This window comes from Urtica dioica, chromosome 8 (assembly GCF_054948205.1).
Source record: "Urtica dioica subsp. dioica isolate 48M chromosome 8, U.dioica_male_clone48M_v1_H2, whole genome shotgun sequence".
Taxonomy (NCBI): Eukaryota; Viridiplantae; Streptophyta; class Magnoliopsida; order Rosales; family Urticaceae; genus Urtica; species Urtica dioica.
The window spans coordinates 30,817,248-30,878,195 of record NC_142763.1 but is presented as its reverse complement, the minus strand read 5'-3'; the positions used below and the strand labels follow the sequence as shown (position 1 = coordinate 30,878,195).

The following is a 60,948-nucleotide window of genomic DNA, read 5'->3' as shown; positions in this document are numbered from 1 at the left end:
GAGTATATAAGTAGTGTTTTGTCTAAACATTAAATATTTTTTTCACCATTTCCCCAAAAATAAACAACATATTTTGCCACAAACTATTATAAAAGCAGAGTATAACAGTAGAAATACCAACAGATAGATGATGAAATAATAGGCAGTAATTTTCAAATAAATAAATAAATAAAGTTGACACGTGGCAAACATACAAAATGACGAAACGTTTTTTTTATAAAGCCCCCATTATTTTATTTTAAGATAAGTAATTAGATATATAGGAAACATTCTCCTTCCTATATTAATCTTTTTATTATTGATTTTCTTGTGATTCCAGAGTTTTGAGACGACGTGAAATCCTTGTCGCTGCATGACACGTGCGTACATTACACTTGTTATATAAGCAGCCAAAACCCCGAAAATGAACTAAATCCACACCACTCCACGTCCTTCTTAATTTGGGGCCACGCATAATAACTAAGCTATACTCTTCATGGCGCAAAAGAAACCAACCGTGAAAGCGAAAGAAAATCACGGTGATAATAAAGGCCATCACAGTCTTATAATACAAACCCTTGAAGTTAGAACCACCAGTTTGAACTTCCTCACAACAAGTGGTTTGAAATGCCTCCAAGTTTGCAAGCGTAGCTTCACTCATTCCCTCCTTAAAAAACCAATACCAACCTCTCTCACCCTGCTTCTTCATTTTATTTTTTCACAATAAATAATTAGTTTTGAGGAAAGATGGACGCTTGGGCGTGGATATGCGAGTTGCCCAACTCAGCAACCCAGTGGGCCGAGTCAGACCCGCCACGCGTCTTCGAGCTCGCGACTCAGACGGATCGCTCGATCCGACTCAGGGCCGGCTTAGAAGAGGACTCGTCTGCGGTGACGTTCACTTTGTACCTGCATGGATTCGGCCACGTCAGCAGCGAGAAGACCCTATGGGTCTCTGACGCGTGTAGCCTCGAGTCCGACAAACCGTTTCTCCCGCTGGTCCTTCAGCTTCTCCAGGAGACGATCTCCCGTTCACCCACGGCGGACGATAGCACCAACCCTAGGTAATACCGATTGTGTCCCATTTGAGGACTCGTCTCCTTAATTTGTAATTACCTTTCTAGACATATAATTTTGACCCCTTATTTCAAGCAACGTCTTGACTGTGATATGATCATTACTCACAACGGTATTTTTAGATAATATGATCCATATATATATGGATATGATATATCAGTACATCAATCATTCTTATGGTAACTCAAACTATTGATTTGATAGTATTTAATTTTCTCTAAATAAACTTTTTTAAATGAAGTTAAGCACTCAAATAACTTATATATACAGATATCTACAAAATCAAATAAAATGTTAGCTTTATAAAATCAATTAATTATATTATATTCTAATCCTAAAAACATTATGTAAAAATCAAATAATTGAATTTCTAAAATTAAAATTTTATGTTAATGATATATTTAAAATTATAACAACGTTATTCAATTTTGTAAATATACAATGACTAGTTTTTCTTGGTTTTTAAATTCCATTAAAAAAAAATACTGATCAGAAATGAAATGAAATAATCAAGTACCTACGCTCAGTCAAAATTAGAATTTAATTGTTCAAATATAAAAAACAGTCTAATTCATTATTAGGTCTAACTTTCATCTTAATTAGTCCATAGTTAAACTTTTTAATTATTAAATAAATATGCTATAATTTTAACATAAGCCATAGGCAGCAAAAAAAATTATATGTGTGTTAATAACACTGATATATCTTATTTTTAATTTGGACGCTGCTGTGGTTTACAGGTGCCCAAGGTCGCAGCTGCAGAAGCTAAAAGGCGAGGTGGTGTCATGGATAATGGACTCCCACTCGCAGGAGTCGTTCTCGGCCTTCTTCGCGCTGGCACTCCTCACGCGCCTCTTCTGGCTGTGTGTCTTAGACGCCCCCGCCGAGGCCGGGTCCCTCTTCTTCCGCGGGTCCCTGGGCCCAGCCCTCCGCTGCGGCCTCCTCGCCGCCACCCCCGCCCTCCGCACCTTCTTCTCCACCGCCGGCGCCGACGCCGAGCTCTCCTTCACCCGCTCCGCCTCCTACATGCTCGCCAAGTGGTGCCTCCTCTCCGAGAAAGCCCCCGTGGAGCTCATCGCCTTCTCCCACGCCGCCGAGTCCCATGGCTTCTGGACCCTCAAGGGCTACGCCCCCGTCCCGGCCATGACCCTCGCCTCCGGCTCCGGCTCCGGCGATCTCGTGCTCAAGTACGTGCTGGCCCACCAGCAGCTCGAGGCCGTGGTCCAGCTCGAGTACAGCGTCCGATTCTACGAGGGGTTTCTGGTGGTCAACGCGCGCGTGGACAACCTCCGCCTCCACGTGGCCAGGCTAGGGTACGGGAGCAAGGCGGAGGAGTTCGGGGAGGAGAGCCACTTCCCGTCCAGGGTCAAGGTCTGGGTCGGGCCCGAGGTCGGGGCGAACTACGTGGCCGGGCTGAGCCTCGGCCGGTCGACGCTCAACGCGGAGACGGAGACGGAGACGGAGAATAAGAACAAGGCGAGGGCGAGGACGAGGACGAGGACGAGGAGGTGGAGGGTGGACCAGGACGCGGAGGGGAACGCGGCGGTGTTCGAGGCGGTGCTGTGCGAGCCGGGGACGGGGCGGGAGGTGGCGGAGAGCGTTGGTGAAAGGGGGTTCAGGGAGAGATATGCGGGGGCGGAGAGGGCGTTCACGAAGAGGGGAGGGGTGGTGATGGCGGGGGACGAGTACGGGGACGGGGTCGGGTGGAGGCTCGGCAAGGACATGGAAGGGAGCGTCTTGAAGTGGAGGATCGGAGCCAAGGTTTGGGTCACTTATTCTCCCAATCTCGTCAATGCTTCTTTGTTTGAGACGAGGTGCGTTGAGTGGTGCGACGAAGTTGACTTGCCTCTCATCCCCTCTAAGCTCTTGGCTTTTTGAAAGACTGCATGCCATTGTGTAATTATCTAGTTTATTATTATTATTGCAGTGCTATATAGTGTATATATGTTACTGGCTAGGCGATATGTGATTAAGATCTCATGCAATAAGTCCAGAGTTCGATAGTATAAGACCGCTTTGGGGTTTATACATATTATTGTTGTTTATGTTTTGGGGACCATATTATTGTTGGTAATATATATTATTGAAGCAATGTAATATATTTGAGATGTTAGGTGTTTTAAATCGTTTTAGAAATAATATTGTTTTCAAATCGTAAATAGTTTGTTTTTTGAATAGATGAAACTGTAAGTAATAGAGAGAATTCTCACGGAATGAGAGAGAAGACGAATTTGGGAGCATGTGTAAAGTGATTCTCATTAACATAATTGATAATTACATCTTAGTGTATATATATATATATATATATATATATATATGGGTTTGACAAACTGACTAACAAACCATCTAATGTCACGTTGTACATTGACACGTAAGCTATGATGTGGACTCTATACTATCATGCTTAACATCCCCCCTCAAACGAAGGGGTGAGCTTACTACATTGAGCTTAACCCTCGTCTTTAAGAACTTATGGACTGAGAGCCCTTTAGTCAGTGCATCTTCTGTTTGATCTTGTGTGGGAACATATCTGAATTGAACATCATTTCTCAATACCATGTCATGTACAAAGAGCACATCTATTTCTATGTGTTTGTACATGCGTAGTGTCTCGGATTTGCCGCTAATGCTGCTGCATCAAGGGGAGCCCGAGTCGGAATTTATCGGGTAATTTTGAAGTAAAGAGATCTGAAAGGTGATCATTCAGATTGGACCGCGTTGTACTTATTCTACCTTAGATAGTCAAGTTCCTTTTACCGGGAGTATTATTCATCTAGAAGTAGACACGATTGGCCGAATTGGATTATCAATTATGTGTCTCTTTATAATTTATAGTTTTAATTCTTGTATTAATCTGATAAATCACTGTTGTCACTGCACTTATTATAACATCATAAGAGATATCACCTAAACAGTAATTTCACTTTTCAAATAAGCATTGGACCACTATCTTCATGCAAGAAGTCACTTCTTATGCAGAAGAGATCTTTAATGATTTTTGACACGACTCACGACTACCCCCAACAAAAGAAATAAACACCAAAAACTGCTTAAAATTGTTCCACTTGTCACATATTGTGTGGATCGTCCAAATTCGGGCCCGTGACAAACAGCAGTACTCCATGCTTAACCGTTAAGACCAATCGTTCATTTTACAAGAAACAAAAACAAAACTAAATATAAGTGTTATTAAAAATAAAAATAATAAAATCTTAAATGAATGATGACGTGTCAACATTTTAAAGATATATTTAATATATTTTGGGGGGGAATATTAGAAGTAAAAGTTTACTTTAGGTGTTGGTAGTTTGTTGGTGTTGATTTTATAATCAAGGTTAGTTGATAATTACGTATTCTTACTATAACTAAGTTAGTTTTTGTTAATCGCGTTTTTGGATTAGCACTAAGAACCGTCCGTGGTTCGATCTAGGGCCGGACCCTATGACCGCACGTAGGTTGGGTTTGGTGAAGTTATTCTCTTCTCGTCGTGTTTGTGTTATTCGAATATTTGGGTCTCCGGGTTCTTGAGTTTTCGGGTCTTTGGATCTTCCGCGTTCATCGTGTTCTTCGCGTTCTTCGTTGAGTTCTTGAGTCTTTACTTATTTGAGTCTTCAACCCTTTGAATCTTCCATGTTCTTCATGTTCTCACGTGTTATTCGAGTCTTCTAGTGTCCGGGTCTTCGGATCTTCGAGTTTCCGGGTCTTCGAATCTTCCACGTTCTTCGCGTTCTTCGTCGGGTCTTCGAATCCTTGCACTTTCACATAACCACAAGAAAACGTGAATCTAGAGGGACGCGGAGGGTTTTCCCTCGGCGCGTTCTCCGACGCTCAACATTAGTCGTGTTGTATTGTGTTTTTGGTAAACAATTAATACTTGTCTCTATGTTTTCTAGAGAGAGAAAGTGGTGGTGTGATTTTTGTAGAGTTTTGACAAGTTGAGAGAAACTTACCTTGTGTTGTGAATGAGTGAGGTATTTATAGGAGCCAAGAGTTTGGTGAAAAGTACTTGATTGGGTGGTGGAGATGGCCGGGTGGTCTTGACCGAGTGAAGACGACCGGGTGGTCTTGGCCGAGTGAAGACGATCGGGTGATCTTGGCCGAGTGAAGATGACCGGGTGATTTCGGCCGAGTGAATATGACCGAGTGGTCTTGGCCTAGTAAAGAGGTGATCTTGGCCGAATGAAGATGATCGGGTGATATTGGCCGAGTGAAGATGATCGGGTGGTCTTGGCCGAGTGAAGATGACCGGGTGATATTGGTCGAGTGAAAATGACCGGGTGGTTATCTTGAAGATTTGTCAATAAATCTAGTTTGAAAACATTCTTTGTGAATCTCTTTTGAAAGACGTTTTATGAGTGTTGACTCGGAGCTTGGCGCGTGAATTTGCTTGTGCGCTTGGGCCTTGTGTATGGGCTTGATGTTTCGTTTTTTTGCTCTCGGGGTGTTATTTACACTATGTGAAAATAACGGCATAACAGTTTTATTTTCTTTTTACTATTTTAATTTTACTCGGAGAAGTGATGTATAAATACTTCTGTAAGACTTCATTCTTTTTCAATGAAACAATACTTTCACTTCTCTGATTTCACAATAAGTGTTCTTCATTCCACCAAACTTATACTATCCTCTAGGTTAATTAGGTTCTTTGTCATTGAACTGGATTACCAATTCTATATGTCTTTTCATTGTTTTATGCTTGTTTGGTTGGTCATATATTTGATTTTGTACAAATGATTAGTTATTCACCTAGTTGTTCTAATATGTAGTTGCATAATCATCTTATTACTCGTGTTGACATGCAAAAATTTTACAACAATTGTCATGCGAAGAACATTAGGTATCGAGCTACAAGGTGCCGAGCACAAAGAGGTTCCAGACAGAATTATCTCTAAATACTGATGAATCAAGTAAAAGAGAGAAAATAAATCGAGGGTGTTGTTTGATAAGTGAGACTTCTAGCGTGTGCTTGTGTTCAACCTCCTTTTCTTTGTTGCTTTGCCTCCCCTTTATAGTAGTAGTGATTTTGAAGATCATGGGGTGATTAGGCCCATGTGGTAGTTACTTTGTAGCTTCTCATTGTTTCATGTGAGTGAGTGGTTATTTTGCATTACCGTTCAAGAGTTATTTTTATTAAGGTAACGGTCGAGCTCGTGTTCTCGGACGGTTATTATTTGAATTATTATGTGGCTACGCTTTCTTAGTTTTACTTAGTCTTTGACCAACTAATTTATCTTCTCTTCGAAATTTACTCGGTAAGATACGTTTTTACCTTATAAACGGGTGGTTTCTTGTTCAATGTCCCTAGAGTCCAGGTAACTCGGACCCCGTGCTGAATTTATGCTACTCTCGGTATTTCAGACATAAATTAGTAATTGTGCCAATTTTGGGAGTAACAGCTCTTTTAATAATTTCACAATTCTTGTTATTGAAACATTATTATAGTTGTACTCCTATATTTTGATATAATGAAATTTCACATCTCAAAAATGCTCAACTTATCGAACTTTTACTTCAGAGACAAGAAGTCCCCACTCCGTATAATTGATCTCTTTTGTTTTTTGTTTTCTTTGCGTTAACGTATGATAAATGTTTATATGTAACCTGATATTTCAAAGATATATTTAAATTGCTGACAAATGAATATGAAAATGAAAGATAAACCACCAAGCTTTAAAGATTCGGGTACTTCTTGCTCTCTCTGATGCACACAGAGACAAAGAGAATCAAAGCCCACGATACTATTGCTTCCTTCAAAATTGTTTCGCATGTATATGTACATAACATTTGTATGTACATAATTAAATTGTTCACTCTTAAGAGCTGTCATCATATTTAATTATTTATAGCATATCTTACGGTCTGAGGTTAACGTTGTAATTTGCATGACATGACTTAAATCATATAATAAATCACAATTAGGTTATATTTTTTGAAGCTTGATGCGAAAAATTCTTATAAAGTATGCTTGCTAATTTTACGTGTTGCTGATTCCTTTTCTTTAAAGACACGTTTTTTTTTCTTCTTTTTTTCCATCTATTTTAAAAAGGAAGTTTTTAAAGGAAGGGGGAATTGAGGGGGAAAAGTAGCGGTTAAAAAAATAGTTTAATTTAATGGTAAAGCTAAAAATAAAGCAGCGGTTAGGTGATCCCACAGCGTGAAATAGGAAAGGAAAGAATCTTCTAAAACTATTTAACTATTACAAGAAGATCTCATATTAGTATATTACTATAAGTATTTAGTAATCAATTTTTCAAACGATTTCGGGGTTAAAAATTCGAAAGACCAAAACAAGACAATCTTACATTGGTTGTCTCACTCTCATTCTGAATCGCATGTGATTTTATGGCCGTGTACCGACTATGGGTGGGCCATATCGTCTCCGCTAATCACCACCATTGATCTACATTGTACGCGTAAGCATTATTCACTATTCCGTATGTAATTAATGAACATTCTTACTTCATCATTAAACAACTGGCCTAACTGCAGTGACTACTAAACAGAACAGAGCTCCAGGGAAAAAAAAAGCTGTGTGGTTACGATGGATTTGGATTGTGAATGGGTTTTGGTTCAGAGACCGGCCGAGAAGGACCTGTGGACGCCGAGCTTGAGAAATGGAGATGGCGATAATGGCGGTGATGACGATGACGGTGGTGGCTCTTCCAAGACGCCATTGAAGGTCAGTTTCTCTGAGCCAGCGAAGCACTGGACCGAAGCGATTCCGATCGGAAATGGCCGTCTTGGAGCCATGATTTGGGGAGGCGTGGCCTCTGAAACTCTTCAGCTCAACGGTGAAATCTCTCGAACTTCAAATCTGTGTTTTTACTGCTAGATATATCAGTAGTTTTTGTTACGGTAATTTTGTTGCTGTTTGCTTTTCTTTGATCTATGTGTTATGGCAGTTCGTTCGAAATGCTTTCTTAGTTGATATTTTATCAGAGTGGCCAAATGAGGGATGTAGGTATTGAATTTAGTCACTGATTGTTCATGTTCTAATTGTTAATTTTTTTTTCCCAAAGATAGCACTTATGGTTAACTGTTTGGAACACATAAGTGAAACCTAATTAGTGCTAAAAAGTGCTGAAATCACGAAATTGGCAAAATTCTGTATTGCTTCTATTTTCATTCATTTGAGTTCCAATATTCTAATTTCATTTATCTTTGTCATTGTACATGTACCATTAGTTTTATGCAAATTTCTAAACACTGATTTCTACATTTACGGAAAAAAAAGCCACTGCGTTCTATTTCTATGTAGCAGCAATACTGGTTGAAATAAAGTATATAAAATGTCCATCAGTTTCAAACTGCAGCAATTTATCTGTTGGCATGTTCATGTTACAAATATAGCAATGTTCTCTGCCTAACAAAGAAAAAGGGCAGTGTATCAATGTCGAATTGGCTCGTTAATATAAACTTACTAGGATTTTAAATTTCTGTAGAGGACACGCTCTGGACGGGGATTCCGGGTGACTATACTAACCCCGCGGCTCCAGAGGCACTAGCTACAGTTCGAAAACTTGTTGACAATGGACAGTTTATCGAAGCCACAAAAGAGGCGGTTAAGTTATCAGGAAATCCATCTGATGTATGTAAATTCACTACTGTACTCGGGCTTTTCATTGATTTGAGACTAAAATGGTAAAAATTTAGTACTAGGTTGTAGTAGGATCTAGATGTAGCAGACACTGAAATATCCTGAGATTTATATATTAATGCTTTCCGTGTTTGTGTCTGTGTGAAGGTTTATCAACTACTGGGTGACATTAAGCTAGAATTCGACAACTCGCATCTTGATTATATCAAGGAATCTTACAGTAGAGAGCTAGACTTAGACACGGCAACGGTTAAAGTGAAATACTCTGTGGGTGATGTTGAATTTACAAGGGAGCATTTTGCTTCTAATCCCGACCAAGCGATCGCAACAAAGATTTCCGTGAGCAAATCCAAGTCACTTTCATTTACGGTGTTCTTAGACAGTAAAATGCACCATCATTCTCAAGCAAAGGGAAAAGCCCAGATATTGCTGGAAGGGGCTTGTCATAGTAGCAGGATTAAACCACACGCGAACGAAAATCCCAAGGGAATTCAGTTCTCAGCAGTACTTGATCTGCAGATCAGTGAAGGCAGTGGAAATATAAGCATCTTGGATGGCAAGAAGTTGAAGGTTGAAGGTGCAGATTGGGCTATTTTATATCTTGTGGCTGCGTCTTCGTTCGATGGACCTTTTCGAAAACCCTCCGATTCTAAAAAAGACCCGACTTCTGATGCACTCAAAGCATCTGCATCGATAAGCAAGTTTTCATATTCTGATCTTTCGGCTCGTCATTTGAGTGATTATCAGAATCTTTTCCATCGGGTCTCGTTGCAGCTTTCAAAAAGCTCCATGGGTGTTTCGGGGAATAACCCTCTGGAGAAGGAGAAACTTCTATCCGGTAGAGCTAATCCGGGTTTTGGTGGAAGCAATGGTGTTTCAGTTTCGACTGCAGAAAGAGTCAAATCTTTTAAAACTGATGAAGATCCTTCTTTTGTGGAGCTTCTGTTTCAGTACGGTCGATATCTGCTTATATCTTGTTCACGTCCCGGAACTCAACCCGCGAATCTGCAGGGCATTTGGAATAAGGATATCGAACCTGCGTGGGAGTAAGTATTCCATTTATTTCTTCACATTTAAGCTTTAAAACATTTTATCCACTTGCAATATTTTTGGCTTAAAATGTAAACCTTCTCGGATAAAAAAATTGCGATTTTAGAAAAGTTCAAGCTATAATATACCTAACCACTTGTTAATAATTTCAGTGGTGCTCCTCATCTTAACATTAATCTCCAAATGAACTATTGGCCTTCCCTATCGTGCAACCTCAAAGAGTGCCAGGAGCCATTATTCGATTATGCACATTCTCTGTCTCAAACCGGAAGCCAAACAGCAAAAGTAATCATGCAGCTTGTCTTTCATTTATTGCCTCGCACTTCTCTTATTGCCTAAAAATGAAAATTTTCAGGTGAACTATGAAGCTAGTGGGTGGGTTGTACATCAAGTGTCAGACATATGGGCAAAGTCGTCGCCGGATAGAGGTGAAGCTGTATGGGCTCTGTGGCCAATGGGAGGAGCCTGGTTATGTACGCATCTCTGGGAACATTTTACTTACACAATGGACAAAGTAAGCCCTGTTCTGCTCTTCTTTTTCACCTTTTTTGCGCTTTCACTTTCACTTATTTAACGCTTTATAACTCGTTCCTGGTCCCATTTCTCGAGAGGACGGATTACTTCAACTTTTTACAAAATTCCGTGGTGCCGCCCACGTTCCTCAAACTCTTTTGTGATTCTTATTGATTTTAATATGCTTCTAAAACTCTGTTGGGTTGATAGTTGCTAATATTTCTTACTTGTATAATTAGGATTTTCTGAAAAATAAGGCATATCCTTTGTTGGAAGGATGTGCGTCGTTTCTGTTGGATTGGTTGATTGAAGGCCCCGGAGGATATCTTGAGACCAACCCGTCGACTTCTCCGGAACACATGTTTGTTTCTCCGGAGGGAAAACCCGCGAGTGTGAGCTATTCAGCAACCATGGACATTTCGATTATCAAAGAAGTTTTCTCTGAAATCATTTCTGCTGCTGAGGTATATCTCTTTCCCAATCATGTTATATACAAGCATAGAAAGCAAAAAAGATTTGTTAATTTTTATCAAGAAAGATGACATGAATCTCTCATGATCAGATTTTAGGAAAAGGTCAAGATGCTCTTGTTGGAAAAGTCCGCGAGGCTCAGTCAAAGCTTCCTCCCACAAAGATTGCTAGAGATGGTTCCATCATGGAATGGGTACATGAATATCTTGAATTCCATATCTAAAGACTAAATTGAACAGAAAAGCTTTGTTTGACAAAAAAATTGGTGTTACATATTTATATCATCTCTGATTTCTTGCAGGAACAAGATTTCGAGGATCCAGATCCGCACCACCGTCACGTATCACATCTTTTCGGTCTCTTCCCGGGACACACCATAACTCCTGACAAAACCCCAGCTCTCTGTAAAGCTGCAGATAATACACTCTTCAAAAGAGGTCTGTATAAATCAATTGAAATTAAAAAAAAAAATGTTCGTTTTCATCTATTGTGTTCATAATTAGTTTTATCAACTCAACTTTTACATTATAAACAGGCGTGGAAGGTCCAGGATGGTCAACAACATGGAAAGCCGCGCTGTGGGCCCGCCTTCACAACAGCGAGCGTGCATACCATATGATCAAGCATCTAATAAACTTGGTCGATGTAGAGCACGAGAGCGACTACGAAGGAGGGCTTTATAGTAACTTGTTCACCGCTCACCCTCCTTTCCAGATTGATGCCAACTTTGGGTAAGCCATTTGGATCAGCTAAAATAAGATCACAGGTTAATCATCTTGTTTCCAATTATGTGTAACATCACACGGAACACCATGATACATAATGTTTTATCAGAGCCCAAAAGCTCAAACGAGCACTCAGTCCAAGGAATCCAGCTACATACGAGTGAGCACAAAAAGCTATCATCAGAAAAATAAAAAGGACTTGAACAAAGTCTATAAGTAATTTACTCTTCTCATTGCGAAGTAATTTGATATCAAAACCTTTTATGCTAAGCGAGATTCTACTTTGTGTTCTCGTTGACAGATTTACGTCAGCGATCGCTGAAATGCTAGTCCAAAGCACCACCAAGGATCTCTACTTGCTTCCGGCCCTGCCCCGTGATAAATGGGCAAACGGCTGTATCAAAGGACTCAAGGCTCGTGGTGGATTGACTGTGAACATTTGTTGGAAAGAAGGCGATCTTCATGAAGTCGGTCTTTGGTCCAAGGACCAGAATTCTATCACCAGACTGCACTACAGGGGGACTACGGCTATGACAAACGTATCTTCCGGGAAGGTCTACACTTTCAACAGAAATCTTAAATGCATCAAGACTAGTTCTTTTTAAGAATCAGCTTATGTTGAGACCGTACTTATGCATGAGAGGCGTTCGGTTTTTGCATCAATAGAGAGAAATTTTGAGGCATTGGTTTGATGTTAGTTTGTCAACAATGCACGTCCTGTGAGAGTTTGCGAGAATCTATAAACTAGAATGAAGAACTTTTATTGAGCGATTTTCTATATCACAAAACTCTGTATTGGAACAGAGTATTTAAGCATCTAATAAAGCAACTAACGTTTCAAAAAGAATTCTTATACATGCCAAAAATACAACCATATATCAGATGAGTAGCACCAAGGTTTTAAAAAGTGAAATTTGTTGTAACTAGCCAAGTTTACCATTTTTATTGGGGGAATAACCCAAATTTCATTTTATTAAGCAAATAACTCATATTTTCGGCTCAGACCATAATGCCCTTGGTAAATTCGCGAATAGGTTAATTTAATTAACTTATTGGAGTGAGTTAGGTTAATTAATTAACTGATTCATGAAGGATTTGAAATTCGCAAAAAATTTACAAAAATCATAACTTAAGTCAAGTTTGCCATTCAAAGCATTCAATTAATTAACTTAATTCCTAATTCAATCATTTAGTAAATTAAATTTACTCACAAAAAAATTCAGAAACTAATCCAATTTTTTCAACCAATAAGTTAATTTAATTAACCTAACTCAATTCCGCGAGTTAATTCAATTAACTTATCGCGAAACTGTTTCTTCTTCTTCTCCACCTCCGATCTCTCACCACTCTCTCTCCTCACCAGTCCGACCGATCCTCGCCGTACCTTCCCTGCGCCGCCAAGCAGCAGATCGCCTTCCCTTCTTCGTCTTGTTCATCGGCGCCGTGGTCGAGCTAGTTCGTTCCGATGAGGTCGAGCATCGCCGCCGCGAGCTCGACGGAATCGACAGCGTCTATGGCGGATCTCGACGGCGTCTATGGCGGATCTCGCCGGCGACGTTAGGGATGGACGACGATCGGCGACGACGCGGCAACGTGAAATTGATCGGCGGTGATCGGCGGCGTGAGGTGGATCGGTGACGTGAAATGGACGAGGACGAGTTTAGGTTTAGGTTTGGGAAAATTGAGTTTTGATCTTATATACGAGGGTAATTTAGGTAGTGAAATATTAATTGAGCTATTCACTCAAACTTGGGCTATTCTCCTAATATTGGTGAGTTAATTGGGCTAGTATGCTCACTCTCCCATATAAAAAATGAAAATGTTCGGTAAAAAAACTACTATAACCCACTAAATATCGATACACTATCGATATTTTTTTTCTTCTAATTTTTAAATAAAATAAATTTCACTTTTATAAAGGTCATGAACTATGTTCAAAATTATTACTACATGCACAACTACATTCAAGTTTTCATACGATCTTTTTTTTCGCGCATACATAAGTGATCGAAATACTTTGTGCACATATATGTACGATTTTCATTATGATAAGATTCTTTGTTTTGCTTTTTTGGCTCCCTTTTTTTAAAAAAAATTTGGGCTAAAAAAATTGTAGCTTTTTTTTTTTTTCAACCTAAATTGTTTTTTGGCTCCCTTTTTAAAAAAAATTTGGGTCCGTCACTATATATATATATATATATATATAAATACATAAAAATACATATATCTATGTATATTTATTAGACATATTGATATATATTATATACATTTTAAAAAATAAATTAATAACATATTTGTAATTATATTTTGTTATAATATATTAGTCGGTATAACTGTCGATAATCAATATATCAGTGATATATCATCGGTATTATCGGTAGTCGCTATGTATTTTTATAGGATATCAAATGATATATATATATATATATATATATATATATATATATATATATAAGTCGTAATCGACAGTAAAATAAAAAATTTGATATGGATATCGGTATCGGTATCGATAGACACTGACGCGTATGAAATTTTAGTCCGCATGGCCTCGTTGAGAACGTGAAATGTATACGTATCAGTGTGAATTGGAAGTATTCTCATTACCGGAGCGATATCTAGCAACAATATTTGAAAACCCCCTTAAAAAACCTCTGACTTTACAAACGTAATATGGCCTCAAATCTTTGAGCTGTATTCTCTACTTCATAACTAATAAATACGGTGCAAGTAGATATATTAATTGTGGTCGTTGAAAATTGTGTAGATCAGCCTAAAATATTGAGACTAGAGCGGGGGATTTGGATCTATTGACGTTCCAAAAAGGTAACTTTCTCCACGTGTTCACCATCTAGGATATGTCGTAAATTATTTTTATTTTTCGGTCACGCGATGAGTGGAAAAACAGAAAAGAAAAAAAAAAGCTCTTTCCTACATTCATCTTTCTGCCATAAATATAATGCACCACCTAACGACAGCATGAACACAGTAGGTCTAGCCCAGCTATATATTGTTTTGGTATTCAACGTAATTTTGTAGCCCGCACAGCGGTGAGGTCCCACCTAATAAATTTTTATAAGTTGGAAAAAAATTAACAACTGACGAGTAATATAAGATAACAGAAAGTCATTATATTCATGAAAATCTCAAGACTAGATCACTTGAAAAATTGTATTTGCAATCTAACCAACGTTTCAAATACATTTAAAATTTAGACACATTTAGTGATGTGGTCTCATTTATCAGATAATATTTTATATAATTATCATTAATATTTTCATACGTTAATTTTGATAAATGTCTAATTAATTTATAAAAATAAACGAAACGTTAATTAATTCCTTAAAATCAAATTTGGAATAGATAACTACGGAATTTTGTATTAGGTTCAAAACCATGATTTTTATTTGGGTAATCTAGCAACGCAGCCAATTTCAAACACGGTTTTAAGATTATAGCCAAAATATGATAAATTTTGTAATCTAGCAATTTTCAGAAATAAACGGTTAGAAAATATCGAAAATACCCTTATGTAACATAAATCATAGAAATCAATTACTAGCCAACGTTTCAGCCAGCATGTAAAATAAGCAGAAATTAACTGAAATTAATCCAAAAAAAACTTGTCTTACATTATGGATTACGCAAATTTGAATGCCCTTTACAAATCAACCAAGTAAACTATAAAAAAGAAATAAAATATTATGGACTATTAAAAGTTGACGTCTATTAACTGCATTATTTGGCCGATCAAAACGTTGGTTACATGTTGATGTTAGCCGATTTTAATAGAGGATAACATAATAATTTGCTGAATGATTAATAAAGTCACATCATCGTTCATGACTAGATTTGAAACTTAGGTGAAACGTTGTTTGCAGTAACAATGTTTCAGGCTGACTTTCAGCAATTAATTATTTCTCTATGCTAACTATTAGTTGCTGAAATTATGCTTAGTTCCTGATATTATCCTAGCAATCAATTTTTCTTTATTCTGTTGTAACATTACTTATTATAGAGCAATATCAGTTGTATACGTTGCCTATATATACAGGCACAATCAAATAAATAAAATTATCAATATCCCAAATTATTAGTATTTTAACGAAATAATCAAATAAGATTAATGAATTTATAAAATAGTACCAAGATAAGCTAGCTAAATTTATTTATATAAATAAACCCTAAAAATAGCTAAGATTTTTATATATAAAAAAGTGAAACCGTGATAAATTGCCAAAAATATTAGGACAACACAAATTTGACTATTTTGTTATAAGTTTAAGATTTTGGTTATTTTGGTAATATATTAATTTCAAATTGTTATTTTGTATATTTTGTTTTTCAAATATATAAGCAACCAAAAGTAAATCTTCTTCTAAGGTGAATTTGAAAATTTAGAAAATAGGATCAAGCGAAAATATGAGGGGGGTTTTTTTTTTTTTTTTGTGCTGTATTAAATTGCACAAAATTTGTGGAAAACCTTGGAGGAAAAATAAAATACCAAAATTGAGACTTTATTTTTCTTGAAAGATCAAGTGAAAATAAAAATAATTCATATACTTTTTTTAAGGAACAATTCATATAAATTTGTACATCTAAATCTCAACACACGTGTCTCTTCCCACTCTCACTTTTTTCCCTTAAATTATTTTTTTAATATATCACAACAGAGAATTATAATTTCATATTTTCCTTTAAACGTTACTTTCCATCGTAATAAAATTGAGTTCCAAATTCTCTCTTCTAGCTCTATCAAATTTTTTCCCTCAATTGTTTTACTTCCCAACATAGAAATTTGATTTTCCCTCCCCTTTTGTTACAAAATTTTAGTTCCCATAGTAATACAGGTTCCCGAAAAAAACCTAGTTCATTCAAAACACAAAATAGTTACAAGTTAAGGGGGTGCTCTATCGGATTCGATGTGAAGATATTTTCTAGGGAGACACAGGAGAAAGAGACCGACAAATAGTAATGGAGTTTTTTAATAGATATTTTCGACTGTACGACCACATTTAATCTAAGTTTGGTACCTGAAAAAAAACACAGCAGTGAGTGATCGATAGTCATTTAAATGAAATTTGGTTACAGTCGTGTAACAAAAATTTACCGATTTCATATATTTTCACTATTTCGTGGGAAAGCACACAAAAAAGAAAGGTTGCGGCGAATATTATATGCACATTGTGTTTCCTCAGTGTTACATATCTAAGACTATCAAATTATTTGCACGATCTCAAGGTTGCGATTAGAAACCCTAGATTTTCATGCATCGTGATAGAGGCCAAGAACAATTAATAGAAAAAGAAAATTAAAGAATTTGATCTACATCTTATGTTTTACTTTAATGTGCTCTATATATATTCACTTCGCTAGCTAGTCCTTTCCATGTGAGAAATCTCTTTATTTGGGTTTTTATTTTGACAGTGACCCACGTGGCGGTACGGTTCTTTTATGTATTTGTAATTACAATTATATATGTAAGGTATATCTTTGGCAGCTCAACTACATTTATCTCTGTTACTGATAAGTCACATGGGAACCGCATTATTCACTATCGTCTTTTTCAATATAAACAAACTTTTTTTTTTTTTTTTGAGGAAACGTGATCGGTGCCACGAAATATCATAAAAGCCCTCACGTATGGCGGAGGAAAACCGTCGTTACAACGATAAGAATGAAATAAAAACCATCGGAAAGAGAACATAAATAAACTCAAACAACAAGGGCCCTAGGAGGCCGTGTGGGACCGCAACTTGCGATCATCGGCCCTAATGGCCTCTTCCGAACAAGGCGAACAAACTAATAAGCAACATTTGACGTTGAATATTGATCTCAGCTACAAGAAATAAGAGCTTCATCCCCACCATATTTAACAAGATTCAAGCCTGAAAAATCGCGATTAATTTGCATTAGCTGGGATTTTAATCGTGAGAAAGGTTGCAGCTGAAATTTGGTTGCTATTTAAAATGGCCGCGACCTGCTGCAGCTAGTGATCATTAGTTACGAACAGGGACGAAGCCAAGAATGTAACTTAGGGGGAAGCTAATATGCGAAAAAAATTCAAAGGTTAATTTGTAAGGTTTTAAAGTAAAAAATGTAAACAAAAATTAAAAAATGTCAAAAAGTGTAAAAACATATTTTGAGGGGGGCTATAAATTGCACCTCCCTTCATGCCTGGTCACGACTACTCGCAGCAAATTATCGCCTGCCATTGGTGCTGAATGCCGCTATTTATATCTGAAAATTCAAAACAACCGCGACTTGTCACGGGTGGATGCCATTATGTCACGGCTAATAGTTGCGACTTATCGCTGCTATCAATCTTTTTTTTTTTGTAGTGTATCGTTTTAACGTCTGAAAACAACAACATAAGTGAGGAAAATGAGTTTTAAAGAATCAATATTTGGAGTAGAAACGGTTTGGAAAAAAAATATAAATCTACAATCGTTGGATCGTACACCAGAGTTATTGCTTGTGTGAGAAGTTAATTGTAATTTACGCGGCTATTTGCTATTGCGAGAGTGAGGAAAAGATAGAGAGACAACTGGAGAAAGAATAATTGAGATTTAGAGATATTAGGAAACACTTCGAGATAATTTTGTAAGCGTTCGGGAAGGTAGTAATCTTGGGTCAGATAGAGAATGAAGAAGTTATGTTTAGATCTAGAGAGAAAATCTTCTCTGACCTGAATGAATTTCATTTCTTATCATTGTCTTGATTCATTGTATAAATACAGAGTACAATCGTTACAACTGCATAACTGAATTCAGTTGTCAATCTCAATTAACTCTACACTTGTCCTTAGCTGGTTGGTTGACGTGGAACTCTCATTGCCACATGGCTTTGCTGACTCAGACGCTCCTCTAATACCCCCTCTCAAGTGAAACGGGGACTCTTCCACGTGTAACTTGTTCTTCAGTTTCTGGAACCTCTTGACAGACAAGCCTTTTGTCAATACATCAGTTGTTTGTTCTAGTGTAGGAACATATATGATCTCTAGTTGTTTCTGTGTAACCATGTCTCGTATGAAGTGAAGATCAATCTCTATATGTTTAGTTCTTGCGTGAAAAACTGGATTAGCCGCCATAGCTGCTGCTCCTAAATTATCACACCAAATTACTGGTTGTTGATACAGCTCAGTAGAGAGTTCTTTCAGTAGAGACTTTATCCATAGTATTTCTGTAGCAACATGGACTAATGCTCGATACTCTGCTTCAGTGCTTGACCTGGCTACCACTCCCTGCTTTCTTGAGCTCGAAGACACCAAACAACCGGCGAAGAACACACAGTATGCACTAGTTGATCTTCTGTCATCAGGGCAGCTTGCCCAGTCTGCATCAGCAAATGATACGAGGGACAATTTCTTGGTTGGCCTCAGCGTTATACCATGTGTAATGGTTGCCTTCAGATACTTCAACACTTGTTTGCAGGCTTGCCAGTGTATCTCAGTAGGACTTTGTACAAACTGACTCAGTTTGTTCACTATGTATGCAACATCAGGCCTTGTGATAGTGACGTACTGTAAGGCTCCAATGACGCTCATGTACTGGTAAGGCTATTCCATTGGCTCCCCCTATTCCTTGGACAGAGTGGAGTTTGGGGCCGCTGGGGAAGAACATGGCTTGACATCGATCATATTGAGACGCTTCAGTAAATCACCAATGTACTTCGACTGCGTCAAGTAAAATCATGGGGAATCTCTATACACTTCTACCCTAAGAAAGTAATGTAAGGCTCCAAGCCTTTTTAGATCAAACTCACAGTTCAGGTCACAGATGAGTTTCTCAATGGCTTGACTACTGTTTCCAGTCAAGAGAATATCGTCCACATATACCAACAAGAGGAGATAGACTTGACCTTTGTTGAAGATGAATAATGAAGTATCTGATCTTGAGTTGGTGAACCCCCTTTGCAGCAATGCAACCCGAAGTCTATCAAACCAAGCACGTGGTGCTTGTTTGAGGCCATACAACGCTTTCTTGAGTTTGCACACGTGATCTGGGAACTGTGGATTGACAAATCCAAGTGGTTGGTGCATGTAAACGTCTTCAATCAGTACACCATTCAAGAATGCATTGTTGACATGAAGCTGTTGAACTGGCCATCCATGATACACTGCTAAAGTGAGCACAACACGCACTGTACATGGCTTGATCACTGGACTGAAGGTATCTGAAAAGTCTACGCCTGGAGTCTGAGAGAAGCCTTGTGCAACTAGCCGGGCTTTATGTCGCTGAAGAGAGCCATCAGAGTTGTATTTGAGTTTGAACACCCACTTATTCCCAACTACATGATGTGATGATGTAGATGGAACAAGTGACCAAGTGTCATTCTCATAAAGAGCTTGCAGTTCTGCATTCATGGCATGTGTCCATTGTGGATCTGAAAGAGCATGAGATATTGATTCTGGTTCAACTGGACCTAGATTAAGACCTAGAGGGTGCTTGGCAACATGAAGGACCTTAGGTTTGTGAATGCCTGACTTTGATCTAGTGGTCATGTTATGGTTATTTGTGGTCACTGGTACAATTTGTGCAGTTTCAGGTGGGTTAGAGTTGGTCTGTACTGAGTTAACAGGGAGATCTATTGGCTGAGTTGAGAAAGGTAGGCAAACACTTAACCTGTGATGTTGGTGGGATTGATGGTGTGTCAATGTGGTTTCAGGTAAAGAATCAGGAATAATCTCAGGGATAGGAACAGGTGGTGGTGAGGAAACTTGGTGAGCTGGTGAAGTTCCTGGACCAAGTGGAGTACCTGCATCAGAAGAACCACATGTGGATGGACACAACAATTCGTGCCTACATTGCTGCTGATCAATCAAAGGCATGAAAGTAAAATATGGGAGAACAACAGTTTCAGGTTGAGACACTAGATTTTTCAGAATTGGGAAAGAGTGTAAGGTAAGGAAACTGTTGCTCATTGAAAACTGCATTTCTGGTTATATACAGTCTCTCTGAAGGATGGAGACATTTATATCCTTTGTGAAGAGGACTATAGCCAAGAAAAAGACACTTTGACGACCTGAATTGAAGTTTGTTTGTGTTGTATGGTCTTAAATGTGGAAAGACTGAACAACCAAAGACTTTTAAGAATGAATAGTCGGGTGACTTGTTGAACAAGATTTTAAAAGGGCTTGAACCACCTAAGACATCTGTTGGCAAGGTATTTATAACAAAACAGGCAGAAGAAAAGGCATCAAACCAAAACATAACAGGCATGTGAGCTTGTGCAAGCATTGTGAGTCCAAGCTCAACAATGTGTCTATGTTTTCTTTCAACTCTACCATTTTGACCGTGCACATGAGGACAAGAATGTCTGAATTGGATACCATGCTCTTTCAAAAAAAGGCTCAAAGACACGAAATTCACTACCCCAATCACTTTGAACATCACATATAGATGTGTTAAGACATTTTTCCACAAATTTCTTAAAATTTTTTAACACACTTAGAGCTTCTGATTTGAGGGCCAGAGGATATATCCAGGTGAATCTAGAATAATCATCAATGAAACTTATGTAGTATTTATGACCCTGTGAAGACACATGAGGTGATGGTCCCCATAAATCAGTATGCACGAGTTGTAGGGGCTTTGTAGCTCTAGATTTTGACAGTTTGAAAGGTAAAGAATGACTTTTCCATACTGACAAGCATCACAAAACAAATGATTTTCATTTATTGAACTGTGAAGATTACATTCCTTCAAGACACTTGTTACAACTTTATTTGATGCATGACACAGACGTCTATGCCATAGTTGAAACTGATCAGCAATATTATTGAGAAAACACTGAGAGACAGGAAAAACAGTTTTGACACTTTTTGGACTCTGACTGACAGACACTAGAGCAGTTTGACATGAGGAATTTTTTGACCTTTGATCATTATCAGCAGCTTCAGGCCTTGTCAAGAGATAAAGTCCATTTTCAAGTGTTCCCTGAAGAAGTCCCACACCTGTTCTCAGATCCTTCACAAGGCAAGAGTCAGGATAGAATTCAATTGAGACATCATTTTCTGAAGTGAATTTTGATACACTAATCAAATTTTTCTTTATGTCAGGGACTCTTAGCACATTTTTCAATCTAATTGTTTTATTTCTAGACTTTCCTAAAGCAGTGAACCAATATGAGTAATACTCAAACGCTTACCATTACCAACCATGAGCTTTTCCTTTCCTTTGTAGGATGAGTTGATGTTCAGGCTGTCTAACTCAGAAGTAACATGGTTTGTGGCACCGGAATCCATGTACCATGCCGGATCCATCACTGTCTCTGATCCAGCAAAGAAGGCACTTTTGTCTTGAGCTTGACGTTGTGGAGTCTGAGGAATTGTTTGAGTTGACACTGGCTGATAGGACTCATCAAGTCTGTGCCAACATGCCGAGGCAATATGGCCTTGTTTGTTGCAGATTTGGCATGTAGGCTTGGCATTTCCTCGAGCACCATTTCCACGTCCTCTACCAGATCTTCCTCTACCAGATCGTCATCTTCCACGTCCATCGACATAGTTAGCACTCGCTCCTTGAACACTCACCTCAGGTATGGCATTTTGCTGCTCAATTCTTGTCTCATGAGACAATGCCATTGCAAGAACTTCTTGCACGGTGAGTTCTGATTCACGGCTTTGATCTCCTTGGAAACGATTGCTAATCATCGCCACAATCACGTCATACTCAGTCGGTAATCCCATGAGGATCGACATGATCAGATCGTCCTCAGATACATCACTACCAGCTAGGTAGAGTGAATCAGCAATACTCTCCATTTTAGCAAAGTAATCCAAGATCGACATGTTACCTTTCTTCGTTGATTGAAGTTGGAGCTTAAGCGGCATAACGCGCGCCTTTGAATGAACTGCGAATCGGCTTTCAAGCGCACATCACATTCCTCGAGCAGTGTCGATTCGCGTCACCGATCTAAGGATCGTCGTGGACAGTGATGAGAGTAACCAGCTGAGAAGTAGCTGATCTTCCCTATTCCAGCGATCAAACTCAGAGTTTCGATGAAGCTCTTTTGTTCCTTCTGCGTTGATGACTTCATTGAACTCTGGTGGACACACCTTCATTCCATTGATGAAGCCTTGCAGATTGTGGCCGTTGATTGCTGGCAAGACCTGCGATCTCCAGACAGAGTAATTGTCTCTATCAAGCTTGACAGAGATCGCTGTGTTGAGAGTCGGAGTGAAATGCGAGCTCAAGCCAGATCTTTGCGACAGATCGTTGATTTGCGATGGCGACGAAGATGAAGATTCGAACGCCATTTTTGGATGCTCTGATACCAAGATAGAGAATGAAGAAGTTGTGTTTAGATCTAGAGAGAAAATCTTCTCTGACCTGAATGAATTTCATTTCTTATCATTGCCTTGATTCATTGTATAAATACAGAGTACAATCGTTACAACTGCATAACTGAATTCAGTTGTCAATCTCAATTAACTCTACACTTGTCCTTAGCTGGTTGGTTGACGTGGAACTCTCATTGCCACATGGCTTTGCTGACTCAGACGCTCCTCTAATAAGGTCAAAGAAAGATCGGAGCTAAATTGACTAGACGTAGACAATTTACCTAACTAGGATAAGTTTGTGTGTTTGTTAGTCCAATGTTGAATTCATAGATTAGATCGTCGGTCGCTCACAAAAACATAAGCCGTAGCATAAACCGTGCTAGTCCTTGAAGTACATTTCAAACCATCATTCTAGAAGTCGGTGGCTAAAGATTATGTTGCAATATTTTTATAACTAGCACGCAAGTGGACGTATCGAACAAGTAATAGCGTTACGTAAGTAACGGATATCGATCCCACAGAGACTAGTTACTCTAGCGACGTTAAACAACCTAAAGCAAATTGATTTCACTGTATTAAGGTGGGAGGTGCAAGAATTAACTATAATAAAAATAACTAAAAACAACGGAAATTTAACACGAAACTTCAAATAAGATAAAATGGGGGTCACGACTTCGCCGGAAAGTAAGGCTCGGGGGTTTCGGGTTCCAACAACTAGACCTACTCTACTCACGCTAATCTCATTCTCCCTAAGATATTACCAGCCTCTCTCGAGTGATCTAGCAACCTACGGAATTGACGGATTATGTATCCTCTCGGCCTTTAATCCTATTAAAACAATCACGAGCAATAAACACGAGAATTCAAACGATTACATTAAGCTTAAGCCGTCTAGCAACCTAAGAACAAAACGAAGCATGGATTATGAGCATGAGTTTTCGCCCTCTCTCGAGTGACAGAAAACTCCTAAAAAAAATCCTAAAGATGGCCAACCCAAAGAACGCATTAAGAACACATCCACACAAGCATGAATAAATGAGCAAATCACAGCATAATTTCACCCTAACGAAACCCCCTAACCCAATTTAATCCAGCTACATCGCAACCCCGCTAAAAATCTAGCCTCTAACGGAATCCTTAGTCATCAACATAACGATCAAAACCATAATCAACATAATCGTAAATAAGAAAAACACTATGAGATTCATGACGGGAAGAACGAAACTATCAATTAATTGAGAAATAACAGTAAATGAGAGTAAGGGTAAGAAAGAAAAACTATTAAAAACAGGAGTTCACGGTTGCTCGTTCGTCGGATCGTTGACTCAACTTCGCTCCCAAACAAAAGCTCTCAAAGAAAAAGAGCAGCCAAAAGTAGAAAAAACTAAAAACCAACTAGAATGAGTTAATTAGGTTACAAAAGGTGTTTTTAGCCCTGAGTGTGTGTTTTTCGGAGTGATCTGAGCCTTCCAATTCGATCCAAGGGTCAAGAGTCCTCAAAAATCGCTAATTTCCTATTCCAGGAATCCGAAGGCGCGCGGCGCGCGGTAGTCCCTGCGCGGCGCGCGGACTCAGCTCCAGGTTATGCGCGCTCCGCGCATAAGACTCTGTGCGATTTCGCTGTTTGATTCCCAGTATGCGCGGCGCGCGACTAGAGGCCCGCGGCGCGCGGTCTCGGATCCTGTCTTCCCGCGGCGCGCGGTGGAGGGCGCGCGGCGCGCGTATTCGCCAAATTTCTTGCCCTTCTCAATTTTGACTCCATTTTGACCATTTTCACTCCGAATCTCATCATCTTTCCACGAAATTGATCGTAGATGCTCTAATGCTCCTCTGAACCTGAAATTACTCAAAAACCTACTAAAAACCATTAAAATACTTGAGGACTCGTCGGTTTTCGGTTCGAGACATAGGAGTTTTACGCGTGATAAACGCACCTATCAGATTATACAAACGAGGCACTACGTGAAGTCATTTATGCTGATAAAAAAATAGCATATATACGAACCCCAACCCGCCAAGTATTTGCCCAAATCATATAACAAAAAATTAGGTAACTAGCCGACTAAAACGTTTGTAATTGCTATAGAGTCAACGTTTCGTAAATCTTCTAAAAAAATATGGAAATTACTCATTTTTTGTAAATACAAACACGCTCTGTGAAGTTGAGATATACAGGCAGCATGACAGCTCGGCAGCACACGTGCCTGTTGCACTTAGTCACGTGTCGCTCACACTTGCAACTAACTTTCAATTAGACGTAGCTTAGAACATAAGCTAACTCTGTAAACCAAGCTAAGTTAATGAGAATCAGTTGAAACGAATTCGATTAACAAACAATCACCCAAAATTCTCACTGCTACAATTTCCAATTCTTCTCTCGCTCGTTAACGGTTCATCTTACGAAAATATAAATTGAACAATATGCGAATTATAATAATGAAAATAAATTATTATTGCCAGAAAACAATTAACCGATAAGAATAATAGACACAAAGAAGAAAAAATACAAAGCAAGAAAAGTAATAAAGGTTAACAATAGCATAAATAATTTTGGAAGAAATGGGAATGCCCTTTGGACGATTTTTTAAAACCTTATACTGCTCTGTTACTTATGCTAGAATTGTCAAGCAAAAGTCTCCCAAGAACAATGACGAGAAGACAAACTACACACCACCAATCCGACTTTGACGAACTAGAGCCGCTAAGTAAAAAACTACCACTATACTACAAAAAGTGGAATTTGTTTTGTGCCTCCGCATCCGTGAATTACACCCTCTAGTTGAGTGAGAGAGAACTTCTACACGAAACAACCTACGAACATGGATTTTCTTATAGACATTTCCCACAATGATACACGTTACAATGTGTATATTTGTTTTGCAATTTTCCTTCACAAATCGATAGTTATTTGGATATTTTTTTAACATCAATTTATCATTATTTTAGCTAGCTTTGATTTTAGAAAATTAAATAATATTTTGCACACCTTTCGTGATAAGAAAATAATAATTTATTTCAATGTGTGGGTTGCACTTGAATTATTATACATAGTGAGTGTCATTAAATGTGATCTAACACATCTCGTTTTTTTTAAGGATAGTTTTACTGTCCATGGAGATTGAACTCAGGACCTCACTTCAAAGGTGGTGGTGTGAAATTACCAACTAAAATGCGTTAGGTACCACAAAAGATTATCTCGCTTAGGAACTAATTTTACTCCGAGCTAAAAAAAAGAACTAAAGTGTACAACCCTAATACAAAAGAACTTCTGGTCCCTCGAAAACCTAATTTAGGTGGCATTACGCTCTTCTTATAAAAATGTAATCATTTGTACAATGAAAAATAGTAATACCTCTCAAAGTTATACGGTTTATTCATTCCGACCAACCGCTTAGACTGATACATATCGTACTCAGTTATTTAACATCCATATATTTTGAAATAGAGATTATGTCATGAATTGTCCGAAACATGCAATTTATTGTGCTCGACAATATCAGTGATGACACCCCCAACCCAAGGATGTATAAATAATATATATATATATATATATATATATATATATATATATATATATTACATATAAAATAAAAAAAAGTGACAAAGTTCAAAAGAGAGAAAAAAAAGAAGACAATTTAGTAATGATGCCTATGACTAACTATATGTGCCAGCCAAAGTAATGTCAATTCCCAATTCGTCAACGTTTCATTAAATATCATTCACTAAGCATTTTAACCAAATAAATACACGACATTCTTAAAACAATCGCACAGAATTAATAACCTCGTAAAACTCTCTCTCTCTCTCTCTCTCTCTCTCTCAATGGCTACACCGGGGATCGAGTCCGACGAGCCACTAACTCCAACGGGAAGGCTGTTTCTGCGGCCAAACATGGACCAAGTAATCCACTGCGTCCTCGGCTTCGAGAAGCCACTCGAAGTCGAGGCCATTAAAGCTTCGATCATGAACTCATTCTTTCTAAAGCACCCTCGATTTCGAAGCCTCGTCGTCCAGGACCACTCCGGCATCGAGCGGTGGCGGGAAATCCACGTGGATCTCGACCGCCACGTCATCGTTGTTGAATCTTCGGTCTCCTCCGCCGGAGAAGACGACTCAGCCGCGGCGAACGAGTACATCGCGGATATGACCACCGGTCCAAGGCTGAGCCCGGATAAGCCACTTTGGGAGATCCATTTTTTGATGGCACATAGGTTTGAGCTCATGCTATATATGTATTAAATAATAATACCATATCTATGTTTAAACACGTGACATAATGTTTAATTATAATATAATTGTTTTCGGATACTTAATGTCTGATAAGATAGTACAATAACATTCTAAAGTTTCTTTTTGGTTGAATTGATGTGTTGAGCCTGATTTGTTTAAGAATAAAGTAATTATTATTCAAAAAGAAAATTAATTATAATTGTATAAGATTGTTTCATTATTGTAGGCTAAACAGATTAATAACTTGATAAGAGTATTTATGATGGATAGTAATCAAGCTATAGCATTTATATCCATACGTACCAAAACACAGGACAAACATCCGGTTCAATTGGTGGTTGCGTCTTCACACAACAATTATAATAAAAAAATATTGATGTTTCGCTTTCACACAATAATAATATTGATATAGTAATAAAAGAATCTTGGTGTTTCGAACGTCTCATACCATTCAAATTATTCGATCAGGTTATCTTATACGAAAAAATATTTGTTTATAAGCTCATGTCCAAGGTAGTGCTCCTGGACTAATATATGAGCTGAAATAAATAAATGGATATAGAGTGTTCTCAACTTGTACTCGTATTGCTGAGATATATTGATAGTTGAAACTGAACTATTTTTTAAGATAGACAAGAATGAATATGCATATACAAAAAATTCAAATATTTGAGATTTGACATATTTTGTAATGCTGGTAAACACATTTATTTGTAGGCGAGCTTGATTGATTAAAGTTTATTTGATGACCATCGTTTAAAAAAAAATACTCTAAACATATAGTTTTTTTTTTTTCTGCATTTATTTGCACACAAGATTGAACCCTAACCCCCTTTCATCATCGTCACTCTTACGCTATAAACAGACTGTGTTGCCTTCCTCCTGCATGATCATTATTGTTTAAGCATTGTGATCTTCTTAAACAATTTTTTTGTAACAGTACGGTACGTCGATGATTTATTATCATATATTGAAAATTAATCGTTAAAAGAATTTTTAAATAAGTACGTAACACATTTTTATTAACCGTGATAAATTTGTAATATATTACACATGAGAAATAGCAGGTCTTCACAATATAAAAAAAAAATCCTCTCGTCCAGAATTTCTCGTGATTACCAATTTTTTCGAAAACAATAGTCGAAATCAAGAGTTATGCATTTTTTTAGATATTGATAGTTAAATCCAATTTTTTTTTTAATGTATCTCACACATATATATATGTGCACAGATGCATGGTTTTCCGAATCCACCACGCCCTAATTGACGGGGTTTCGCTAATTTCAATGCTGATGTCGGCTTGCCGGATTGTTGGAGAGCCCACCGCCGCCGGAGCCGTGCCGGCGAGAAGTAGTGGCCGGCCGGAGAAGGGGAAAGGAATAGTGCCGCTGATAAAGAAAGCGTCGAGATTGGCTTTTCTCACCTCCATGTTTGGCTGGAAATCTCTGGCGAGGGTGTTGTGTGTCAGTGATCGCGATACAGCCATCACCGGTGGCTATGGAGTTGAGCTCTGGCCCAGGAAGATCGCCACAGCTCGATTCCGGCTTGAAGATATGGAGGTCGTCAAAAGAGCTGTTCCTAGGGCTGTGAGTTTTATTTACTTGCCTTTTTGCATTCAGTATTTAATTATCTGTCATTTTCTGAATCAATGCATATTGAAGGACCACAGGGAAGGGTTTATTTTTTATTTTATTTTTTTTAAAATAGAAAGAATAAATTTCGATAATACAAAATATCTTTCACATGGAAGCTCTACAAAAATGATAGTTTAGTATGATTTGTGCATTTGTGATTTGTTGGTTATTTGCTCTTGGTTTAGCACACAGGGTTTAGATCCTTCCAAATTAAAAATATAGGACTTAATATCATAGTTTCTCAAAAGAAAAGAAAAAAAGAAAAGGACTCACTATTCTCTAGAACTATAATGAGTTTTTTTTACAAAAAAATTGGCTACATGAGCCACCTAAACTATATGAATTGTAAATTAGCCAACATTTGGTAAATATTTTGTAAATAGTCAACTTGCATATGTGTCAGCCTATTAACTACCTAAAATATATGTTTGAATGTGTTAAATAAGTCTTTTATTAATCTGTTAATAAGTTTACTTGGCTATTTACAAGAAATTAACTAAAAGTGGGCTATATCTCAATCCACTATATCCGTGTGGCTATATAGCTTAATAACCCTTTTTTTCTGTTTTTATTTTCTCATCTTTATAATGGCTGATTTCATTAACAAATAATTCCTTTTTTTTTTCTCTATGACGTGCAAAATGTAGACAATCAACGATGTACTTGTTGGGGTGGTATCGTCAGGGTTAGCAAAGTATTTGGACCATCGAACGCCGAATGGTAAAACAATGTTTTACTTTTACCGATTCATATTCTCGGGCTTAACCTAGCTAGAGAATGTAAAAACTAAATATTCCATTCTCTCTTTGTTGTAGATGTACCGGAGGGGCTCCAAATCACAGGGCTCGCTATGGTGAATCTAAGAAAGCAACCTGGACTTCCGGTACCAATGATATGCTTTCATTATAATATATATGTTTCATTACCATATGCAACCATAAATCAAATTTATGATAAGAAATAAGTAATTTTTGACCTACATTCCTTTACCTTTTCTTGTGAAATCGGAATTGAGTTTATTTTCATAATACTATTTGATAATGATTTCGATTTGTTATATAAACTGAATTTAATTGTGTCATAGCTAGGATTCAGATTTAAATTCGTTTATCAATAATAATAATAACGTTTTTAACTAATCTCATTTTGATCATATATTTTAAAAAGGGTATATTAGACTTTTCACCTTTTTTTTTTATTAAACTTGACACAAATAGTAAACACATAAGCTAGTTACCCAAATTTTAACATCAAATTAAAATACAAGTACAATTTTACCATTATGAATATACATTTATTTTCAATAAATAACTAACCCAAATTTTAACATCAAATTAAAATATCATTAAGCATAGAAATGCAACTTAAAAATATAATTCCGAAGCTACAATTCGCAAATCAAATAGGTTCATATCCTAACTATTATTTTTATCAGGACCTATCGGATCTAAAGAAAAAGAATTCACAATCGCGATGGGGTAACAAATTCGGTGCCATGCTTTTGCCAATTCGGTACCACAAAAGCGACGCTCACTCTAATCCTCTGCGCCACGTCAAGGAAGTCAAGGCCTTTCTTGATCGGAAGAAACAGTCTATTGAGGCTCTCGCGACGATCAAATTTATCAACTATATCATGTTCTTCCTGGGATCAAAGGTAAAATAAATTGCGACATATCAATGAAAATTATTTAATTTTTTTTAGATAATAATAATTTGATCTTATTTCATCTACCATCATTTTTTGTGCCGTAGATTGCTGGTTTTTTTAATTACAGATACGTTTGCAACACGAGTTTTACAATATCGAACATAGTTGGACCAGCAGTGAAGGTTTCACTTGGAGACAACCCTGTGAACTTCATGCGAGTGAACACCTCAAGTTTGCCTCATGTACGCTTACACATTTTTGTTTTTCTTGTACTTGCTGACTCTCTTTCATAACAATGACGTGTTCACAGTAGCTAGAAACTTAGTTTAGTACAATTAATAATACAAGGATATGTTTCAAGTTAATTATAACTATTTTTGAAACCAAGATACCATATATGATTTATATTTTAACAGTATCATAGTATTTGTACTTTTTTTATTCACTTACTAGAATTTCGCCAAAAATAAAATTATATGAAAAAACTTAAGGAGTTTCTTGATCAAACTTATTTTTAAAACCAAAATACAACTTCCGAGTTGTATATTTTAGCGTGGAAATTGCTTATGGTAATAGTTTTTTGTGTTTATCGTTAAATTAATATATTTAAAGCCTTTATTACGAAATAGATTTTTAAACAATCATTTTTATTAATTTTTCTAAATGTTTACTTTTTTTTTTTTGTTGAAAACTTGTTTACTGTATTAGACTATATTTAACTTTATTTACTGTTTACAATTTAATTTAGAAAAAAAAATTATTTATCGTTTGAAAAATAATTATTTTTTTAAAGGATTTGAAATAACAGCTATTTTTTTAAAATGTTACACCTAAAAAGTGTTATTTTTGTAATTTCTCCTACTTTTTCTTTCTTGTAATGCACGATCCATTAAGCCACATACTATATTATTCATGAAAATGAGAGTTTCCCTGGATACCTTTTTTTTTTTTTTTTTATGTCCATTCCAAAAATACTATCACCTAAAACTTCCCCAAATATTATTTTCTTAAAATTGTATCTGTAAGACTGTAACCTTGTTCTATGGAAAAAAAAACCTGTAGACATCTAAGGAAATAAGCCGATATGTTATGATATTGGGTTATATCTTGGGAATTAAGTTTGAGTAGTTGGTGTATCAGGTAAGTTTTTCAAAGGAAAACTATAGGGAAAATGTTAATGGCAGCAATGTACAAGTACAAGGGTTAAAATCGCAACTGGGCTCTAACGATGTTAATTTCTTTTTAAATCAGATAGACTAATAACATTATAGTTGAGATTTCATTAAGGTGTAGATTAATTTGGTGCATAAATGTACCATTTTTCAGTCACTAGTGATGCACATGGTGAGCTACGCGGGAATGGCTGAAATGCAAGTGTTGGTGGCCAAAGACATAATTCCGGATCCAGAATTTCTCGCAAATTGCTTTGAAGAGGCCTTGCTCGATATGAAACGAGTCGCCATGGGATAGCCTGTTACTGGATTTTATTCTATTATTTGCTTGTATTCATCTAATTCACATTAAACATATATTGTTTGTTTGTTGCAAATCAAGACTAGTAGTAGTGGTGAATAAATAAAAAAGAACAACAAGCGTGAGTAATTCAAAGGATTAATATTTGCTATTTGGCTATCGCTATAGCCATTTCTTTTATTTTCTTTTTTACACATTGTGCATACATTAGTGTGATGTAATCCTTAAGAGAAGATAAAAGATGAATTTATATTAATTCTCCAATCTAGTTTTGCGGTTCGGTAAAACATTGGATTTCTCTACTTAAGTACGAAGACAATAAATAAATAATAAATGGCTAACTGACCGATAAGAAAGTAGTTTCAATGTGTTGAGACCCGACATATTTAATTGAATAAATATACATTACCAAATGTTTGGACTGAAGAACTCGTGAATAATGGCACGTATAAAACATACGTATCACGTATAAAACATACGTATCAGGTAACATACGTATCAGGTAACGGACGAAAATCAGGTCGGAATCCGTTTTTTAAGAGTCCCGACACCGGAACTCACAAAATCGGAGTTTTCCTTGGATTCCGAGGAAACCCGGATGGGAACCAACCCGAAACCTGGTTCGAGAATTTCGGTCCGGTTCAGTTGTTTTTATTTTTATTTTTTTATAAAACTAGAGTATAAAACCCGAAATCCTCGCTAAAAACGAATGAAAGAAACCCTAAATATTTTGCGGCTTAAACGTTGCATCTTCACTTAAATATTAACATAATATTTAATTAAGATATCATATCCAAAACAGTATTATAAATAAAAACTAAAAGAGAACTTAAAGATTTAGGACTCGTCTAATCCGGTCTAAAATCGGAGTACACTATTCTAAAGTAGTCTATAAAATAGAACTAGACCGGATTAAATAAAAATATTTGTAAAACGGGTTGGCAATACTCCAGCCTAATTTACAATTTTTCGGTTTTCTTGCACCCCTATTGATAAACAATAGGACTTCAATAGGACTTTTTTTACAAAATATATTATATATTTCTTTGTTCATATTGTTGTATTATCTAATGTATATGACATGCTAGATATAATTTGTCTATGAAAATTAGAGTAGGTCAACATATTAAGTTGTCATTTAGGAATCCGAGATCTTGTTCATAAACAAGAATGTTCCCCAAAACGGAAGAAACCATCTTAGTCAAATCTTTACATGTTAAATGCTAATGCTTCTCTCCCACATTATTCTAATTGCATCGATATTGAAGCTTTCATCCAAATTTTCACTTGTTTGTAATGAGGTTTCGACACTTTCAAGACAATTTCTCGAAAAGGTTGCCTTACATCCTTTCTTTTCGTGGGCTTTGTAGGGGATTATCTACCCACTTTGTGGAGTCAGATGCATAAGATGATGATCCATATTTTAGAGAGTCGATTTTCTCTTATATCGAGTATGAGTCTAGTTTGTCTCATGTATCTAGTTTTATGTTTACCTTCAGGTGTATGATGGTTATTTAATTATTGGCGAGCCACTTTGAATCACCCATATTTTTTTACACATTTTACTTTTTTTCATAGACAATTAACTTATTTGATTAGTAGAATTCTACCATTGATAGAGTCTGTATTCTTCAACGGTACATTGTCATTTATATACAGATTCTATTTCTATAAAAAAAAAGGCTAAAATTGTTTTTTTTCATAATTGCGTTAAAAAGGAAAATAAATATAAGAAAAATTTATTACAAGTAGTCAATCTCCTAACTTTTGTTAAGATTCTAATCAAAGTTTCATTTTATTAAGAAAATAGCTCATCAGACTAAGTAAATTAAATTAACTAAAACAGTTAATTGATTTTACTTCGGTCGCTCCGATGAGCTATTTTCTTAATAAAATAAAACTTAGACTATTTTTTAGAAAGATGATGAATTATTAGGTCGCCGGCCTAATTATTCCTAAATATAAAGGCTGCATAATGGTTGATCCACGCTTACCCTCTAGTCTCGAGCACACAGGATTCTTCAGAACCTTAAACCCTCGCAAAAAATACTCATCTCGTTCGTTTCTCAACGCAACACAATCGTAGTCACAGTCAGGCTTTGGGTCTCGCAACTCGCATAACAATGGCTTGGCGATCCGCCGGATCTTCACTCTCTCGCTCGCTGGCCACCGCCGCTAGGGCTTCGTCTGCGCGCTCTGCTCCGTCGCTCCCCCGCCTCCGTCCTCCGCCGCGCCGACTCTCCTTCGCCTCTCCCAGGTCGATTCAATTTAGCTAGGTTTCGACTGCAAAATTTTGAAACTTATTGGAAATTCTGTACCAAAACCATGTCCTTTCTTGCGAAATTTACCGAAGTCGCTCCTTTTCATTTGAAACTGAATATGTTTTTACAATATTTCTAATTTGCTTGGTTGCTTGTGATGTGTCGCTTTGAAATCGAAGAAAAATGAAATAAAATATATGGTGTAGTTTGATTAGGTGAAAGCTATATTATTGATATGATTTAGGTCCGTCACTTACTCTTCCACTCAGCAATGCTAAATTAAATAAATATATACGTACTTTGCTAAAATACATTTTAGAAAACCTGTTGAGTTCGAGAGAGCAACATCCTGTTCCATGATCCAGTGGTCTTTCTTTGTTAGCGTTGAAGAAGCTTTAGAACAGTATGAGGATGAGGGACAGTGAAAGAGTTGAGAGAACAAGGCGATATATGCGAAGTAAAATTGTTCACTTGTTAGACTACATATGAAATAATGGTATCTGTTACAGTAGATTGTAGGACATGGTATGAATACATCATGTAATATAAATTATACCATATGAAGCTTTTTCTCTGTGTAGACAATGCCTTAAACGTTTTGTTGCTTCTAACCGGATAGTAAATGTTTAAGGCCTTTCATTTTGGATTGTACTCTTATCTAATATATTAATTTTGTGATTTTTACTTCAGAAACTTGGGAGAATTGGGATGCACACAGTCACTTCTGCCAATTTTCAGGGCCTCAACCAGCTTAACATCTCACCTATCGGGGAATGTGCGGGCTTTTTGCGAGCTGTCTCATGGTACCTTCCGACGTTCTTGTCAGGATCGCTAGTAGTTTCTTTGTGAGTCTTGCTGTTTAGGAATCATAGCAAATTGAGAGTAGCTTTTTTTTGTTTCTCTGTTTTTGGTTGTTGTTTGGATAAAGCTGTAGGTCTTTTGACTCCCATAGTTTAGGCATAAATACTAGGGGTTTGGTGGTGTTTTAAATTTGGTTGATAAGAAGAAATCGGGATTGGGATTGATAGGGAGGAATGGAAAAGACGGTTGACACGACGACATTGAATCATCCCAAGGAGTACAATGATGCTGCATTGTAGGTTATCGATTCTTTTCTTCCATAACCGTGATTTTGAGTCTGCATGATCATCCTTTGACTGATTCTTGTTAACCTTAGTAATGAATTACTATTCAGTTTTGTTAAAACAATATTCTTGTGTAGATACCGCTACTAGAGTTATTCGGATACCCGTTTGTTAGACTGTCACGTTGCTGGTTTATTGCTATAAGCTTATAATTTATTATCCATTCGGTTCTTCATATTGATTGTAAAATCAACACTGATATAAGCTTTGTACGTTATTTTTTGTATTTTGGTGTTAGAGCTAGTTCTTAAGTAGGTCTATGTTATTTTTCCCTTAAGTGCATTTGACTATCCATTAGATTAGGACAATGATCCTCCACAATGTAATTTATTTGTTATGTTTCGGTGCCACATAAAAAAGCCTTAACCTTTATCTTTGCTCTGCACTTAACTTGTCATCCTAAATCCCTGCAGACATATTTGTTATGTTAACATTATTTTAAAGGATATATTAGAAGGTAAAATGCAGGCAGTCGTAACAGTCCTGTTTCTCTTTGACCGTGTGCCTACTATATCTCTGCTGAATTATCATATTTATGCAGTGATAAAGAATACTCGTGGCTGTAAAACAATGCATTTGAATTTGGATAAAGTAAGTTGAAGAAAAGACTTAAGCATCTAATTCCGAATTCCACCCTCTTTTGAGGATGTTTTTTCTCCCTTGAAATGCCCCTTTGAACTGCATGAATGTGCTTAAGCATCTAACCAATCTCTACCGATTTTCTGCTGTATTATTAAGCATCTGGTTTGTTAGGGCAGAATATTTCCTGATCTAGTTATACCTGTGTGTTTGAGAAGAGAATATGCGAGTCTGATGAATTAGAATAAAAGTGAATTTGAATAATATGCGAGCAGTTGATAGGACTGGTCGGGAGGCAGTGAATTATAAGTGGCTTCTGTGATCTGGTTGCTAAGATGAGATCAGGGGTTTAGCTAAAAAAAAAAAAAGAGGTTGATGATGCGCAATTAATTCCCAACTTTTTTAGATAACACGAGTTAGATATAGTGGAAGCAATTGATGTGACTTAATGAATTTATGGTTATTTCCAATTACTTGGCAATGGTTTACCAAAATCTTACTATTTGTGTGCCTCGTCCTGTGTCAATACAGGTACTTGAAGAAGACCATGGGAATCAGCGTTGTCCTAGTACAACTACTATGGTTTTGGAGATCAAGTATTGGAGAGTGGATATATCCTTTAGGATATTTAGTTTTTTGTTTAGATACTGTTACAAGAAATTGTTTTATGTTTTATTTTTCGTGAGAACCTTTGAAGTTATATAAATTCTTGGCTTGGAATTCCTTTGAATAAATCTTCAATCTTCTGCAGGACTAGTCTGCAATAATATTTTTGTTTTTTTTTTTGGTTGTTGTTAATGCTATGGTTTTAAAGCCGTTGACAACAAATATGATTACACTGTTATAATGCACTTTTAACAACATTTTCTACCGCATTTGACAAGGTAGTCATTTTATGTAGTTCCTATTTCCTTGAACTACTATGCTTAATCTGAAAGCACCAGAAACTCGTTTTTTGAGGGGAATATTTTAGTGTGATTGAGGTTTTTTTTTTTTTTTTTTTTTTTTTTTTTTTTTTTTTCAGACAGTATGATTGAGTTCAGAGAAGAGACTCGAGTGTATCATGGTACAGAGCCAATCACCTAATGCCAGCTTATATAACATAATTTCAACTAACATACTTCACTAATGGCACTTAATATATTTAAAAGCATGCAAACATAAGCTAGTCATTTTTTTTCAATAGAGGAAAAATAAAAATAAAAACAAGCTTCTGTTTGCTTGCTAGCTATCTCATTGTGACTACGCCGACCCTTCGTAACAAAAAAAGGTACTTTTTCGTAGGAGCTATGCTTTTGATTGCTTAGCGAATGTCGTAGGAAATTGCACACTGGTTATGATAAATCGTGGCTCTTGAGATTGCGGAAAAGAAGAAAGAAGCATAATGGTGTCACCATCAGATATTGCAGGATAGCATGCCCTGCCCTTAAACCTGTTTATGGGACCAACAACAGACCCGAAGAACCTTATTCGTCCTTTTGTATATCCGCTCACAAATCACACATGTTCACAGTGAGATGGCCGAATATGTAGACGCTGATTTCGTATTCTGGCCGGATTGATCATGCCGGTCCTTTTTGTCAAAAAGGAATAAAATGCCACTTTATTGCATTGTTGATCAGAACAATTCCTTGCTATTTCATTCTCTATCCCTCTCTTTATTTCTTTTGAAACCAACTACTTTTTACTTTGACTGCGACACTGGTTAAACTGTGTGAGGGTTTTCAAGGGAGTTTTCAAATCAAGCCTTTAGCTTTAGCGAATTGTTACTGATGTAGATATGTTTCATTTTCTGAGTGTGTGGCCACAATGTTTGCTTGACTCTTCTAGTGGAGTTCGTGCAGAACAAATTACAAAAATAGTGTTTCAAGTGTTATTTGCGTTGCTGCATTTTCAGGTGGACCTTCACCAAGAAAAAAAAAATACTTTTTAGGATTGATTGACGTACAGCGCTTATACATGTACACACACGAAGTGGCCAATGGTGCTATTATTAGGAAATGAGAGACGATATATAATTTGCTTTGGGCCACAGCCAAGTTGCCTAGTGTGTCCATTTTGTGAATGACTTCCATCGCAATCGTCTAAATAATAATGCAATTCAATTATGCAAGTATGTATTATATAATATATGATACGGAATAATGGTCCATTAAGTCAATCTCATTACTAGATATATAGAAGAGTGTTTATTTTAGCAGATAATTTAAAGTAATATAATCAAACTGAGTCGTGCCCGTGCATTATAGATAGGTCGAAAACAAAAGTGTTGTCATCTTTGGTAAATTTCTGTAGTAATTGCTTACATCCGAAAAGAGTAATTTTCTTACTTTCAATCTCACTCTACTTTTTACTCTTCAAAAAGTAAATAAATAGTAGAACTCCAAATTTAAATTATATTATTCACAAAACACAATCATCTATAATTAGCATTTTTTATTTGGACAATGTAGTTTAGTAGCCAACAAAAATATTCATGTTTCGAAAATAGTCAACATTTGCAAACTTTTGGAAAAATAGTCAAACAGCTTATGTAGGATAAGTGATAGTTAATAAAAGTTACTTTTTATGATTTTAGCTTTTTAAATTCGTCAATTTCTCTCTTCTGGTTTTGAATTCGTCATTTTCTCTCTCCTACTTTCTTTCCTACATTTTTTTTTCATAAAAACATCAAAAATCCATATCTAACTCATATGAACTCGAAATTGAGTGATTTCAAATCCTAAGGATTCGTGGCGCTGAGATCTTCAAAAATAGATCCATTGTGTTTGATGAAAAATCATGTTTAATGCATCACGTTTACGTGTTTGTAATGATTTTTCCCAAAATATTCAATAAATTTCCATTTATTTCCAGATGATTTCCGAGAATTTTCAGTTATTTCCATATCTAAGGCAGTAACGTGATTTTTCTACATCTATGACATTAAAATTTATTTTTCATCCAACACAATGAGTCTATTTTTGAAGATCTCGGCACCACAAATCCGTAGGATTTGGAATCACTCAATTTCGAGTTCATATGATATAGAGATGGATATTTGAAGTTTTGATGAAAAAAAAATGTTTGAAAAAAAGTAGGAGAGAGAAAGTGATGAATTCAAAACCAAAAGAGAAAAAAATGAAGAATCTAGAAAAAAAATCGCTAAATTGATTTAAGGACACTTTTGAAATTTTAACCCATTACTCCAACTGTCACCTCATACATTTGGTTATTTTTCCATAATTTTCTAAATGTTAGTTAAATCTCAAACGTTAAGATTAAGATGACTTAGTTAGTTACAAATTTCTTTTTTATTTTAATTAACTATAAAATACCAATTTTTAAGGGAGAAATAGTCATATAACCTATTTAAATTTTTTACGCTAAAATTTTAACCGAACTATATAAAAATTAAGAAATTTTTTAAAATTAAATAAGATGAATGCGCCATGTTACAGAGATGTAGACATGAGTTGTACCATTTCTTTAATATTTGAATACTTGAGCTATTAAAATAATAGAGGGTAGGCATTTGGCTATAATTTATAACCTTAAAATTATTTTATACCATTCTAAATAGAATTTGTAATATTTATTCTTTTGTATCTTTGTTAACTAGTTTATATAATTTATTTTTATTATTTCACTTTAACGTGTATGTACCTAATGTTTAAACTTTAAATGTTGTATATAATTGTGTGCTTATTTATTAAAATTGTTTATCACGTTGGTTGGTTAGTAAGTTGCAAAAATGTTCCAAGATGTCATGTGTTATGGTCTAATATCTTAGCCTGATAGCTTGATCACGTAAGATTTTATTACAACATTTTATGCAAGACAATTGAGGTCTGCTTTCGAGATTATCTTGACCGACTCAATGATTTTACTAAGAGCATCGTTTTTGGAATTCGGTTTCTATAAAAAAATAAAAATAAATAAAAAAATCTACATTTATATAAAAGTTTCTATTATTATTTTTTTCTTGTTATATATGCTTATTATTTCTGGCTATTATGAAAAGGAAGTGCAAGTGCAAACATGAGTTTTCAACATCGAAAAGTGGACAAACCGACTTTGAAACTTTTGCTTTACCTGTTGTTTTCATTTTCTGCACTTGCCTACATTCATTTCCATTTACTTAGCCCCCACTTACGTTGCGTCAACTTTGAATCTTTAAATATTCCTTTAAATAATTCGTGGTTTTTGTATAACTTGCAACCAACCACATTGATTATTACAGCATATATTACTATGAATAAACTTCGTCCGCACTCTACTTATGGAAAATCAGCTTCATAACATGTAAATATTATTGTTACTATCTATCTATATTATTGCAGATATTGATAACTTATATAATTAACCACATAAATTGAAAATTAATTTTTGTTTTTTTAAATCTCACTTCCCACATTCTTTTATTCGAATTTATAATATTCTTGTTGTAGTTGTTTGTATTACAGTAGTATACTTGGTACTATTTGACTTACAATAGTTTTGATGCCAAATTCCGACTTGGTTGATGCAAAATCTTGATCAATACTTGCGAATAGATCCCTGATCTCGCTTTCGCATCGTCGGAGTGTGGAGTCTCTAGTCTCCGTTCTTATTATGAAAAAAGTAAACATTGGACTACAAGAGCGATTGAGCTGTTCTTCATGAGCCACTCCGTGTATGTGCAGTAAATGAATTGAGATTTTTGTTACCGTCCTGCCAATTTTCATATTTGCTTTCATGGTGTCAATGCTCATCAAACGAGCCAAAAAATTAATATTTGATCCAACTCTTTGGGTTTTTTTTTCTAAAATGATTACTCATTCGCTTTAGATTCATTATCTTTACAGGACGTGTTAGGATCTCACATCGAAATGATAATGAAAACTAACAAATATTTTTAAAGTCATGTGTTATAATTAGTTTTGAGATGGAACCTATAATATTGTCAAGGTATGTGCCGTTTAATTGATGGAGCATCAAGACAGATTGTTGAGATGGTGGACCGTCCTTGCAAAGTTGAGAGATGGACCGTTTGCGGAATGTTGCGAGATGAATCATCAAGGTGTTGGACATTGAGAGGTGATCGAACTGGCTAGATGTCTGGGTGTAGGTCGACGAGAGGTTAAAAAGACATTTTCTACTCTTCTTAAGGTTAAATTTTTCCTTTTGTTTTATGATTTTATTTAATTATAGTATATTTCTTATTTAATTTTGTATTGTTAATTACATTTAATTTTTTACATTGAACCTCCCGACTTAATTTCTTCCTCCATACAGAGGGTGGTGAATGCATTAAATTAATACATCAAAGAATTATGTAATTAATCAATCGCATTTAGCTAACGTTTAGTTAATAATTGAAAATTAAATTAAACTTTTTTGTTTGATAGTTATAAGTTATAACAGTCAATATTAGCTGTTATAAACAATTATAGAAAGATACGTGGCTACAAATTAAAGAAAAAAAAAATAAAGTGTAGAAGAGATAAATGAATAAATTAAATAATTACATAAACTCAAATATTAATGAACTTATTTTTTTGGGGCGACGTAGGTATTTGGCCAATTTTAAACTTATTTTTAAGGAATTAGCCAACATTTTGTTTATTTTGGTAAATTAGTCATTTACCAAAATTAACGTATGAAAATACTAGGGACGATCATGTAAAATATTATTTGATTAATGAGATCACGTCAGCAAATGTGGTTAGATTTTAAACATTTTAAAACATTGGTTAGATTGCAAATCCTACGTTTCAAGTGGCCTAGTCCGTGAGATTTTTTTTTTTTAAACTTCCATATAATTAATATTTATTCTATAATTTCAATCGATTAAAGGGCGATTTGATCTTTTTTTATATCTTTTTGGTCAGTCAATAAATATTTAAATATAAAAGAATTTTAATGTTTCAAACATGCTATTAGTTATATGATGCTCTCTTGTTTGGTACAAATGATCGAGACAGAATAGATGGATTCTTTTACAAAAGGATCAAACATATTCTTAGATATGTTTGGCAGAAAGGAAAGAATAAGGGAGCCCGAGCAAAATAGCAAAGTCAAACGTTGTAATTGTCAAAATAGCCAACTTTTGGTTTATTTTTAATGTGTAGCCAATATACCACATTAACAGTAAAAAAAAAATACAAATTTGCCCTTCATTTAAATAATATCAAATCAAAATATTTGGAAGATTCCCGCGTCCAAAAAAGAAAGAAATGAAATTGGAATCGCGTGAATAAATGTCAACTAAAACAGATCCATCGTGATAAATGCATATCTAACAAATCCACCGTGATAAATGCTTATCTTTCAAACACGCATCCAAACCTACACCGCACGAGAAAAAATTCAAAAACAAAGTCAATTAACAGCAATTAACAGATATTAACGCTAATTAACTGGATTGAAATCGTTCAAAAACCTACATAACAGCAATTAACAGATATTAACGTTAATTAACAGGATTGAAAATCGTTCCATACATGAATCAGCTGGGAAGAACAAGGAAAAAATTCAAAAACAAAGTCAAGTAACAGCAACTAACAGATATTAACGTTAATTAACATGAATCAACATTGAATTAAACAAGAATTATTTCTGAAATCCAAAAAATAAACATAAATAAACCGAATTAACACGAATTAACAAACATTAACACGAATTTAAATGAATTAAACAAGAACTATTTTCGAAATCCCCAATCGAAACCCTAGAATTTCACACTCTGAAATTCGACAAAGATATGGAAAATTCAAAGACTAATTACCTGAGACGAAATCCGACCTCCGACTCCGCGAACTCGGCAACGAACTCGACGACTCGATCGGAGCTCGGAGCGGCGGCGAGGGAGTCGGCGAAGGGCTCCCATGCCTGGTCGAGCATCCCGCCGGAGGGATAAGCGATCGTGATGCCGTTGTCAGAGACCTGGTTGTGCTACACCGTGATGGCGATCCCGATCACGGATCGTGTCTTGAGCGCCCTCAGCGAGGCAAGTATTCCGGAGCGGAAGACCGTCGATCGGAGCAGCGACGTGTCGGCGCGGGATCCCGACGTGCCGTACGACGGCGTGAAGTTGGGCGGGAGAGGGAAGAGCTTCGAGGATTCGAGGAGGAGCGATCTCTGCGCGGCTTCCATGGCTGCTCTAGTGGAGAGAGAGAGAGAGAGAGAGAGAGAGAGAGAGAGAGAGACGTGTAAGGAAAAAAAAAATACTCAACAATAAGTCCTAACTTGCTATCAATTATATATCATATAAACATAAATATGTTAGCAATCAAAATAGAATATATTGGCAATCAAATCATAAATATGTTAGCAATCAATTTTGATTTTCTTTAATTATATTTTTTTCAAATTAAAAAGGGCAAAACTGTAAGCAAAATATTGGCTTGAACGCCACGTCAGCGAAATTGGCTATTTCTCAAAATAAATGTAAATGTTGGCTAAAATGCAATCTCAACGTTTGAATTTGGCTAGTCCGTCTAATTTTTCAAAGAATAATGGGTTGACGGTGAATTTTTTTTAAAAAAAATTTACTAACATGGTTCTTTATTGTTTCTCTTTCCTTCTAAAATTGAAAGGGTTAAAAATTGTGGGCTTGGTGTATTCACAATCTCTATAGATTTTTTATATTTTATTTCCCTCATCCCCCACCAAACAACTACACATGTCACATCAATGAAAAAGTCATTCATCCTCCTCCCTTCCTCTTCTACCAAACAAAGCCATGTAAATGAGAGAGAGAGAGAGAATAGCGAAATGCTAAAATTTAATATGGAGAATAATTAAGAGACAATTAGATCAGTAGTCTAATAGTTCATCTTCTTTTAAAAAAAAAAATATAGTCAAAGTTTTATTTTATCAAATTTTTTTTTTCAAACGTTTCATTAATTTGCTGCAAATTGGTAAGCTATTTTTTTTAATAAAATAAATTTTGGGATTTAATTTTAAAAAGATCCAATGAAATAAGTCGTTGCAACAAATTTCTAAATAATTAACATCATAGCGATAACGTACTCTCTTCTTTTATCCTTACTAAAGAGCAAAATCATTAGTAATTACAAAGTGGCAAGATACAAAGTGCCTCAAATGCGTACACAAACATCAATCGCACTACACACTGATTTTGAAAAGAAAATATGAAAATAACCAAAAAAACCCCAACATGAAGACACTATCCTAGATATTCATGTTCAGAAGCAAACATAAAAAAATGGCTAAGATATGACCCTATCTACTTTTTCCAGTTCATTTTAGTTTCTTTAAGATTCAAATTATTGGTCTATTGGCCCCTTGGCACCCCCCATCAGGCATCAAATCAAATTACATGTTAATTAAATTATATGCTCACAACCGTGAGTTGACAAATTTTGTACTACAGTGTAAAAATCTTTCGAATTGATTTTTAACACTATATGTTTTGGGTATTTTTATGTTTAAAATCAAGGCTCGAGTTAAAGTTACCAACATATATGGCCATTAATCCGTTTATATAACGGATATATGACTAGGAATAAAAGACAAATAATCGCTACCGTGTTTATCAAACAGATATAGGGCTAGATAAATGAGTTAAGGTTTCCTTGTTGTAATAATTTTATTCACCCAGACATATCTTTCAAATAATATAGTGCATTTGTAATTTCGAGTATCGATCTCGCGAAGATTAAACAAATACCCACGAATTTTTTTAACGAATACCACGAATTAAATAGATAGTATTGAGAGAATAATTAATTAAAAGATGAGAGAAAGCGGAGCAACAACTTAACCGCAGATTGACTAGGATGATTATCTCTATTTTAACTATCATCTAGTTTCCCAGGTTCCAACTAAATTCACAAAAGTAACTCCTAACCTCTCTTGAGTGATTAATAATCTTAAATAACTAACGAACTATAACTTCTCGGTATCAAGTCCTATTAAAACAATTATAAGTATTAATCAAAGAATTTATAAGAATGCACCAAAAGTCTAGCCGTTTCTACTAATCTAGATTATATATCCATGTTGATTTTGACAAAATTACGATTATTTATGACCTCTCGGTCTCTAAATAATCCTGGATATAACAAATGAATATAACAAAAAGCATAACAATAGTCAAGCAAACGCATACTAAAACAAGACAATAGATAAATAAGCTAGAGAATCATTAGAGTATTTTACATCGATCCTGGCTGTACTAGACCTAGTAAAAACAGTGCATAATGAAAACATGAAAGAAAAAGCAATACAAAGAGACACAATTAAATATTTAAAGGGAATGAAAAGATAATAAACTAATTGGAGAGGAAGAACAAGCTCCAAAACTCTTCGAAAAAGCCAAATTAAAATTAAAATAAAGGGGAAAATGTGTTTTTTAGTACATTATCATTTTCATTGGATAAAGGATAATTTTCGAAGCTATACGGGCCTTTGGATGAGATTCAAATATATAAAAAAGAGTAATTCAAAATTGGCATCAGATGTCATGCGAACCGCGCATGTCGTCTACACAATACCACCACGCTGAATAGTATTTCGAAAGTGGTGCTCTTTAGTGTATTTATGTGTTGTTAACACCGATTCAGGCAGGTCTTATATATAATAGTGTCATCAGCGCGCTGACGGTTCTCATAATACTTGAATACCAATAGTCACAGACAAAAAGCTTACGGACAATAACAATATGCCAATGAATTATTCAGAAAATTTAATTGTTTCGAAAAGAAAAAATAATGCCACTAATTGAGTTGAGCCACACATCAATTGACTCACCACTCACTCATCATCTAAGAAGCATTAACTAGCATTATTTTTCAATTTATTGTAGATGCGATATTCAATGGAAACTCCAGACCTACCAGACATTAAGTTATTGTCATTTGTCATTCATGTTAACTCTCATTCGTGTCCTGTCGGCCGAGAGACTACTCAATTGAATTAGCTTGTCAATGCACAAATTCTGGTGATAATAATAAAAGTAGGAACATCTACGTACGTGGCGTAATTAGTGTGTAATGATTCCACTATCATATTTTTGAGCTGCAAAACGAATACAGATCCTTCCCACTTAAAAGGGTGTGTTGATATGATCGTGACTACAGATAGGAATACTTTTTTTTTTTCTTTTTTTTTTTTGGTTGACAATGACTACTGTTGGTAGTTTTAGTTCAGTCTCGGAAGAAGCAGCCACATAAAGTTATGGTAACAAAAACCAAAAAAAAGACGAGTAAGATAATGCTGCGAAGTGAAGAATCACAAAGCTTTTTAAGTATATAGTATAAGGTGACATCAGGGAAGCACCAAAGCATCGCTTCAATGGTGGGGTCACTCGCATTGTTTTAGTCTGAGATAATCTAATAAATTTAAATCAATAAAAAAATAATCAAACCATGACCATGTTCTTCTGATCATCATATAATTCCCACACACACAGTACTCCTCTCTCTCTCTCTCTCACACACACACACACTCACACACTCAAATCCTTTGACCTAATGTTTTGGCAGGTGGAAGAGGACGGCGGTGAAGCCACGTCATCAAACAAAAGGCGATCAAGCGAGCTGATCATCGATCTCGACGGCGACGACGACGATCAGTGGCTGAGATTGAGCCTGGGGAGCTACGGCAACGAGGATCATCGCGAGTATTACGAGGAGGACGATCACGGGCGAGAGTCGAAGGCCGCCGGAGGGAATAATATCAATAATAATATTAACAAGGTTTACTCTTGCAATTTCTGCATGAGGAAGTTCTACAGCTCTCAGGCTTTGGGCGGCCACCAAAACGCCCACAAGCGAGAGAGGGGCGCGGCGGCCCGCAGATTCAACCGTCCGCCGCAGATGGCCCGCTCGCTCGGCCTAAGCCCTCATTCGCTGCCCCACAAGCCCGGCCCGTTCCGTCCCGGGCCTCTGCCGGGGCCCGCCTTCCAGCTCGACGAGCCCCTCGAGATGGTGTGGCCAGGAAGCTTCCGGTTCGATCCCTATTCGCAGCCGCGGACTGAGAAAGCTACTAGTGCTCTCAAGATCGATTTGAATCTCAGACTATGATGATCATCGCTCTCTCTTCATACTCTCTGCCCTACTGTTTGGTTTCTTTCTGTATGAGTTATTAGGTTCAGAAGTTACTGGTTAACTTAGGTGCCAAGGAAGGGCGATTGTCTGTGCTTGTGGTGATAATAGTGAGGAATAATGAGAAAAGTTGAGCGGGAATGAGCGGAAAGAATTAATAAGCACCAGAACGTTTTGAGTTTATTATGAGGTTTATGATGAATATAAACGATATTAATCATTGCCTCTGATTTTGAAGTGAATCTGTTCGAGTTTGATTTGTTTTCCTCTCTCTCTCTCTCCCTCCCTCTCTCGCACGCGCACACACAATCATGTGATTTCTTTGCCTTTCCGAGAAAGATTTTGAGCTAAACTTTGAATGTCCGAACTTTATTCTTAAAAAGAAGATGATGAAATAAACAAGGAGTTTTATCTGGATTTCTCTTTTTAGATTAAATTTTCATTTTAAACTTCATGCCAGGACTTGGATCTTTGGTACTGTTTCTACAAGTGTATGATGTGTGAACCTTTCAGTATTAAGTCACAAATAACAAGGTCAACGCTTCCGAAATCCATTCTGATCACTTTAGAGACAGACTTAGTGAACAGTATTACTAAGTTTGGTAAAATATAAACACGTGAAGAAGATGAGACTTCTCAATTCAACTACTTGGTTACTTCTCGAACGTACCAAATTAGATGAATTTGCCCTGTCTATGAGGTAAATTAGGAAGCTTCTTCATATCTATTCACTTTTGCCTCTTGGGAACTTCAGTAGCTAAAGAAAAATTCAATATCCATCACAGAAAATGCACAATTTTTTTTCTTTCTGCAAGTTGATCATTACAGCTAGTAATACAACATAAAATAGTATAAGAAAACCCGAGTCAGCTGCTTTTTTTTTTCTTCTCCTAAACTTGAGTCAACACATTCCAAGACTGTAATCAGATATCACAATTCAATTTTCTTACAAAAAAAAATATTTTTAATTATATAGTTTTTACAGCCTGTGAAAGTCAAGAAGGAACTTTGAGCACTTCAGTCTTTTGCATGATGATGGGAAGTCTCTGGCTGATGATTGCCGGGTCGCTGTACGAAACAGGATCGGTAGGATATCCTTTCTGCACAATTTGATTAGCCAATCAAGATGACATGTGGTCATGGAAAATGTGCTACATAAAAAACCATCTCAAGCACATACACATTTATGAAATAATTAGTTTCAATCCGGATTTGTCAAACTACCGAACGAGCAAAGGACATAAGATGTACATAACTAATGAGTCAGGCTATTTTACTAAGAAATTAAAATCTTAAAGTAAAATGAAGAATGGTGAGAAAAAGTTCACTGTAAATCAACTTTTTATTGTTCTTGTTTGGATGTGCTAAGAACGAGAATCGAGAAAAAGGTTCATAGGTGTCACGTGTGTGATATGAGAAGAGTAAAATCTTGCCAGTGTGCAAATTTCCTACATTTCGATTTTCTAACTTTTTTTTGGTGGAAAATGAAATGCTAATTTTAATCTTACAATTTCCACCACAATTTTCCCTCGTATTTCTTCTCTCTCCCGGGACTCTCATTTAACCAAAGAAAACAAAGAAAGTATAAGGAAATCTCATTTTCTTTCTCTTGCATTTTCGACATTCAAAACATAACAGTAACTTTATCGTAAACTTACGGCAGATAAGGCCTGAAATGTGGTTTCTCTCCAACAGCTTTCTCGAAGTATAGTAGGAGGACTTGCATCGTCACCAAACACACAATGCAATCGAGTTTCCCTAAGCCTCATAAGCACTCCATCAACTCTAAGCTGGGAAAAGATATGGTTCATTTAAAGTAAGCAATAGCTTGGAAATACGATAATGAATCGATCATGTTCCAAATTGTCGCTTAAATATATCTAAAAATTGGGCAAATACTCATTCCCTGAAAAAACGTGGCAGAATTTCAAAACTCTTCTATTAAAAAACTGTTGAAAAAAAGGAGTGGCTTACCCAGAATCGCAAGAGAAGAAACCATGAACTTGGCATGACTCTCTGAAAATTCAAAAGGTTTATATTTATAAACAGATGACATAACAGTGTAAAGCAGAGGAACATTCAAAACTAGCCAAGGACAGTGAAAGATCAACAAGTTACCACTTTAACTGTTAGAAGCGATACTCCATTATCAGCCAATTCATCTTCATACAAGACTACCTGTATAATAGTCATCAGTTACAAAAGCTTATGCTATACTACCAGGTGAATATCAAGCAGAAAAGGAATAAAAGTACACACATGCACATAACCACTTGTATAATTTCAGACATCCAAAGAAATAGATACATATAATTTTACTAATTATCAAAAGGTATTAACCTCATCATAAAAGAGAATGGGCTCTTTCGATGCCAATGCAGTAACGTCAATTTTCTCTTTGCAGTCTTCCCATTTAAGGTTATCGGTATCCCTCGATATATCCCCGCTTTCCTGTTGACCAAACGAAATGCTTTTCATCAATATTCATGATACACTAAGTACTTTGTCTATATGTTCAGTGAAAAAAAAAAGAGAGAACAATCGAAAAGCATGATTGATATGCGGTGAAGAGAGCTACCAGCCAACAAGAAAAGAAAAATGGTAAAATTGAGTAGACAAATAGTCTTCATCCCCAATAATGGAGTATCTCACAGTTCAAACTACGGAGTTATCTGACTCTAGAAAATCAAGCCGCACATATATATAAAGAAGTTAGGGCATCAGAGTAAAAGAAAGGACACACCTTGCTTCCATCAATCTCAACAGTTCCACTGCCGCGATAGGGTGTTGTAAAAGTATAATCGTAATCTAGTATCAACTCCTGGGATGGTTTGCTGTTTCAATAAAATGAAGAAGAAGGAAAAAAAAAATGCATTAGTAGATATTTTGCTGTTGCAATTCGACTAACAGAAACAGACCTCGTGATTTATAAGAAGCTTTTGAGCAATGTAGGAGCATCAATAGAAAAATGACAGTGAACCGGAGTTACTACATAAAACCCGACGAGAATTAAAGGGCCCTTGAAAGATATGTACAAATTGAACACCATGAACTTCCCAAGATTGCAAAAGGACCGATCAACATCTTGAACCACGAATTCAATAAGAAGTCAACACCCATTTTCTAAGCTAAACCAATAAGTGCTGCCCAGTTCAAAGTTCAAACTGCTGAGTGAATTTCCAAGAAAACTCCATAATATTGTATGCCCTAATTAATTTTGACAAAAAAAAAAAAAAAATACTCTCAACGTGCATACAATTACCATCGGAATTTCCACTTTGCGGCCGCTGGAACTTCCACCGGAGGAAGGGCTTCCAGCTTCCAACCAACGAGAGCATCGAAGGCGTTGAAATGAATTCTGGTGCCGCTCTTGACGTGTTTCAGAACCAAACAACTTTCCCCAAACACCATCTCTGGAAAGTGAGATGTTTGAAGTTTCTCTTCCCACCTGATCCCACCAAAATTATCAAACCCTTCTTCGCTCAATACACACACACACATTTACTGTAGCATATATTCTATTAATAATACAACTCAATGTTATCATCACTACAAGGATCCAACTTTTTTTTTCTTTTCTAAACAAAAAGAAAGTGCGCGAAAAATGATAACGACCTAACTGCAGATTTCCAAACGAATTCTGAGAGCTTAAACTCAGGAAGGCAATTTTGTGCAAGAAATAGTGAGTGAATAATAAAAAAAAAAGATTGAAAAAGGGAAATTACAGTTTAAGGGTTGGGGAATTGAGAATGGAAGACTTGAGAGAGTGAACCTCCCAACCATGGACGCGGATTCCATGGCGTCCGTCGGCGAGGAGCTCCGCTCCGGCGGCCTTGAGATCGTTCTCGTCGATTTCAACTTCCATTCTGTTCTCTATTTTCTTCTGGACCAATTTTTTAATTGTTTTTATTTTTTTTCCTTCTCCCTCTTCTTTTTAGGATTGGCGTGGGATAATGGAATAAAACCCCCCTATGATTATCTGAATTTCTAAATTGACCCCTAATCCATTTTGTAGTTAATTATTACAAAGAGAAATTTCAAAAAAAAAATAAAAATTTGTTACAAAGAGTGTGACGGTGTGTGCCATAATTTTAAGAAAAATTATACGGATTAAGTCATATGAAATGTTGGAATTGCAAATTAACCAACGTTTTTATATATTTAGAAAAATAACCGAAAATTATGATGTAAGATATCAACTTTTGTATGTTGTGTAGGATAAATAAAAAAAATGTCGAGAAAAGATTTTTGGAAATAGTTAAGCGTGTAAATGGAAATTCGTTCTTGAGATGAGAAATTTTAAAGCTTCGACCCGGAGAATGCGAAATTATGAGAAATATATTTAAGGTTGAAAGATTGTTTTAGAATAATTTCAAAGAAAATTTCGAGTTCATCTCGACTAAGTGAAATTTGTCGGAAGAAGATTTCGATGAATTCTCGGGAATTAAGGAAATTCTCGAAATTAATAAATATTCTGAAACACTTTAAATATATTTGAAGTAAATTAAATCAAGCAAAGGATTTCCCGAAAGGACGAGAATAAACCGTGAATGAAATTTAAAAACATATAGTAACATATTGGACCGGAATAGATCCAGTCCATTTTGAAGAGAGGAGAATATCTAAAGCACTAGTTTGCTAAAGTCTCAACTCCTCCACATAGCTCATCTCAATCGAGCGGAGGAATAACTACATAACGACCGATTCAACGAGCCGTCGTATTTTTGAAGACAAAGCTCATTAAATTGATTCTCTCGTAACTGCTCGCTTCTACCAGGGAATTGTGCATAGAGCTAAATATATCACGACTTGAGTAGCAGAGACCGTTTCAGCCATAATTTGTCCATCGACACGTGCGGAGTTCAATGTCACATTGTGCATATAAATACAGATGATCGATGTTCAAATTGACGCTTCTACGACACTTGGTCCAGACCTTATTTTTTCCAATAAACTACATTTTCTCTCCATATTGTGTTATGATCTCCTCTTATTTATATTGTTATATGATTACAAATTGATGGAAATCTTATTAATATCATGATTGTAATCATTACCAATTCATCTTCCTCGCTCCTTGATTCATTCTTTTTTGCTCTTCTATTTCTTGACTAAACCAAACTTGTAAGCAAAGTTTGAGGCGCAAAACTAAATTGAAATTATACTATAAAATAAATTAATCTAACATTTTATTGGAAAATTCACTTGAAGTTGAGGAAAAATCACTCATGTGTATTGAAACCTCGTGCGAGATGAGGGTATCTCGCACCTCTGCGAAAGCGAGATGTATATATCTCGTGATATGTATTAAATCTCGCCAATCTCGCGCAATTTCTCGCGCTTTTCGCACGAGAAAAGGAATATCTCGCGAAGAGACTTAAAATATGTTAAAAAAAATATTTAAACTGTTTTTGGCCTGCCAAAGTCCATTTCAAATAGCACAAGATGTGAGATACCCATTTAGTACCTACTAGCTGCGTCATTGCCACGAGCACAAGATGTTTTTCCCACACCCTCACACGTGCATGAAGAAAGAAACTCTTCATTTTGGTGGTGTATCCTTTCCTTAATCTAAGTGTTCTTATTAAAAAAAAAAAACGTTGCTATTAGGGGGTGTAATCGGGTTGCGTTTGTCGGTTTTTCATGTGCTATCAACTCGAACTGCTACAACTAATTCTTTAGTTTTAAAATCCAAACCAACCCGATTGAAATGTAAAACCAAACCAAACCAATCCGAAAATAATCGGATTGGTTTGTGTTGATTTTTTCGGATTATAATTCTCGACAAATGACTTTATAACTCAAATGAAAATCATATACGTATATTATATCTAAAAAGTTTTGTCAAATAAAATCAAAATCTTACTTATCTTTAGAAAATTTACATATTAAAATAAAATTTACACATTTTTAACTTCCCAATTTTCACGTAGTCGCAAATAATAAAGTATAATACTGAGTATTTTTTATTTAATTATAATATTATTAGAAAAATGATATTTTTTTAACAATAGTACATATAAAATATTTGCAATCTTAAAAAAATTAAAAAATTAATACTATCGAGTTGGTTTGGTTCAACTCAATCCCACGACTGTAAAAAAAATCAAACCAACCCGAAATAATTGCGGTTTGGGTTGGTTACAACCCAAACTTCATCGGGTTTTAATGGAGCGGTTTAAAAAAGAGTGCGGTTTGGTTTGGATAATCGGGTTGTTCGGTTTGGCGGTTTTGATGAACACCCCTAGTTGCTATGCATATGAATTTTTAAAAAAAAAAAAAAAATTGTTACAGTGTATATGGTAATGTATTAGATTTTAACTTCTATCTTATGTTATATAGTCTTGGTTTGTACTTTGTACTATGTTTGGTAATGTAATTTGTACTTTTTTTTACAATTTGCAAATTAATATCTAAGTGATATCAAAATTAATTTCGTGAAAGTACAATATTTATAAATCAATATCAAAATTACTCTAAAAATTCTAATTTACAAATTAATATCAAAATTACTCTCTAAGTGTAATATGTTTTAAATGATATTAAATGATTTTTAACATATTAATAATATTTATAAGTATCAAAATTCATTAGGAGAAAATCAAACAATTTTTATTAGTATGCTAAACCCATTAATTTCACTTGCAACATATGTATGTATTGTAATTTTTTTTTAAATTACTTAATTGTCCAAATACCCAGCGGAATACCTTTTTTTGCGGTAAACCTCGCTAAATGCGTGTTACCACGCGGTACGAGATACCCTCAACGTTCGTCAAATACCGCGGAAACGTATGAATGGAAATGATTACGTAGAACGTGATCATACTAGGGTCGTGGAAGAGTTTTACATTTTTTTCAAGTCTTATCAACGCCAAATCCCAACTGCCCCCGAGCCGAGTCCATCGAGACACGTCCCATCAACGAGTAGAGGAGTGTTTCGAGATCTAGCTCGCTTTGTTCGAGGAGGAAGTTCAACTCCAAGTTCGTCACCACATCCCGAACCCGCTACTGAGACGTCACAACACGACGAGATCGTGCTATACAACACTCAACAATTTACATCTATGGGCCAAGAGGATCTGAACTTGATGACATGGTGGAGGCAACACGAAAACATGTTTCCAATATTGTCCAAGATGGCCGGAAATGTACATTCAATCCCGGTTTCAACGGTTTCGTCCGAATCGGCATTTAGTAGCTCGGGTCGCATTATTGACGACCGAAGACATAGCTTGAAATCCGAAATGGTCGAGGCGCTAACCATTTACAAAGATTGGTGTCAACACGAACATCGTTCTCAAGAAACGTTTATTTCCGTTGATGAATTTGATAAATTTGGTGTCAACTTAGAAAACATGAGGATATAATCATGTTTCTTGAATTTTTGTAATCCTTTCGTTTTTTTTTTTTTTTTAATTTATTGTAACCACGGTTTTCCTCCGCCACAAGTGCGGGTTCATTAATAAAATTTTCGTGGTTCCGTCCACGTTTCTTACTTAAAACAAAAACGTCTCGAAAATATTTTCATTCTATAGTTTGTATGTAAAGATAAAATTTAGTTTGCATATTAACCTTTTTTATTAAAAACGTCACATTTTAGTCCTTTTGATTTTACATTTTAATTGAAATCAAAACGGCTTATTGGCTTAACGGAATAATGGCTTCCAATAAGAAACGGAAACGGCTTAATGGCTTAACGGAAGAAAATTTCCGTTAAGCCATTAAGCCGTCCTTATTGGCTTATTGGAAGGCCGATATTTCCGTTAAGCCAGGTTGACGCGGAATACCCTGGTACGAGACGAGATACCCTCAAAATTTAAAGTGTGATATGGTTGCGAGATGCGAGATTTCAATCCTTGATGTTAATTGACAATGAGACTAACAAGCTATATATGCACAAATGTATTTGACTCATGTAGCAGCAAAACTCATAATTAATTAACAATTTAATGACCATAATAAAAAAAAAATCAAATATGCCCAACAAATCAAACTTTTGATTCCCAACATTTTTTTTTAGAACAAGCATAAATTTATTTTTTGAATACAGATATCCAAAACGAAAAAGAAAACTTTGACAAAGTTCCGCGACATTTTGTATGCATTTTTAGAAATTTTTATGTATTGTAAACATAGGTTCAGATAAATAGGCTACTTACCATCGCGGTATATTTTTTTTTATTATCAGCCACCCAAACGACCACTTTATCAAACTATTTCCTACCCACTTTTAGGAGATAGATTATTATTTTGATGATGATGATGATGATGATGCTATTGGGATTCTGAGGTGCATACCAGTTCCTAATTCTGCAAAATTGTATATGTTTTATAATGATCGTGAACGTTTATGGCATGAGTCGAAATCTTCCCCAACAAAACCATGACGCCGTGCTTGATTCAATGATCGCGATGATTAAAAAAAAAAATTGTTTTTCTAGATTCTAAACTGAAATTCAACTTATAATAACTTTAAAGGATATATTCATATATAGGGATCCAAATACATAAACAATACAAATAATTAGCAAATTAACCATATTTATACGTTTAGATTACTATTTAGCCAATATTTGGTGAATAACCAAATCTTTACTATTTACACTATTATGTACACTTTTATTTACAATTATTATTTACAATTATTTATAACTGATAACACAAAAATTGACTATTTATTAAATATTTACCAAAAACTGGCTAAATAACAAACCATACATATATATATATATATATATATATATATATATATATATAGCCAACCTTAAATAATAAGTTCATATTCAAAGGAACTAAGATCGAATTCTAAATTTATATATAGCCAACCCTAAATAATAAGTTTTATGCATCTCAGCTCACATTGTCACTTCTATATTTTTTTTTTTTCTTCGTTTGCGCCTCTTGTAGCAATCTCATCTCATCTCTGACTTCTCAAAGAGACTTTTCACATTTTTTCCATGCCCCTCTTCAAATCGTTCCGCTCAAATGATATGTATAATTCCACAATAATTCATATTCATAATTCACAGTTCTCTTCAATGTTTTTTTTATAATTTTTAATAATCATCCGGTATAAGTTTTCAACAAACTTTTCATTTAATCAGAATTTATGACTTATTTAGACTCTTTCAAACTTCTATATTATGATTTTAAAAGCTCCAAAAAACTGTGGTTCCCACGAAATCTGTTAGAAGAAAATATATATATAAAAAGAAAGTATTTATCCATCGAACAATTATCCACATTTACTGAAGTATATTAATATGATTAAAATTATATCTAAAGTATATTTATGTGTGTAAAGCATAGAAGGGTAAAAAAAAATGCCTATTTAGTATAAAAATTGGGGGCGATTGCTGCTTTTCTTCTAAAAGTTGCAACATCTCAACCCTTACATTTAGTCATCAACTAATTAATTTAGAAAGATTGCATAATTAGATAGCAAACTCGTAAGGTTAAATGAGAACCAAAAGCGCCTAAGAATACAGAATGCAGCTACCCCAAACGAAAGCCAAATTTACTAACCTTGTTTTGATCATACAATAACAATAGAAAAATGGCAATGATGACTGTTTAATGAAACTCTTCTTTTCTTGAGCATTGGCCGCATAATTTTATACCCCTAAACTCTAACCTTAACTTCAAATCACCAAAATCATTCTCCTACAAACATTAAAAAAACAAAATATTCGAATACATTTCAAGAAACAGAATTTCGGCGCTGCCCTCTTGTCCTGACCCCTATCCCTGGAGGGGTTACAGTTGCCGGGGGGCTTACTGGCTTTACAGTACTCGCCCGACCCCTTTTCCTTCCTGACGTCTTCTTCGGTGGTGTTGACTTTTGACCGCCGCTCGCCTCAGCAAGCTCTTGTTTTTCTGGTGACTCGACATTCTGAGTTCCACTGCAAGTGGAGGGGTTATTGATGTTTGATCTCTGTTCCGTCTCGACCGGCTTCTTGTTTGATTGAGGCGACGGGACAGTCGTCTTTTTAGCATTTTTTACTATGCCCGCTTCTTTACCAGAGTGGTGTCGCCAACTCCAACGCAAGTTTCCAAACCATTTATCAACCTGAAAATAAATACCAATATTCTGATAAAAACACCGTACAAACAAGTGAAAGTTGGTTTTTTTTTTTTTTTGTGTTTTTAAGAATGCCAAGACCTGTTGCTCCTTTATTCCTAGCTCTCGAGCCAAACTCTCTTTTGTTGCTCTGTCGGGATATTGGTTTTCCTTGAAGGATTCGTATAGCCTCTGCAAAAAGAAGTACTGAACAATCAGCTGCGAGTAAGCTACACAAATGACAAAGAAACTTGAAATAAAATCCAGAAACTAAAAGTGAAAATACCACAAAATATTTGTTACGATCCGAGACTCGGTCGTGAAATGGGAACTTTTCCAATCTTCCACCAAGCTTAGTCTCTCATCTTTTGAGAGAGACTTAACTTTTGATTATTGGCTACTTTTCAGATCAACTTAAGACTTTTAAAGAGACCAAGGATTATAAACTAATGTTCAGGTCCAAAATCATAACCCTAGAATTAAGTAATCTAAATTCGAAATAATAAAACACATAATTTAAAACCCTAATTCCATAGCCGAGAACCCCTAGTTTCTATAATTAATACCCTAGATAACTGTATACATAAGATACTCTCCTCATCATTTTCGAGTTTATCCTCGAGCTCAAATTTAGAAATTTCAAGGAGCAATTGCCATCTCTCCTATCACAATAGTCCTCCCTGACATAGTTGTTCATATTGTAAACGTTGCATGTTTTGAACCAGACACCTAGACCCATGAAGGCGGTGAATTGCCCTCGCACCACCTCACATCTGATGTTGCTCCTTCACCTTTCCATACAATTACCGATGTTGTTGCTCGATTTATTATCTCGAGCCACCATGATCCAAGGGAGCCCAAACCCCCACCGTCGAAGCATCAACCATCAACAATCGTCACCCGACACCGCGAATCCCTTCGTCGAGATTTTTGCTGCCCAAGCGAAGCCACCTATAGCCTCCGCTCGCCCTCCTTCGGCAACTCATTCCGACTGTTGACCGCCACTATCTAACCATTCCCCTCCATAACGGACCCCAAACCCAAAACCAAGGTTTGGGGTTTCACCGAGATTTTCACTGTCGGAGCAACCACCACCGCCAGCAGCCCTTGTGATACGTATTTAGTATCTAAAATTATTAATTAGGGAAATTAGGAAGTTTTAATTCTGAAATTAGTGTTTTATATTCTGCAATTAAGTTTTTAAATTATGCCTTTTTACTATTCTGAATTTAGATTAATTAATTAGGGTTTATTTCTGTAACTGGGTTTAAGATTTTGGGTCCGACCCATTAAGTTGTGAACCTAAGTTTATTTAAGAGACATTGATTTAATGAAAAACACAGCCAAGAATCAGTCACCAAAAACTCTCAAAAAAGGGGAGACTAGCTCTGTGAAAGATTGCCAAAACTCTCGTTTTGAGATCGAATTCCGGGCCGTATCACCTTGCTAGCCCTCGATCCCATTCGGCGACCCCGCTTGGCCTGAAGCCCAAGGCATACCCCTTAACCTCGTGTTCTGGGTTCGCGTGTCGAGCGAAACCCAAGACCTCTTCCAACACCGTCAGCAACCACTAGTGCCTTCGGGGACTTGTTCTTCCAAATTTTGGAGTGTTTGTTCTTCGCTCCAGCTTTCAGTTCTCATAGCTGGATCTGAATTTTTTTGCAACACTGTTATCGTAGTCGGCGCATCTTAGCTGTGCACCGCCTCCTAGATGGCCGCATTGTTATTTTATCCCAACAAAAACGCCTCCATGCGTGCCTCAACGGTCGTTAGCTTCCCTTGAAAAACGACGATTAGATCTTGGCTGAGTTTGGCATAGCTTTGCTTTTTAAAAAAAAAATAATAATAAAAAATAAAAAAAGCTTTTAAATTCTGCTTTTGAAAAAAACTGTTTTTTTTTTCAAAAGCTACGAAATCTAGCTTTTTCATTTTCTATATTTCGCAAAAGAATTTTTCAACTTTTACTAAAAGCTATTTTTACCAAACACTTCAAAACGGTTGGACTTTTAGAAAAAGCTAAAAGCAGGCTTAATAAGCTAAGCCAAACACAGCCCTTGTTGTTTTAACAACGATGTCGTCGTCGCCATAAATGCTTCCAATCTTGCCATATTCTTTTTTTCCCGGATTGCCCCCATGCCGAGCGACATTGGTACCAAAATTATTACGATCTGGGATTCGATCCCGAAACGAGATCTTTGCCAATAGTTCAATCTCCCATCCTATGAGATACCTAAACTTTTGGTTATTAATTATTGGCTACTTTTCTCATTAACTTGTCACTTGAAAAAAAAAATTTAACCTAACAAGCTGAGCCCAACATAAGTAACTTTAATTAACTAATCTAAATTCGAAAAAAATAAAACACATAATTTAGGATCTTAATTCTATAATTGAAAACCCCTAATTTCTCTAATTTATAACCCTAGATAGCTAGATACGTAACAATTTATTTCTATCCTCGCTCCTGTTTACCTGAGTTACAGCTTTGCCGAGTCTCCTCTGCGAGGCTGATTGAGCTTTTACTTTATTGGAGCCTGAGCTAGGGGAGCATTCAAGTGACTTCCCTGGAGAGTTAGTGGAGTCTTTTCCCGTGGAGGTACGACGTGTTCTTTTTGGGGGTGTATGTTGACTAGCTTCTTTATTCTTAATGGATGAAGCATTTCCATTTGGTAATTCCAAAGAAGCTTGTTCAAGCGTTTTCCTCCTTTTTCTTGTTGCAGTCGCTCCATAATCTTCATCGTCACTCGATTCCGAAGGAAGATTTCCATAGGTTTCCTTCACAAATAGAAATTAAAAACAACATATTAGAGTGATTGGAAAAATGGTCCTACACCCATGATCCAAAAAATAAAAATATAAAATAAACATTTTTTAATCCCACTTTCGGAAAAAACGAACTTAATTTTAAGCACATATACCATATTTTTTTTGGCTTATATAGCCCAGTCAGTGTTAGTGCACATTCCTTTTTGGAGTAATAAATCACTAGTGAAAAGCTTGGATCCACGGTTCTTATGAACTTGTTTGAATGTGTTAAATGGACAAAACTACAAACATTGAGAAGAAACCCTAAATTGCTGACTTGCTAGAAGCTAAAGTGAACGCGATGAGATAAAGTCATAAAACAGCACTTATCTAAGCCGAAAATAAGTATTATGCATGAGAATCAGGGTATCGGGCACGCAAAATAGAATTAGTATGCGGTGAAACTCACATCATGAAGCTTTTTGTAGTCCAACTTCTCTACTCGCCTTTTAGCTGAAATAGGCGAGGACCCACATTGGCCAGGCTCTGAATCTAATATACCCACTACTTCATCCTTCAAAGAGGACTTATTTCCACCACGTTTAGAATTTTTGTCATCCAAAAATGGCTTGTCCGATTCAAGATCCTCAGAGTCCGAAGTAAAATCAGAGCTTGAACTCTGTTGCTTAAGATTATCGTCAACATCTAGAGCATCGGGATCATAGTTATCGTCCTCTGAATCGTCGGAAGAGTCTCCCATGTTCTGCTCTTGCTTATGAACCGGTTCCCTTGGCTTCTCCATTTCTTCAACATCGGGAGCCTCGGGGTCGAAATCGTCATCCTCCGAATCATCAGAGGAGAGCACCGAATTCTTATTCTCGTCTTTGGTTCGAGCCTCGAGTTCATCAGAGTTGTCAGATGAATAATCGGATTCATCGGAACTCGACTCATCTCCCTCTGCCTTCTCAACTGTTTCCGGACCATTGGGATTGTAATCATCATCATCGTCATCGGAGTCATCGGAAGCGCCATCCAGTTTTTGGTCCGGCTCTTTTCCATCTCTTGCTGCCGCGGCAGCCTCTTCTGGGAAAACCTTCTGAAAAAAAAAAAAAAAAAAAAAAAAAAAAAAAAAAAAAAAATTCACTTTAGCGGGCAATCCGTGAAAAGGTACACGCTTTTATTACTAGGAATAAAACACAGAAGCTTTTATTATTGACCTCCCAGCTGTCACTAACTGTGAGGTCCGTCCCGAGCGAGTCGTTGAGCAAATCAACGGAATCGACTTTGCAGTCACATCCAGGGCACAACCAACCCTCGTCGTCAGGCGGAACTGTGGTACAGAAAAGAGGAAATAAGAAACTAGAAATTCTCGGATTTTAGATAACCGACCAAAAACGAACTGAGTAGTATTACTGTCTTTGCTGAAAAGCGGTGGTTCGAGGCA

The 60,948-nt window shown here is 36.1% G+C and overlaps 7 protein-coding genes across 11 annotated transcripts in view; 5 read left to right on the top strand and 2 right to left on the bottom strand.

Moving 5' to 3' along the window:
- Window positions 1-513: 513 nt before the first annotated feature.
- LOC149389152 (uncharacterized) lies at window positions 514-3,215 on the top strand. Its single transcript, XM_089623694.1, has 2 exons — window positions 514-1,043; window positions 1,797-3,215. The coding sequence occupies exons 1-2, from the start codon at window positions 727-729 to the stop codon at window positions 2,932-2,934; spliced, it is 1,455 nt and encodes a 484-aa protein (XP_089479820.1). The 5' UTR covers window positions 514-726; the 3' UTR covers window positions 2,935-3,215.
- A 4,319-nt stretch (window positions 3,216-7,534) lies between these two features.
- Window positions 7,535-12,250, top strand: FUC95A (1,2-alpha-L-fucosidase). The gene is made up of 10 exons (XM_089624139.1): window positions 7,535-7,847; window positions 8,499-8,644; window positions 8,801-9,699; window positions 9,856-9,988; window positions 10,059-10,217; window positions 10,456-10,680; window positions 10,779-10,880; window positions 10,989-11,124; window positions 11,223-11,418; window positions 11,714-12,250. The coding sequence occupies exons 1-10, from the start codon at window positions 7,598-7,600 to the stop codon at window positions 12,015-12,017; spliced, it is 2,550 nt and encodes an 849-aa protein (XP_089480265.1). The 5' UTR covers window positions 7,535-7,597; the 3' UTR covers window positions 12,018-12,250.
- Window positions 12,251-26,499: 14,249 nt separating this feature from the next.
- LOC149389150 (wax ester synthase/diacylglycerol acyltransferase 5-like) lies at window positions 26,500-31,814 on the top strand. Of its 2 annotated transcripts, none has more exons than XM_089624183.1 (7): window positions 26,500-26,904; window positions 28,155-28,509; window positions 29,205-29,277; window positions 29,373-29,440; window positions 29,993-30,211; window positions 30,333-30,447; window positions 31,532-31,814. In XM_089624183.1, the coding sequence occupies exons 1-7, from the start codon at window positions 26,516-26,518 to the stop codon at window positions 31,570-31,572; spliced, it is 1,260 nt and encodes a 419-aa protein (XP_089480309.1). In that variant the 5' UTR covers window positions 26,500-26,515; the 3' UTR covers window positions 31,573-31,814. The 2 variants fall into 2 exon arrangements, with proteins under 2 accessions (XP_089480309.1, XP_089480308.1); XM_089624182.1 differs by having other exon boundaries at window positions 30,310-30,447.
- Window positions 31,815-33,670: 1,856 nt separating this feature from the next.
- On the top strand, window positions 33,671-36,397 carry LOC149389149 (uncharacterized). Of its 4 annotated transcripts, none has more exons than XR_016300462.1 (4): window positions 33,671-33,935; window positions 34,630-34,784; window positions 34,968-35,035; window positions 36,195-36,397. XR_016300462.1 is itself a non-coding variant. In XM_089621601.1 (4 exons), exons 1-3 carry the CDS (start codon window positions 33,802-33,804, stop codon window positions 34,988-34,990), a joined length of 270 nt encoding a protein of 89 aa, XP_089477727.1. In that variant the 5' UTR covers window positions 33,671-33,801; the 3' UTR covers window positions 34,991-35,035; window positions 36,195-36,397. The 4 variants fall into 4 exon arrangements, 3 of the variants coding, with proteins under 3 accessions (XP_089477727.1, XP_089477728.1, XP_089477726.1); XM_089621601.1 differs by having other exon boundaries at window positions 34,630-34,742; XM_089621602.1 differs by lacking the exon at window positions 34,968-35,035 and having other exon boundaries at window positions 34,630-34,746; window positions 36,199-36,397.
- Window positions 36,398-45,545: 9,148 nt separating this feature from the next.
- On the top strand, window positions 45,546-46,953 carry LOC149389148 (uncharacterized; the record flags this gene model as incomplete). The annotated part of the gene is made up of 2 exons (XM_089622571.1): window positions 45,546-45,620; window positions 46,136-46,953. Coding segments are annotated over 2 exons (615 nt in total), but the record flags the coding sequence as incomplete, so codon positions are not given.
- A 516-nt stretch (window positions 46,954-47,469) lies between these two features.
- LOC149389147 (TIP41-like family protein) lies at window positions 47,470-50,648 on the bottom strand. The gene is made up of 8 exons (XM_089624526.1): window positions 50,422-50,648; window positions 49,959-50,144; window positions 49,440-49,530; window positions 49,037-49,147; window positions 48,815-48,874; window positions 48,671-48,712; window positions 48,355-48,486; window positions 47,470-47,796 (listed from the first exon to the last, which is right to left on the bottom strand). The coding sequence occupies exons 1-8, from the start codon at window positions 50,559-50,561 to the stop codon at window positions 47,692-47,694; spliced, it is 867 nt and encodes a 288-aa protein (XP_089480652.1). The 5' UTR covers window positions 50,562-50,648; the 3' UTR covers window positions 47,470-47,691.
- A 5,435-nt stretch (window positions 50,649-56,083) lies between these two features.
- The window catches only part of HAT3.1 (Homeodomain-like protein with RING/FYVE/PHD-type zinc finger domain-containing protein), a 6,592-nt gene continuing 1,727 nt past the window's right edge, over window positions 56,084-60,948 (bottom strand). Inside the window, exons 3-8 of the mRNA XM_089623159.1 lie at window positions 60,918-60,948; window positions 60,722-60,834; window positions 59,974-60,600; window positions 59,232-59,534; window positions 56,862-56,951; window positions 56,084-56,768 (exon numbers count right to left, since the gene is read on the bottom strand). The exon at window positions 60,918-60,948 is cut by the window's right edge and continues 93 nt beyond it. Coding sequence (XP_089479285.1) covers window positions 56,400-56,768; window positions 56,862-56,951; window positions 59,232-59,534; window positions 59,974-60,600; window positions 60,722-60,834; window positions 60,918-60,948 — 1,533 coding nt within the window. The 3' untranslated portion in view covers window positions 56,084-56,399. The remainder of the gene's footprint in view (window positions 56,769-56,861; window positions 56,952-59,231; window positions 59,535-59,973; window positions 60,601-60,721; window positions 60,835-60,917) is intronic.

What these genes read in the sequence shown, in the direction of transcription:
- LOC149389152 (XM_089623694.1), top strand. Translation starts at nt 727, where the DNA reads ATGGACGCTTGGGCGTGGATATGCGAGTTGCCCAACTCAGCAACCCAG. An exon ending in GACGATAGCACCAACCCTAG is followed by an intron (nt 1,044 to 1,796) that starts GTAATACCGATT and finishes TGTGGTTTACAG; the next exon opens with GTGCCCAAGGTCGCAGCTGC.
- FUC95A (XM_089624139.1), top strand. Translation starts at nt 7,598, where the DNA reads ATGGATTTGGATTGTGAATGGGTTTTGGTTCAGAGACCGGCCGAGAAG. An exon ending in CCGGAAGCCAAACAGCAAAA is followed by an intron (nt 9,989 to 10,058) that starts GTAATCATGCAG and finishes GAAAATTTTCAG; the next exon opens with GTGAACTATGAAGCTAGTGG. An exon ending in TTACTTACACAATGGACAAA is followed by an intron (nt 10,218 to 10,455) that starts GTAAGCCCTGTT and finishes TTGTATAATTAG; the next exon opens with GATTTTCTGAAAAATAAGGC.
- LOC149389150 (XM_089624182.1), top strand. Translation starts at nt 26,516, where the DNA reads ATGGCTACACCGGGGATCGAGTCCGACGAGCCACTAACTCCAACGGGA. An exon ending in GGACCATCGAACGCCGAATG is followed by an intron (nt 29,278 to 29,372) that starts GTAAAACAATGT and finishes TCTTTGTTGTAG; the next exon opens with ATGTACCGGAGGGGCTCCAA. An exon ending in ACACCTCAAGTTTGCCTCAT is followed by an intron (nt 30,448 to 31,531) that starts GTACGCTTACAC and finishes ACCATTTTTCAG; the next exon opens with TCACTAGTGATGCACATGGT.
- LOC149389149 (XM_089621600.1), top strand. Translation starts at nt 33,802, where the DNA reads ATGGCTTGGCGATCCGCCGGATCTTCACTCTCTCGCTCGCTGGCCACC. An exon ending in CTCTCCTTCGCCTCTCCCAG is followed by an intron (nt 33,936 to 34,629) that starts GTCGATTCAATT and finishes TTTTTACTTCAG; the next exon opens with AAACTTGGGAGAATTGGGAT.
- LOC149389147 (XM_089624526.1), bottom strand. Translation starts at nt 50,561, where the DNA reads ATGGAAGTTGAAATCGACGAGAACGATCTCAAGGCCGCCGGAGCGGAG. An exon ending in GCAAAGTGGAAATTCCGATG is followed by an intron (nt 49,531 to 49,958) that starts GTAATTGTATGC and finishes TTATTGAAACAG; the next exon opens with CAAACCATCCCAGGAGTTGA. An exon ending in TTCTTCTCTTGCGATTCTGG is followed by an intron (nt 48,487 to 48,670) that starts GTAAGCCACTCC and finishes ATCTTTTCCCAG; the next exon opens with CTTAGAGTTGATGGAGTGCT.